Source organism: Jaculus jaculus, chromosome 4, assembly GCF_020740685.1.
Source record: "Jaculus jaculus isolate mJacJac1 chromosome 4, mJacJac1.mat.Y.cur, whole genome shotgun sequence".
In the NCBI taxonomy this organism is placed as follows: domain Eukaryota; kingdom Metazoa; phylum Chordata; class Mammalia; order Rodentia; family Dipodidae; genus Jaculus; species Jaculus jaculus.
The window spans coordinates 61,807,000-61,878,226 of NC_059105.1; the positions used below are offsets into that span (position 1 = coordinate 61,807,000).

At 43.2% G+C, this 71,227-nt stretch overlaps 2 protein-coding genes across 5 annotated transcripts; one reads left to right on the forward strand and one right to left on the reverse strand.

The window, feature by feature from the left end:
* The first annotated feature begins 5,415 nt into the window (after positions 1–5,415).
* On the forward strand, positions 5,416–41,970 carry Nfe2l2 (NFE2 like bZIP transcription factor 2). The gene is made up of 5 exons (XM_004660302.3): positions 5,416–5,564; positions 37,091–37,357; positions 38,043–38,132; positions 39,687–39,872; positions 40,263–41,970. Exons 1-5 carry the CDS (start codon positions 5,520–5,522, stop codon positions 41,487–41,489), a joined length of 1,815 nt encoding a protein of 604 aa, XP_004660359.2. The 5' UTR covers positions 5,416–5,519; the 3' UTR covers positions 41,490–41,970.
* A 6,064-nt stretch (positions 41,971–48,034) lies between these two features.
* Positions 48,035–59,937, reverse strand: Hnrnpa3 (heterogeneous nuclear ribonucleoprotein A3). 4 transcript variants are annotated; one of them, XM_045147095.1, is made up of 11 exons: positions 59,782–59,937; positions 56,609–56,731; positions 56,377–56,523; positions 56,090–56,300; positions 55,712–55,801; positions 55,531–55,626; positions 55,365–55,445; positions 54,081–54,224; positions 52,383–52,505; positions 52,232–52,299; positions 48,035–49,530 (listed from the first exon to the last, which is right to left on the reverse strand). In XM_045147095.1, exons 1-10 carry the CDS (start codon positions 59,851–59,853, stop codon positions 52,247–52,249), a joined length of 1,140 nt encoding a protein of 379 aa, XP_045003030.1. In that variant the 5' UTR covers positions 59,854–59,937; the 3' UTR covers positions 48,035–49,530; positions 52,232–52,246. The 4 variants fall into 4 exon arrangements, with proteins under 4 accessions (XP_045003030.1, XP_045003031.1, XP_045003029.1 ...); XM_045147096.1 differs by lacking the exon at positions 48,035–49,530 and adding an exon at positions 50,257–52,139 and having other exon boundaries at positions 55,567–55,626; XM_045147094.1 differs by lacking the exon at positions 48,035–49,530 and adding an exon at positions 50,257–52,139.
* Between the last annotated feature and the right edge of the window lie 11,290 nt (positions 59,938–71,227).

Here is a 71,227-nt window from a genome sequence, read left to right on the forward strand (position 1 = left end):
ATTCTCTCTCTCTCCCTCTATCTGTCTTTCTCTCTGTGTCTGTCACTCTCAAATAAATAAATAAATAAATAAATAAAATAAAAAGATGTATGCCACCACACTTAGCCCAGATACCCTTCTTTATCACTCATCTGGGACCTACCTTGAGACAGGGTCTCACCCTCAACCCAGAGCTGCCATTTTCAGTCAGCAAGCCCCAGAGATTCCCAGGTATACAGATGTGTGACTGCGCCCAGATTTTTTACTTGGGTTCTAGAGGTTTAAGGCCCTCTCAGATCCTCATGCTTAAGCAGCAAGAGCCCTTAACCAAGCCATCTTCCCAGCCCAAAAGTGATATATTCTTTTGTTTTGTTTTTCAAGGTAGGGTCTCACTCTGGTCCAGGCTGACCTGGAATTAACTATGTAAACTCAGGGTGGCCTCAAACTCACGACAATCCTCCTACCTCTGCCTCCCGAGCGCTGGGATTAAAGTCATGCGCCACCACCTCCGGCTCTTATTCTTATCTAGGAAAATACAGGCAGGCAAAACCAAGAAGCACAAAATCACCAGTCTCCAGCTAACTGCATTAATAGTGGGTGACACTTTGGAACATAATTCACTCAGTCTTTTTTCCACAGGCATATATTTTTGTACAGATATTAATAGGCATTGTAGGCATTGTTCAAAAGAACGCTTTACAATTTCTACTTTTTCTCCCATTTCTTCACTGCCTTGTTGTTCCAGCCGAGTACTGCTTCTGTGATGAACAGGAAACTATACAAGTTAAAACTGGATTTATAGATATACAGCTCTTTGTACCGTTGGTTTGTATAGTGAGGTGTACAAACCAGAGAGCCAAGCTTTTGTGTGTGTTATGAAATTAACACACCAATTATTTCCAACACTTGGAGTACTGAAGTTCAGTTTACCCACTGAGCAGGTTGTTCCTCAAGTTCAAATTCCTTCAGTAGATATCCAATACAACATTTTATGTAACTGGTATTAATGAGGTCAAGTCGGGTCTGGAGTCTCAGTTTGCTCTTACACCATCATCCACTTAACTGATGAACTGTGGTGTGCACAGTGGATGTATGATGTGTGTGTGTGAGGTCACATCCTGCAGCACACGTGTGCAGGTCAGAGGACAGCATCAGGGGATGGTCTTTGCCTTCCATTTTGTGTGAAACAGCTTCTTTTGTTATTCACTGCTATGTTCTCGAGCCAGCTGACCCTGGTGCTTTGGGAATTGCTGATGCGCCAATCCAGAATTCAGCGTTATATGGTTTGGGGATCCAGCACAGATATTTACGCATGCCCAGCAAGCGCTTTATCCACCACACCGTCTCCCCAGCCCTTTTAAGTATACTTTAATCAGGCCATTTCATCAGCATCTAATGGTCTAAAACTGATGCATGGGATGATGAGGACATTTATTTTGTATGTAGCAATAAGTATATATTATGAGAACATACCTTCCTATACCTTCCTCATTCCCAGAGAAGTCAATTCTCCTCTGTAAATCTGAGACTCTAAAATAATCACAAGCAGACAGGAGAGATGGCTCAGAGGTTAAGGCACTTGCCTGTGAAGCCTAAGGATGCAGGTTTGATTCCCCAGTACCCATGTAAGCCAAATGCACAAGATGGTGCATGTGTCTTGAGTTCATCTGCAGTGGCTAGATGCCCTGACGTGCCCATTCTTTTGCTCCCGCCTTCTCTCCCTCCCTCCCTTTTTCCCTCTCACTCTCTTTCCTTCTTTCTCTCTCAAATAAGTAAGTAAAATTTTTTTTTTTTTTTTAAAGATAAGCTGGATGCTGTGGAGGCTCCTTTAATCCCAACATACTGTCCTCTGGTAGGCGGCAGTAGAGGCGAGCCCGGTAGTAGTGTGGAATCCTATTCCCCCACCTCAAATGAGGTAGAAGGTGAGAACTGACCCAAAAGTTGTCCTCTGACATCCATATGCACGCCATGGCATGCACATACCCATACACATGAACATGTACACACATCACATACATAAAATATTTAAAATAAATAATCACTAGGTGCCATCACTATATGTCCTTTTAGTGACAGTTAGCAAACTAAAAGGCATCCACAATAGTCTGCTTCTGATATTTAATATATGATATATATGTATATATTTTTTTTGGTTATCTACCACTATGAAACAAGCTATCCTAAAACTTAGTGACTGAAAATAACTTATAATTGGGGCTGGAGAGATGGTTCAGTGGTTAAAGATGCTTACTTGCAAAGCCTGACAGCCTGTGTTCCATTGCCCAATACCCATGTAAAGCCAGATACACAGTGATGCATGCATCTGGAGTTTGCTTGCAGTGGCAAGAGGTCCTGGCCTGGCGCACCCACTCCCTCTTTCTGTTTGCTTGCAAATAAAAATGATAACTTACAATCTGGCTAGGTTTAAGCAGGCAGTCTTGTTTGCAGTCTCTCATACGTGGTAGCAGTGTGTGGGTAGCGCTGGAATTCTCTGGGGGCTTGAGACAGAGGCCTGGAGGGTCCAAGATCGTTCCCTCATTGCATGTGCAGTGCCTTGGTTCAAACAGCCTCTCTGCAAGTTTCATGCTGAATGGCTCTTCTTTTCCTCAAGATAGTCAGACTTTGAATGGAAAGGCTTACTTCCAAGAGTCTAACTGAAAGCTGTCAGGCCTTTTTTGGGCTTAGGCTGAGGCCTGACTTAGTGGCACTTTCAGCCTCCTCTGTCAATTAAAGGAAGTCTCTGAGCCAGGTTTGATTCCACATGTGTCTCAGTACCAGGACAGGTGTCCATCAGCTGCCACCTTGGGATCATGGGCTTCTTACATACTGGACAAAGTAGCATTTCGACTGTAGTTCCAAAGGGGTATGAAGATTTCATGGCTCCGACAGGAAATATCAGTGAGGAGAAGTGATAGGAACAGAAGGAAGCCTTGAAGTGAAAGCATTTTCAGAGAGTCAGCACTTTCTCCAGCTTTACAATTCGGCAGATTAGAGCAGGTGGAGCAAGGGCTCCACGCGCAATCTGTATCCAGAGTCTGCGCCCTCAGAACCCGTCCCCCAGTCTTTGGTGGGACCCTACAGCAAAGAACCCCAATTCTGACACAGCTGAAGCATGCAAGGGTGATATGATGTCATTTCAAAGACAGCGAAGAAACCAGACATCAATAAAAATGTAAGAGGAGGAGCAGAATGTGAGACCAACTGGGGGAGAAATAAAATGGTAAGGCTGAGGGTGCCATTCAGTGAGACCCTCACCTGGAGCTCAGCATGAAAAAGAAAAAGGAAAAAAAAAAAAGATATATATATATATATATATATATATATATATATATATATATAGAGAGAGAGAGAGAGAGAGAGAGAGAGAGAGAGAGAGAGAGAGAGAGAGCTCTAAGAGCCTGGGCTCTTTCAGGACAGAAGAGAAAAACCAGCTCCACCTTTCTCCTTTTCCCCTAGAACTTCTTGCACCCAGCATTGGTGCCCCTATGGCACAAACGCAATTAGATTTTTGTGTCTGCAAAGACCTTGATTTGGGTGGTCTGAAGTTGAGGTTTCATTTTCTTGTGCTGAATTAGCACCATTCAAGGCCAAAGAGTTTTTCTTTCTTTCTTGAACACGTTCAGGTGCCTGAAATAATATACACCCAGCAAACTGCAGTTTGTAAAGGTAATGGTTCAGTCTAAACTCAACGCAAATGCTGCTTAACAAGGAAATGTGAATACTTTACAAACTCCTTCAGGGCAATACTGTGTCATAAAGGACTTTTGTGTCTTCCACCTCCTGGGCTCATTGTCTACCTTCTCTGATATAGTAGTTTTAATAAGTAACCCGAATTGTTAACACTGTATTCATGCTTCCTCCTTTGACACAGAAATGGCATTTCATTGTTATGCACCTTCCTCTTTCGTGACAGGTTCTTTGTAAATTAATTTCTCCCAAGCTTGTTTTCAGTCTGCAGATCATTTTGCAGGCTTCTCATCTAACAGATGAAAGGTTTAATTCAAGTTGAAGAAGCATGCTTCAATTACAAGTAATTAATTTAGGCTCCATTCATCTCAAGGAATATTTGAACATATAAATTTACACAGAAATCCTGGGAGTGTCAAATTATGCAACCAAGAGAAAGTAAGCTCTTTGTCGTTTTGTGAGGAGGTTGAGCCATTAGAGTTTCTCCCTCCTTCCCTCTTCCTCCTTTTCTCCCACCCACCCGGCTTTGAATAATTTCAAGAAGTTAGTGCAAAAACCACGTTTAACGTTAGACAATTAATGCATAAGAGAAAACACAAAACCCAAGAATATTTATTTATCCTTTTAAAGCTTGCAAACTCATAATATATGTTTGGAAATTCTTGACGTTTACCGCGAGCAATGATTTTTAAATTGTTTTTTTAATGTAAGAAAAGTAATGCATATTCACTAATATGTCATAGATTCAATACATATATATTTAAAACATACTGAAAACAAAGCAATTTTTAAAATCATTTTTTACACGTACTGAGATAGCATCCTTCTTTTTTTTTTTTCCTAAGCCCATATTATGTGGATTTTTTGGCGGGGGGGGGGGAGAAGGAGTATTGTTGAAGTGTGCTACAGAATGAACTTTGAAGCAAGAAAGTTAATCAGAAGGAGTGGCACGCCTGTAATACCTGCACTTGGGAGTGGAGGCTGAAGGTAAGAAGTTCAAGGTCAGCCTGAACTATTTAAAAAAATTAATAAAGTAGAAGGGGCCCCGATACTGTGGGTACATACATGAAAAGGAAACTTGTAAAGAACTTGCATACTGTAGCACTGCACACTGTCGAACGAGGCCATTTGCGGGGCGCCTCACGCCCCGGGTGGGCAGCGGAGACCCGCGCGCGGTCTCCTTCGCGGGGACCCGAGTCGGGCGAGCTGCTGGCGCCGGGGGAAGCCGAGGGCGCACAGGGTGAGCGCGCGCACGAGCTCGCCGCGTGGCCGCGTCTCCCCAGGGCACGGCTCTCAGCCCGAGCTGCGAGGGGAACCTGGAGGCCAGAAGAGCAGTAGGCGGTGAGGATGGTCTGGGTCCCGGCCCAGAGCTCCCGCCCCCGGGCTGGCGCCACTGTTGGCCGGCTGCATGCGATAAAACGGGCAAGGTTCTGCAAGCCCAATCAGGGAGGCGAAGATCCGATAGCCGCACCGGCCCGAGGCTCCGGGAGTGTATGTTCCAAATGTTTAAACTGCTCCGAGCGCCAGCGCCCGGGCGACCTTCGGCAAACAACGCTTCCTTCTAATCTGCAAGCGGGGAGCGCCTTCCCGGCACCCCGCCCTGGGCGCTCCGGAGCTCACCAGTACCCCCGGACACCCCGCAAGCCGCTTGCGTCAGGCGGGCGGGGATTTGGGAAGCGCCTGGGCTCTTGCCCCGCCCTGAGGGGGGCGGGGGGCGGAGCGGGGACCCAGACCGGCCACTCAGGCGGAGTTAGCCGAGCCGCGAGTGCCGGGAGCCCCGAGGACCTATAGCCGCCGGGACGCACAGGGTCGCCGTCGGGGAGCCCCAGAGCACGGCCAGCACTTCATTCAGCATGATGGACTTGGAGCTGCCGCCACCGGGACTACAGTCCCAGCAGGTGCCGTCCCGGCCCTCGGGCATCGCGGTGGGGCCGGGAAAGGGGGCAGGGGCTCGAGGGACACTGCTGCCCGGGAGGGGGACAGCTCACGCCGGTGCTGCAGTGGTCTGGTTTCGGAGCTGCTGCGCTTGGCCGGGGACGTTTGTTAGATAGGTAGACAGACAGACAGACAGACAGGCTGGTAGGCAGGGCAATGAGGACCTGGCCCGGTGGCCCGAGACATTCGCGTGTCTGCGGTCCCCAAGGGTGGGTTGGGGTTTAGAGGGATTCGGGCAGCACTCGAGCGTGTGCCCACAATAAGTCTCCAGCGGCTGCTGCCAGGCTCGGGAATCCCGGGTCTGAACCCCTGAGTTCGTCGTGGCCCCCAAAGTGGCCGGGCAGGAGGATGCGGACGCCGGCGGTCTGAGCCGGCGCGGCCCGGCCCGGCCCTTTCCGGGACTGCTCGGCTTCCCAGACACGGAGCGGGCAAAAATGTGCCTAGTCACGGGGCCGCTCTCGGGGGAGCTGAGGTCGTGTCCGCGCCGGACCCGGAGCTCCTCCCGGCCTCCGAGACCATCCCTCCGGCTCCGCGACCTCCGCGGGCTGCGGCGCGCTCCCTGGCTCGGCCGTCGGGCGGAGCCCCGGTGGGAAGCGGCAGCCCGTGCGCCCTCGCCGGGGCCCCGGGGCCGCGGCGCTCCGGGAAGCCCGGCCTCCCCGGGGGCGGGGGAGAAAGTTACGGAGAGTCCCGCGCGCTCCGATGGCTCGACGGGCGCCCGGCGGGCAAAGTTCCGCACGTTGACCCGGGGCCAGGAGAGGGGTTTGGTTCGAGGAGCCCGGCAGGAATTGCGGATCTGGGCTGTGGGCTCAAGTCCGCGTTGACCACTCCCGGGGCGGGGGCCGGGCGCGCGGAGCTGTTGCGAGCTCCGTGGCTCCGCTGGCCACCCACGGCGTGCGCGGGCGGCCGTGACCCTCGCTGACAGCGGCCGGTTGGCTGTCACGGCGGCCCTCAGTGGGCCCTTTCCTGCTTTATAGCGTGCAAACCTCGCCGCGCTGGGGCCAAGGGACAAGTTGGAGCTGTTGATCTGTTGCGCAATTGTTATTTTCCCCTGGGCGGCTTTGTGTTTGGATTTAGCATTACAGAATTGCAGTTCCAAAATGTGTAAGGCCCAATATTCTGTTCTGTACTGTCAAGGGTAAGAATTGCGAATGTGGATTCGAAGTTCCGTTGCTTTTATGCTGTCACTGTTATTATTATTATTTGCCTTCAGCTGCTTTTTCTCCTTGAATTCTTTATGTTTTCCCATTGCTGTTTGAGAACTTGCCTCCTCAATTTCTTAGCATGTTCTCCCCACTTTTGGATGGGACACTGGTATTAATAAGTTAACATAACAATAAGTTTTGTAAATTGTTATGTAAGTGAAAACAAGTTTCTCTTTATACTTACAGAACTTTTAAAGGAGTGAAATAGTGTGCCAAAAAGTTTTGTGTTGTAATAGGCTTAAATTTTTTTTTAAACTTTAGTTCAAGGAAAGGTGTAACTTGATAGAACAATAAATTTATTTAAATGTAAAGTTTTAAAAAGGTGTTAATTGTATGTTTTCCCTTTAAAGATAACTTTCTTAAACTTGGCCCCAGAAGTGATAGAGGTTATATCTACCCATTTTAAAAATATTTTTTATTTATTTATTTACTTTCAAGCAGAGAGAGAATGGGTTCCACTAGGGCCTCCAGCTGCTGCAAACAAACCCCATATGCTGTATGTGGATACTGGAGAATAGAACCCTGGGCTTTGGGCTTTGCAGGACAGTTCCCTAACTGCTGAGCCATCTCTCCAGCCCTCCCCTGTTTTTGAGGTAAGGTCTAGGTCTAGTCCAGCCAGATCTGGAATTTACTCTGTAGTCCCAGGCTGGCCTCCACTTGGCGCCACCAAGCCTGACTAGGTTTTCATTAGGATGAACAAGTAAATTGTACTTTGATTTCCTAGTGTTCATTAATAATCTAAAGGAATTCTTGTTTGACCAAAGGATACAGGATACAAGAAGCGAACTTGAAGCCAGGTGTGGTGGGCTGGCCTTTAATCCCAGTACTCCACTGGGGAGGCAGAGGTAGGAGGGCCACCCTGAGACTCCATAGTGAATTCCAGGTCAGCCTGAGCTAGAGTGAAACCCTACCTTGAAAAACAAAAGCAAAAACACACACACAAAAAAAAAGTGAACTTGAGTTCTTAAATTTTTCTCTTTTGTGTGGAGTATAGCATTTCATATACACAATCCCATAAAATATATTTATTGCTTTTATGTATAAATGAATTTCAGTTATTTGATAAAAGTAAATGCTCTTCTAATTTTGTCATCAGACAGCTAGGGAAAAGTGAATCAAAGTTTAGGATCAATTCTAAAATTACTAATTGGAGCTGGGTGTGGTGGCACATGCCTTTAGTCCCAGCACTTGGGAGGCAGAGGTAAGAGGATCGCTGTGAGTTCGAGGCCACCCTGAGACTAAAGAGTAAATTCCAGGTCAGCCTTGGCTAGAATGAGATCCTTCCTTTAAAAAAAAACAAACAAAAAAACCTTATTGGTAGTCCAGATGGATTTGAATGGAGTCAAAAGATTTGAACAAAAGATCAGAGAAACTCACCAAGTGTGGAGTGGAACTAGGCTTTCATTCTCTGCTTAAGGGTTGTGTTGCTGAACACCCCTTAAGGAGGCTCTAGGATTTTGTGTTTCCATTAAGTGGAAAGACTCCATTACTTACTTTATTTTATTGACAACTTCTATGATTGTAAACAATATCCCATGACAATTCCCTCCCTCCCCCCACTTCCATTACTCTTATCACAGGTGTCTTGGAAAGATAAAGTACTTTTGAAGATCAAGAATGAAGTTGATGTTGGATGAGACCTATGCAGTTATTTTTAAATGTCAAATACAAGACAGGCCTCTCCTCTCCAAAATCAATGTTAAGCAAAGAACAACCTAGCCCCTTAGATGTGTACAAAACCTCTTGAGACATTGTTGAAGCAGCGTGTAGGAGGAAAAAACACTATATCAGTTTTTTGCTTTAAAAATAACTAGATCTAGCCTGGCGTGGTGGCGCATGCCTTTAATCCCAGCCCTCGGGAAGCAGAGGTAGGAGGATCACCTTGAGTTCGAGGCCACCCTGAGACTCCATAGTGAATCAGCCTGGGCTAGAGTGAGACCCTACCTCAAAAAACCAAAAACAAAAAACCAAAACAAAAAAAAGTAACTAGGGCCATTTTGAAATGTCTTTTTTGTTAACTTGGGACCTTATAAACAATGCTGAGTGAAACAAACAAACCTTCTTTAGGATTACCAGGAAGAGTTGAAAGCCAGCTTACATGGTTTTTCTTGGTACTTGCGTTTATCCAGAATGAGGTACAAGGCTGCATAAGAGGTGCATTTGTAGACTCTAGGCACCTTTTTTACTGGGCATTGCCTCTGTCTGGATTGAACACATTTAAAAGAGAATTTTGCATAAATATTTCCTTTATAAATTTTTTTTCTTTGAATGAGGGTTAACCTTGGGATGCAGGATGAATTTGGCAGTGATATAATTGAGAAGTTATTGAGTTCTTCTCTGCATGCCAAGGAGTAGATAATTGCTTCACATTTGTGATTTCTCAGTAACCCCATAGGAAATACTAGTATCTCGGGTGTTCAGGTTAGGAAAGAGTCACTGTGAGAGGCCAAGAGTCCTCAAAGGGCAACTCAGCTGTTGAGTGGCACAGATAGAATTCAAACCTAGCTAAGCCCTGACCCTCAGGGCTCTGAATCCCCATTCCACATTGGACAGAGACTGGAAGCAGGTGGCAGAGTTCATCCTTTAACAAGTAGGTAGATGGAGAAAAACAGAGGGCACAATGGAAAAGGCTAGTATCTGCACCTTTCCCACTTAACCTGGGCATTTAGTAGCCATGTGAGAGGGAGTGGATCCTTTTAATTACAGGGAGAGTGACCAAGTGTGGCCACGGAATTGCAGCCTGTGGTCCTTCCCAGGGAGACACAGGTCTTGGGTGGGTGTCACTTACAGAGGCAGGGTGTTTCCTCGTATAATCATCATTTTTAAAGCTTGTGGGATTTGGATATGAACGTTTGAGAGACAGTGACTGTTTTCTTCTTAAATCTTTTGGTTGCTGGAACCTTTGCTCTTGTTTGAATAGTGGTCCAGAATAAGTTTGGGGGCTGGAGAGATGACTCAGCACTTAAGGTATTTGCCTGTGAAGCCTAAGGACTCAGGTTCTATTATCCAGCACCCATGTAAACCAGATGCAGAAGGTGACACATGAGTTTGAAGTTTGTTTGCAGTGGCTGGAGGCCCTGGCATGCCCATTCTCTATCTGTGTCCCCCCCCCCCATCTCTCTCTAAAAATAAATAAAAATTTTAAAAGACAAAAATAAGTTTGGTAGTGAAGATATGTTGTAAATTGTGTTCCTGATGGGGTAAAACTAGTTTGAAGAAAAGTGAATAGTTTGGTCAGGGGCCACTGAGTTGAAAACAGCTAGCGGAAACCTCTTAGCTCAAATTGAACTCTAATCCCCTGTTTTGGCAATTAGTTTATTTCTTTTCCTACTCCAGATATGTCATCTAAATGGAGCCATACAATATTTACTATCTGATGACTGACTTCTTAGCTTTATGTTTTTACAATTCAGCCTTGTTATTCCATATTATCTATGTCTTCATTTCTTCCTGTTGCTGAATACTCTTCCATTGCATGGGTAAGTCACATTTACTCATCATCAGTTGATAAACATTTGAGTTCTGTCCTTTTCTTTTTCTTTCTTTTTCCTTTCCACTCCATTAATTAGGCTTGTCATCAGAATTTTAAACACTGATACTTAGGCTATATACTTCATTCAGTTAGAATATCTTGGTGGGGTTAGCTATTATTGCTATGTTAAGACATCTTACTGGTTTCCAATTGCAGTGAGGATTAGAAGGCCTTGGGGGCCTAATGCATGCAGTACTTGGTGCCCATTGAAAGTTCATACAGTCTTCTGGAAAAGCTGGTTGGGACACCATTGCAGTCAGCTTCTCATTGCTGAGACAAACATCCAGCCAGAAGCAGCTTATGAATTGAAAGGGTTTAATTTCAGGTTTACGAATCCAGGGGACTACCGTAAATGGTAGAAGAAGGTGGGTGGTCCCTTTCATAGATCCAAGCAGGGAGACACCACCAGCAGCCATTACCATACCAACAGCAGCAAGCACCGACCACCAGGGCTCAAAACAAACCTTAAGGCCAGACTCTAGGATCCCCTCCTCAGTGACACACCCCCTATGACAGGAGATCAAATAGGAAGTTTAATCACAACTAACTGAGCCTATGGGGCCATATATTCAGTCTACCACAGACACATTACTTAACTCATGTCGTGTTTTAATATGTGATCACTGACCTTCAGAACATCATGATTAATGCCTAACTCTGGGATTGATGTTTTAAGATTCCTGGTGAATGTTTGAAATTCAATTAGTATGACTTGAGCTCTTTAATTCCCTCGTGAAGATCCGAGGGGTAACCTAGCTGTCAAAAGGAGTCCCCAAATCTTAGTCTTTAGGATTATTCCATCTTTTCGTAGCCTGTGGATAACCTGCAGTCTAGATCATTGGCAAGGGCACAAAGAAAGGGCAGTGAGAGCCAGGTGTGTGTTGGCTTTCTTCTGTAATCCAAGCTCTTGGGAAGGTCGTCAGGAACTGGAGGCCAGCCTGGGTGACATGGTGAGACCCTGTCTCTATACAAACAGGCAGTGAGGAGGACAGAATGCTTATGCTGGGGTGGGGTTGAGTGTGGAGGCGGGGACAGAATGAGGCCTTATTCTGCAAGCCCTGCATTCCTAGGCTTTGTTCTTTTTCTCCGTTACAAAGAAAACGTTTGAATTCCAAGGCAACCCCCAGTCTTTAACAAGTTCATTTTTTGGGTTCTGTGTTTGGCTGATAAAGCCACCTTTAAATCCTTGCCACGGTGACTACCCCTGAGTGGTTTTCCAAGAAGCTCACATATTTGGAACTGGAGGCTTACTTGTGTGTGTATATTGGGGTGGGGGGAGATAGGGGAGGCCATGACACAAATCCCACTTGAGACCAAGGTGTGTCCTTTGAGGCCAGCCCTTCACTTGTGCACACCTCTAAACACCACAGCCACTCCCCACTTGCCCAGAGCTACCAGGCAGAACTTTCTTGGCACCATTCCATTCTTGCCCTTCTCCCCTTCCATGAGGAATGTTTAGTTGGCAGGAATTTGTCTCACCTATTTCTTTAAAGATTTTTGAAAACCTTTATCTGGGCTGGAGAGATGGCTTAGTGGTTAAGGTACTTGCCTACAAAGCCAAAGGACCCCAATTCGATTCCCCAGGACCCACGTGAGGCAGATGCACAAGGTGGCACATGCGTCTGGAGTTCATTTGCAGTGTCTGTAGGCCCTGGCATGCTCATTCTCCCTTTCTGTCTTTCTCTCTCTCAAATAAATAAATGAAAATAAAATATTAATAAAAAACCCTTTATCTTTTGTTTTGTTTTTTAAGAAGCCAAGCTTTTCCCAGCCTAAGGGATTAGAACAGAGAGGGAAATCCTAATGGTCACTGCTCGTCCTGTGGGCAGGCAGAGCTGGAAGTGATTGTGTGGTGGAATTACGTTGCTGTACCGGTTGGTTTTGCAGCACCAGAGTCAGGGATTCTTTTCCGTTTTCTTGAGACACGGTCTCATACTGCAGCCCAAGCCAACCTTGAGCTCACTATGTAGCACAGACTGACTTTAAACTCACAGCTAACCTTCTGCATAACTGCTAACATTACAGGCGTGAGCTGGTCATGCCCTGCAAACCAAGGACTGTTTTTATTTGGGAATTTGGGGTATCTCTGAGAATGGCAGAGCTTTTCTTGACTCTTGGGTGGGCAATAACTCTGGATCTAGGGCCCCAGAAGCTTAATGGCCATGCAAAGCTTGTACTGAGTCAATGGCCTTTCTGGGTCCTTGTTTTATGAGTTTCAACGAATTAAGTTCACACACTATACACATACGGTAAGACTAAAAAAGATTTCATCATAGTTTAGGAGAGGGAGAACTTGGAGCTAAAAGGAAAGTAGTGCAGAGTTCCTGCCCAGTAGGGTTCCCAGAAACGGGAAAGCCCACCTAGAGACCCAGATTGGGGTGTTTTGTGGGAGCCCCGTGGATGGTGGGACTGAACTGATTAGTTCTGACCTCTAACAAAGTGGACACCTAGATTCTCCCCCTACAGGCTCAAGGACATTACTTGCTTTTACTTTGGTGGAAGGAGGGAGGAGCAATTCACCCTAAACTGCCTCAGTTTTGGTTGTTTTTCAGGCAGTCTTGTATAACACAGGCTGGCCTTGAACTAAGAGGACCTTGAGCTTCTGAGCCTCCTGCTTTTATCTCCAGAGCACTGGGATTACAAATGTGAGCCGTTATGCCCAGTTTAGCAGTGCTGGAGATTAAACCCAAGGTTTTGTGTCTGTTTGGCAAGCACTCCACCAACTGAACTACATCCAACCTAAACCAGGGATGCTTGATGCTGTGACTAGAGGGTATTGACTAATCAGGAATTTTTTCTACCTAGTCTAAAAAATAAATGCCATTCAAATCTTGGTAATGAGGACTGGAGAGATGGCTCAGTAGGTAAAGCCCTTTCTGTACAAGTGTGGAGGACCTGAGTTTGGATCTCCAGAACCCATATAAAGCTGAACACATTAGCATGCATCTGTAATCCCAGCCCTCCTATGGGGACAGGGGAGGTGGCGACAAAAGGATCATCAAGACAAGAGAACCCGTGGGCCAGCTAGCCTGGTGTTCTCAGTGGTGAACAAGAGACCCTGCCTCACACAAAGTAGAAGGGAGAGACCAGCACCTGAGGGTGTCCTCTGACATCCATGACACACACTATGGCACGTACACCCTCTAGCACACACGTACATATACACGTGTGTGCGTGCACATACACACAAAGATAATCATAAACCTTACTAATGAAAGCCACAGGGAATAAAACTTTTTGGGCTGGAAGGATGGTTTAGCAGTTAAAGCGTTTGCCTATAAAGCCAAAGGACCCAGGTTCTATTCCCCAGGACCCACGTTAGCCAGATGCAGAAGGAGGCACACGCATCTGGAGTTCGCTTGCAGTGGCTGGAGGCCCTGGCGTGCCCATTCCCGCTCCCCCCCCCCCCCGGTCAAATAAATAAATAAAAATAAATTTTTTAAAAAAAAACAGAGAAAAACTTTCTTTTACCAACAATAGGAAAAATTGATCATCTTTGAAGAGTTGTCAGTCTGTGAAGAAATTATTTCTGCGGGTCTACTTTGCACTGCTGAGGAATGCCTGCCAACCCATGTTCTCTCAGTGGTTCCCAGGCTGAGACCAGGCCTCCTCTGGGGACAGAGCTGCACACTTCACTGGAAATGCCTTTACCTGTCTTCATGTTTGAGGGAGTTCTTGGGGCATTTGGTTCCAAACTGCAACCAGGGGCCTTAGTATGTAGAAGGGGGAGATATCCCAAGAAGAGAAGGTCAGCTTGCACCTCTCCTCATTGACCTTGACAAGTAAAGACTTAACTCTCAGAGGTCTGAGTAATGACTCCCCTAGGTAGAACAGACGTTCATTGTCTTTCTAGGTCCCTGTCCTAAAGGACTCAGGAAGCTTGGGCTCCAGAGGCCTGTGGTCTTGTGTGCTTCAAGGTTCCAGAGTCCGCTTGTAATGCACAGTTGAGCTATAAAATCAGTGATTGTGCAGGCAGGCAGCAGAAGACAATTGTGAAGACTGAGGAGACAATTACTGTCCCACTTCTGTTCATGTTATGAACTCACTTCCTATGTTGTAAAGAGAACCAACCTTTGCTATTGTAAAACACCTGATCACATTGCTCAGTATCCCAGAGCCTGTGCTTCTAGATCCTCCAGTGGATAATTTAATGTGCAGATGCTCAAGTCTCCTAAGTAAAACTATCCAGTATTTGCACACACATTCTGCCCTCTGAATTACTTAGAATATCTAATTCAGTGTCAGAGATATAGAAATAGTTGGATTGTTTAGGGAACAATAATAAAGCAGATGTGGTACAGCTTTTCATTTCAGGGTTGCTTGGAACCCACGGAGGTTGGGCGGGGGCGGAGAATGGCCTAACATTGACTGAAATCCTGCTAGGAGTGTACTGGGCCCTGACATATTCCCTTCTTTGATCCTGACAAGTCTTTGTAGATATCCCATTGACGCAAACATCGAGAGTTCCTTCACAGCATGCCAAAGGTCCTAGCGTCCATTCTCTCCCCGGCCCTCTCAAAATTAAGAAAATAAACCACTCAAAGAGGTCAAATCTCTTGCCCAGGACCACACTGCTTCATGTTGCAGAACCGGGATTTTAAATGTTCATAATCTGAACTCTCTCTTGCTTGCTTTCCCCCTTCTTTCATGTGCTTGTCTAAAGGCCATGAACATTTTAATCTTGCTAACTGCCAAAGAACGAAGAACTCCTTCACAATGATTTCTAGATAGTTCCTTCCTCCAAGCCCCTTCAGTTAGTACCTGGGCCCACCCTCTCAGAATGGAGGGCTGTCCCACCTTAGTGCATGCTTAGCAGCGTTGTGACTGCCCCGGAAGGCCCCCCTCACCCTCTGACTCTCACAGTTCTAAGCGCTCCTAGCAGGCCTAGAGAGATGGCTCAGCCATTAAAGGTTCTTGCCAAGAGCCGGGCATGGTAGCGCACGCCTTTATCCCAGCACTCAGGAGGCAGAGGCAGGAGGATCGCGGTGAGTTCAAGGCCACCCTGAGACTACAAAGTGAATTCCAGATCATCTGGACTAGAGTGAGACCCTACCTCGAAAAACCAAAAAATAAAAATAAAAAAATTTTAATTTTTTAAAAAAGGTTCTTGCTAAGTGTTCCTAGCTGCTGGAGTTGGCACCAGTAAGACAGACATGGGGCGCTGATTTCCAGAGACAGTGTGGAGCCAAAAAGCCTTTGCATGTTGTCAGGAGACTTTGACAGCCTTCATTTTTGTAGGGAAACCTGACAAAACCCCCAGATGGCAACCTGGTTACGCTGTTGATTTTCAGGGAAAGGAGGCAAGGTGTAGAGTGCTCTGGAGCTCAGAAGGATGGGTGCGTTTTCTTTACTTGCGGAGGGTAGCCTGTCCCGATCATTCACTCGGGGAATAGGTTATTGGATAACGCAAGCTGACACCCAGGAGGACTGTGGCTGCAGGAAATTGGCCATAAAAAGATAACCTGAACGTTATTCTCAGTTTAGTTTTCAAGGAGACAGAGTTAAAAGTCATGCCATCTTTCTGTGTCACGTGCTCTTTTCCCTGGAAGAAGTCCGAGTATTGAGATAAGAGTAAGGAATAATGGAGAAGGTTGAGGTACGTACGTTGAGGCCGTAGCTTAGTGCTTTAGAAAAACGTGGGTGTTGTCAACAAAGGGAGTTTGCCCATTTTTCCTTTTTCTAACTAGTATCCTCCAAAGAAAATATACTTAATCAGCAATCAGGTTGATGGATTAATTTTTAAAATATTTTAATTTATTTATTTGAGACTGAGTAACTGTGGGTGTGCCGGGGCCTTTGCCACTGCAAACAAAGTTTGGACACATGTGCCACTTTGTGTACCTGGCTTTCTGTGGATACTGGACAATCAAACTGGGTGGTTGTCAGGCTTTGCAGGCAAGCGCCTGAAGCAGCAATGTTTCCAGCCCTCACTTTTTAGTACTACCTACCTAGATTGCAAAATACTTTGTGTTTTTTGAACAGAGACTTGCCAGATCTGGGCTTAAACTTACTATGTGACCCAGGTTGGCCTGAAACGTATGGGTCCTCTTGACTTAGCTTCCTGAATGCCAGCATTCTAGGCCCATACCACACCCAGCACCCAGATTGCATTTTTTTTTTTTTTTGGTTTTTCAAGGTAGGGTCTCACTCTAGCCCAGGCTGCCCTGGAATTCACTATGGAGTCTCAGGGTGGCCTTGAACTCACAAATTCCTACCTCTGCCTCCCATGTGCTGAGATCAAAGGCATGCGCCACCAGGTCCAGCTGCAAAATTCTTTTAATGGACAGTTCAACATACTGTATCATTTGTTCTCAAAAAATCAGTTTTAAGGCTGGGATGTCAGCTCCAGGATAGAGTGAGTGATTGCTTAGCATGCACAAAGCTTGAGGGCCTACTACCTGCTCCACACCAAAAAGGGAAAAAAAAAAAAAAAAAAAAGAAGCAAGAAAGAAAGAAAAGAAAAGGAAAATAAATTTAAAAAATATATTTAAGGAGCATGTGTGTGTGTGTGTGTGTGTGTGTGTGTTCTTAAGAAATAATACTGTATTTCCAATAGAATACTCAAAGAGTAGTTCTTAAGGATTGTTATGGAAATGAAGTTAAATAATTTTCTGTGACTAGTAGTTGGGTCATATACAATAATATGATATAAAGCATGGTACCAGGCTGGAGTGACGGCTTAGCAGTTAAGGTGCTTTTCTGTGAAGCCAAAGGACCCAGGTTCGATTCCCCAGGACCCATGTAAGCCTGATGCACAAGGGGGCACATGCATCTGGAGCTCGTTTGCAATGGCTAGAGGCCCTGGTGTGAGCATTCTCTCTCACTCTCTACCTCTTTCTCTCTCAAATAAATAAATAAAATATATTTTTTTAAAAAGCACGGTGCCTTTATTACTTATGTAATTCAAACTCTAACCTCAGGCACTGTGGGTATGCAGTGAAAATACTGGATTCTAAGCCTAAAGAATGTATACTTAGTCATTGCACACATATTTGTTTATTTTTATTATTTTTATTTTTTGGTTTTTCAAGGTAGGGTCTTGCTCAAGTCCAGGCTGACCTGGAATTCACTATGTAGTCTCAGGGTGGCCTCGAACTCATGGCGAACCTCCTACCTCTGCCTTCCGAGTGCTGGGATTAAAGACATACACCACCATGCCCGGCCTTGCACAAATATTTATGAGATATCCACGTGCCCTAAAGAATTGCAGGGTGTGAAGTTTTTTTAATCTTCCAAGATAGAGCAACAATTGTTCTTCAAGGACATTTGCTTTTCAAATCACCCTTGCTATTCAGTCCCTTTGGCTCTTTGTACTCTTGAATTAGAGGGTATTTAATTTTATATCAGTGTAAATTCATTAGCAGCTCTGTCTCCTCTGCTTAGGGTAAAGTCCTCTAGTGGAGGGACAGTAACAGATGTGTGGTATGTGAGGGGGTCCCGATGGACCCTCTACCAGCTTGTCTGATGTGTGCCATGACAGTGCCGTGAGAAAGTGTCACTTCTGCCTGGGGTGCCTTCAGAGTGAAAGTCCTGAGGCAGTGGCATTTTCAGTAGTTTTTTTTTTTTTTTTAATTTTTATTTATTTATTTGAGAGCGACAGACACAGAGAGAAAGACAGGTAGAGGGAGAGAGAGAGGATGGGCGTGCCAGGGCTTCCAGCCTCTGCAAACGAACTCCAGACGCGTGCACCCCCTTATGCATCTGGCTAACGTGGGACCTGGGGAACCGAGCCTCGAACCAGGGTCCTTAGGCTTCACAGGCAAGCGATTAACCGCTAAACCATCTCTCCAGCCCAGTTTTTTCTTTTTTTAACTTTATATTTATGTGGGTGGATGGGTACACCAAGGTCTCTTGCCACTGCAAATGAATGCCTATCTAGCCTTATGTGGGGTGGCTGGGTGATTGAATCCCAACCAACAGGGTTTGCATTGCAAGTAAGTGCCTTTAACCACTAAGCCATCTCACCAGCCTCAGGTTTTTTATTGTTTTGTTTTTGTTTTTTTTTGCCTGTAGATTTCATTTCTCTCAGGCTTGGAGGTCTTTACTGAGACCCCTGGAATGGGGCAGGCATGACCTGGGCTCTGGCCAAGTATTGTCAGCTGGAAGGAGTTCGTAGGGCCTCTTCAGTCAGCTATACAGCTATTAATCAGTAGTTACCCAGGAAAATTAAAAACAGAGACAGCGCCCCGCCTTTCCTGTGGACTTTGCCTGCCAACCTCAACCAAACTGATCTGGACATATAGTGATGTTGGTTGTGGTGGCGGCAGCATCTTGGCCTCCCCCCGTGTTGTAAACGGTGCTAAGGACTTTAACAAATTATTTTTGTCCTGTGAAATCCTTTTATGCCCTGTGACATAACTTTCTCCCTGTTGTCAAGGTGGAGAACTGAGGCCTAGAGAGGTTATGTAGATAGATTTTATGGAGGGGAGGTGCCTGGATTTCATTGTCTGTAGATTGTGGATCATATTGATGGTAAGAATTAAGTTTTTTAAAAAAAAGTAGGCATGGGCTCTGGCACATGTAACCGATGGGAGGAACGACTATTATTACGGTATTCTGCTTCTGAAGATATTTGAATGTGGGGCAATCTGCAGTTTCCTTGACTCACTTGAAGAAAACCCCTCAATTTCTCGCTGCATAGCATCCGTACCCCGTTGTGCTTTTTGCTACCTTGTTTCTCTGCAGTCGTCCCTCCTGTACCCTGGCCTTAATGTGGGGCCTGGATCTTGAGAGTGAATCCTCCTGAGACAGAAAGCCAACCCCTGGTCAGGCCTTCTGTGTGCCTCAGCCCCCCACACTGCCCAGGGCCCTTGGGGGACCCTCAGCCTGTTGTGAGATTCCCTGTCAGGTGTGTGCATTGTCAAACCTACCTCAGTACTCCTTCCCAGACTTAGAGCAGGAGTTCTTCCTCGGGGTTGCGGGCCTAGGAGCTCAGTGTCCTTCAGGGCATGGAACTGGCCGAGAGGCGCTTGGGAGGGGTGGCAGTGGAGGGCTAAATCCAAACGCACACTGAGCCAACCTTTCTCCTTGTCCTCTCCCCACCCCACCCCTTCTTTAAAGCCATTCAAGTATTGTTTTAGAATAACTACCCTGAAATAACTTTGGCCTTTAGAACAGCAGGGCAGTGAATGGAAAGAAACCCTTCTGACGCCCTTGCAGGAGATGGCACAGCTGAGCGCTTTTCACATTCATCACCATTTGTTACCATGCAAATGCCTGCTACATAAACAAATCATGGCCTCACCTCCTATTTTTCTTGTAGCAGATAGATCCAGAAGCCTTAAAAGTAGCTGCTTCTTATGGCCATTGACATTTGTGACAGGAGTTAAATTTGTTTTCTTTTGCTTTTCGAGGTAGGGTCGCACGCTAGCCCCAGAATTCACTACGTAGTCTCAGGGTGGCCTGGAACTCATGGCGATCCTTCTACCTCTGCCTCCTGAGTGTTGGGATTAAAGGCGTGCGCCACCACCCCTGGCCTAGGAGTTAGATTTATTAATAGTGTTGTTACCACGTTCTGACACTGTTCTTTATAAATTAAGGGACATTTATGTATTTGCTTCATGTAAAAGACCATTTGTGATGACTGGTGTTGTCGTGGCTTTCTACACCAGTGACCCCACTGTGAGGGTAGGTGGTTGGGGACAGTCATCTATACAGCTAATTAACAGCATAGGCCCCCTCAGTCTTCATAAACCACAACGCTGTTCACTGCCCTGGCCACCTCTAGAATGAAGCCTGGATCTTCTGGAGTCAGTGTCCATGTTGCTTGAATGGGTGAGAACTCGGGCTCTATAAGGCAAGTGTGCCTGTTGTAGATCTCATGGTCACTATGTATTTGATGGATTTTCATGGGCAAAAGCACTAAGCCTCACTGTGCTTCCGTTTATTTTCACTCCAGGGGGTGATGATGGCACTGTCTACCTGGTGGATGGGTATGTGCCTCCGGGAGAGTGGGTATGAGGTTTTGAAGCAGTGTGGAGCACACAGAAAGCATGTGAGCACTAGTGGCTGTTGATAGTGCTGTGTAATGCCTGCTTTTATCTGGACTTAGAATACCTGAACTGTAGGGCTGTGGAGATGGCTGAGCAGTTAAATGTGCTTGCTTGCAAATTCTGCCACCCTAGGGTTCAACTCCCCAATACCCACATAAAGCCATGCATAAAGTGGTACATGCATCTGGAGTTTATTTGCAGTGGCAAGAGTCCCTGGTGTGCCTATTTTCTCTCTCTCTCTCTGTCTCCCTGTTTGCAAATAAATAATTGTGTGTGTGTGAGTGTGTGTGTGTGTGTGTGTGTGTGTGTGTATAAAACCCGTACTGTAACCCTTTATTCTCAAATCTCGGTGTGACCACCGTGTCACATAATTGTTTGGTGGATTAATCAAAAAGGTTAATATTAAGGGAGGAAAAAAGTCTACATAAGAGAATGGGAGCTGGGCATGATGGCTTATGACTTTAATCTCAGCACTTGGAAGGAAGAGGTAGTAGGATTGCCGCAAGTTCGAGGCCACCCTGAGACTGCATAGTGAATTCCAGGTCAGCCTGGGCTAGAGTGAAACCCTACCTTGAAACAACAACAACAACAAAACAGAGAGAGAGAATGGAATATAGCCAGGTGTGGTGGCACACACCTTTAATCCCAGCACTTGGCTGGTAGAGATAGGAGAATTGCCATGAGTTCAAGGCCACCCTGAGACTACATAGTGAATTCCAGGTTCTAGGTCAGCCTGAGCTACAGCAAGACTCTACGTCGAAAAAACAAAACAAACAAACAAACAACAACAAAAAAAAAAAAAACAGAAGAAGGAGAACAGATAACAAAAGAGAATGGAAAATATATATACTCTAATATGAATTCTTTTTTAATTTTATTTATTTATTTGAGAAAGAGAGCAGAGAGAGGGAGAATGGGCACGCCAGGGCCTACAGCCACTGTAAACAAACTCCAGATGCATGCACCACCTTGTGCATCTGGCTTATGTGGGTACTAGGGAATTGAACCTGGGTCCTTAGGCTTCACAGGCAAGTGCCTTAACCACTAAGGCATCTCTCCAGCCTGTGAATTCCATTTGAAGAAACCCAAATTGAAGTAGAAAACAATAGTGATTACCACTATGCATTTTCCAGTTGTACCATCTGAAAGCAGTTGAAATATGATTTCCAAACTCAGGATTAATTTATGTCCTTAAGCAGATAATAAGCACCTCAGGCTTTTTTTGTTCCATCCATTCTTCAGATAACCTTTGTAGTAATTAAAGTAATCACTGTAATTCCTGGATGTGGTGGTCTCAAGGTCATATGCTCCCCATAGGCTCTGTGTGTTTGAATATTTAATCCCCAGCTCTTGGTGCTGTTCAGGAAGATTACGGAACCTTTAGGAGGTGACACCTTGCTGGAGGAAGTGGGTCACTGGGATAAGGTCTCCTCTCTCCCCCTTTCTCTCTCCTTCCTCACTATAATGAACTCTGCCCCCTAGATGTAAACCAAATTAAGAATTTTCCTTCCTGGGCTGGAGACATGGCTTAGCGATTAAGTGCTTGACTGTGAAGCCTAAGGACCCTGGTTCAAGGCTCAATTCTTCAGGACCCACATTAGCCAGATGCACAAGGGGGTGCATGCATCTGGAGTTTGTGTACAGTGGCTGGAGGTGCTGCCGTACCCATTCTCTCTCTCTCTCTCTGCCTCTTTCTCTCTGTGTGTGTCATTCTCAAATAAATAAATGAACAACAACAACAAAAATTTTCCTTCCATAAACTGCTTTTCATTGTGTACTTTGTTCCTGTAACAAGAAAGTAGCCAATACATTGGATCATAACATTATTGAATAATATTTAAAAAAAAAACAAACTATCCAGCCAGGCATGGTAGCACATGCCTTTAATCTTTGCATTTGGGAGGCAGAGGTAGGAGGATCACCATGAGTTCAAGGCCACCCTGAGACTACATAACAAATTCCAGGTCAGCCTGGGCTAGGTGAGCACCTACCTCGAAAATCAAAAAAACAAGCAAACAAAAAACTATTAAACTATCAGTTTTCTCAATAAGAGGCCTCTTTGTAATTCATACAGAGCTCTTCCAGACCCTTGAGGTACATTTTCTTAAAAATAGTCACTGGCGATATAAACAATGCCTAGTGTGTTTGAAAGGGCTACTGTTCCCTGTGTGTTCAGCATGGCCTCTGGAAGTCACTTACCACCCAGAAGCATTTGTTGCTAGAACTTACTCCTGAGTGTGTAGGACCCACACTGGAAGCTGCTGTGGAACTGCACAATCCACCGTGGTAGTCACCAGCCACTGGTCACTTTGTAGCACTTGATGTGTGGTTTGTTTAACTGATAAATTCAACTTTTAATGAACCTTTAAAAATAACATTTAAGGGCTGGAGAGATGGCTTAGTGGTTAAGAACTTGCCTGTGAAGCCTAAGTACCCCGGTTCAATTCCCCAGGACCCACTTTAGCCAGATGCACAAGGGGGGGAGGTGCACGCATCTGGAGTTCGTTTGTAGTGGCTGGAGGCCCTGGCACACCTGTGCTTTCACTCTGTCTCTCTCTGTCATTCTCAAATAAATAAATAAAAATAAACAAAAAATTAAAACAAAATAACATTTAAAGCCAGGCGTGGTGGCACATGCCTTCAATTCCAACACTCAGTAGGACGAGCACTGTGAGTTTGAAGCCATCTGGGGACTACAGAGTGAGTTCTAGGTCAGCCTGGGCTAGAGTGAGCCCCTACCTCGAAAAACCAAACTAAATAAGTAAAAGGTGAAGTTACACGTGGGTTTCCACATTCCCTTTAGCGCTGCCTCTCCGTTGGGTAAGGTTGTAAGCCGCTGGTGGCGCACACCTTCAATCCCAGCACTCTGCAAGCTGAGGCAGTGGCCCCCGTGAGTTCCAGGCCAGCCTGGGCTAGAGTCAGACCCTACTTCAAAGAAACTGAAAAAGCAAACAGAATAAATTGTGTTATGTTTGTCATCATAGATGCAGAAGAAGGGACTTTAGGGGTCACCTATCTGAACCCTAACCTTTTGCAGATGAGGATAAAGTTCCCTATAAACTGGCGGGACCTAGTCCCAGCTAGGGACTTGAACCTGGTGTTCTTTGCAGCTTTGGTTCCCGGTTTGACTTGGCATAGGAGGTGTAGTAGAAAGAAATGGTTGCAGGTGGTGTGTCTGCTGCTGCGTCTCCACACAGGAGTATGACGATAAAGTGACATAAAGATGTAAATCTAAGTGTGTTGTTACCTTCAAGCACTGCCGATGCTGGGCTGGTGTTCAGTAGCCTTTCTCCAAGGAGGAAGAGGTGTCGCATGGTTTCTAGTCTTGTTGGGGGGCTGGGAGGGAGCCCTTGGATGCGCAATCAGGCCTGCAAGGGGCTCTGGGTGAGTACAGGGCCTGGGCTGCATGTCTTCTCGGGTCTGCACTCCTTTTGAGCTGTGAGCTTGCTCGTGGTCTTGAAAGCCAAGCAGTAGAGACAGACAGTCTACATGCAGAAGCTGAGAACTGCAAGGCTGTTGATTTTGTCACATTAGGGGAGGACAGTCTTGGAAGGCAAGTGGTATTCAGGATTTGTTGGTGAAGTCCAGAGAAGAGAACAAGGCCAGTGCAGGCCATGCCAGACCAGATGGCAGCTGGTTTTCTGATAACAGGATTGTCACAGACCATTAATTTAGCCTCAAGGTTAAATTCCACATAGCAGGTTGGAATGTCTTTTGAGATAGGGTCTTGCTGTGTAGACTAGGCTGGCTTCAGACTTGTGGCAGTCCTCCTGTCTCTGCTTCCTGAGTGCTGAATAATAGGTGTGTCACCACACCAGGCAACAGTTTTATCAGGGTCTTTTTTCAGAGTAATACCTAATATTTTGTGAGCTTTGAAATAGTTGAAATTGTAATGAAGAAATCCAACTGAAATCTAATTTGTGTTAGTTTGGCCAGATGAGTGAACACACCTGGGTTCTGCCCAGTCACATAAGGCTTGTTACCAGTTCTTAACTGGTATCACCATCTTGGGCTTCAGAATCATAATTTATAACCCTGGGATATGGAGTTAGAATATGGGATATCCTAAATGTCATTCGTGGCCAACCTTGAAAAGAATGACTTTTTCTGTACTTTTTTTTTTTTAAATTTTTATGAACATTTTCCATGATTACAAAATATATCCCATGGTAATTCCCTCCCTCCCCACCCCCACACTTTCCCATTTGAAATTCCATTCTCCATCATATTGCCTCCCTATTACAATCATTGTAATTACATATATACAATATCAACCTATTAAGTATCCTCCTCCCTTCCTTTCTCTTCCCTTTATGTCTCCTTTTAAACTTACTGGCCTCTGCTACTAAGTATTTTCATTCTCACACAGAAGCCTGTAGCTAGGATCCACGTATTTTTTCTGTACTTTAAAAAGAAATTAATTAATTTATTTATTTGAAAGAGAGAGAGAGAGAGAGAAAATGGGTGCACCAGGGCCTCCAGCCACTGCAAACAAACTCCAGAAACATGCGCCACCTTGTGCATCTGGCTTACATCGGTCCTGGAGAATCGAACCAGGATCCTTTGGCTTTGTAGTAAAATGCCTTAACGACTAAGCCATCTCTCCAGCCCTCCTATTCTGGACTTTAAAGTGCCAGTAGGGTGGGGAAGATGGTTTAGTGGTTAAAGGTGCTTGTGCTGTTCCAGGTTTGATTCTCCAGGACCCATGTAAAGCCAGATGCACAGTGGCACATGCATCTGGAGTTTGTTTGCAGTGGCAAAGGCCATGGTGTGCCCACTTTATTTCTCTCTCTCTCAATCTCTCTCTCTCTTTCTCAACTAAAAATAAAGAACCAGTAGATAGATGGGTCAGCCTGGCTGGACTTGATTTTTTTTTTTAATTTTTAACACTTTGTTTTTTCTTAGAAAGGCTGCTGGCTTCCCTTGGCACGCTAGTGTTCCACATGCTGACACTTTGCCCACCAGGTCTTACCTTTGTGCCTCTGTCTCTTGCCACCGTAATGTGCTGCCAGCTTAGAAGGGACAAACCAACATAAGCTTGGCTAGACATGGACAGTGCCACTGTGCTTACTGATGCTCTGCTCTCGTGGGAGGGTGTTTTTCCTCTTCTGTAGTCTATTTTATTGTCACAAGATAGTAGGAGGAGCCCAGTGTGGTGGCGCACGCCTTTAATCCCGGCACTTGGGAAGTAGAGGTAGGAGGATCGCAGTGAGCTCGAGGCCACCCTAAGACTACATAGTGAGTTCCAGGTCAGCCTGGGCTAGAGTGAGACCCTACCTCAAAACCCCGCCACCAAAAAAAAAAAAAAAAAAGATAGTAGGAGGGACTTGAATTTCAAGTGACCCCAGATTTAATATAGGAGAATGTACAAACTGCGCAGATATGTGTGTGTGGGTTTGCAGGTAGGGATTTCTATAGCATGTCGTGCCTGCTGAGCCTGTGTCCCACCAGAGTTACGCTCCTTGCCCCAGGGTCCGTTTATTGGATGGCACTACATTCCAGTATGATGTAAGACATGAAGGGTTCAAGAGTGGGGAAACGAGGGCTGGAGAGATGGCTTAGCGGTTAAGCGTTTACCTGTGAAGCCTAAGGACCCTGGTTCGAGGCTCAGTTCCCCAGGTCCCACGTTAGCCAGATGCACAAGGGGGTGCACACATCTGGAGTTCATTTGCAATGGCTGGAGGCCCTGGTGCACCCATTCTCTGCCTCTTTCTCTCAAGTAAAAAATAAATAAATAAATAAAAGAATGGGGAAATAAAGAAATGCAGGGTGGCCTCTGGACACATTACTGGTGGGAGTGTAAAAGGCATGACCTCTAGGTAGGGCTGTTTGGTAGTACCTATCATAATCATACAGAGTTGATCCAACCTTCCCACTTGTTGCTGCCTGTGGCAGGGGTAGATGCCTAAGTCTTAGTTTCCTTCTAGACCTGCACCTGCCGGCTGTGAACTCCAAAGAACCTGAGCTTGTGGGGGAAGAGCCTCCCAGGCTCTGACTCAGAAGCTCATGGCTGGAGTCTGTTGGTTACTGAACATGTGGCGTGGGGCAGCTCCACCCCGAGAGCCGCAGTGTGTTCCTGTCGAAATGCAGGTGACATCGTCTGCTCTTCCCACCTCATGCTATGAGGCTCAGATGAGAAACACTCCTGTCAATTACGAAGTTAAATCAAAAAGGGAAAATGAAGCAAGGGCGTATCATTTTTTCTGACAAATAACTTGGTAAAACTTGTAAAACTAAAGCAGCAGCACCAGGGAGGTGGCTCAGTGGTGGTTACAAGTGCTTGTTCGCCTGCCAGTCTGGGTTCAGTGCCCCAGTGCCCATGTAAAGCCTAAAGCTGGATGCAAAAAGTGGTGGCATATAGGCATGGAGTTCATTTGCAACAGCGAGAGACTCTGGTGTAGCCATACATACACAGACAGACACACACACACACACACACACACACGTAAACCCTTTCAGAGAAGTAAACTGGGAGCCCGGTGTGGTGGCACATGCCTTTAATCCCAGCACTCGGGAGGCAGAGGTAGGAGGATCACTGAGAGTTCGAGGCCACCCTGACACTACATAGTGAATTCCAGGTCAGCCTGGGCCAGAGTGAGACCCTACCTCGAAAAACAAAAAACAAAAAAAGAAGTTAACTGGGGGTAGTTTGGGAATTATTTGCCCTTTGACCTTGAGCAAATTAGTTCACCATCTGGAGTCTAGACCCTTTTCCCCTTTTGCATAATAACAGGGGCTGTTTAGGTGATTCCCGAGACCCCTCCCGATGGTACCATTCCATGACTGTGTGACAAACAGCACTTCCCATCTCAGCCGGAATGGGTCAGAGTGGCCAGATAGTCCAAATGAAAGACTCAGTGGCTAAAAGAGCGGATTGCAAAGCCTGGTGGCCGGGTTCAATTCCCCGGTACCCACGTAAAGCCAACGAACAAAGTGGTCCATGCATTTGGAGTGTTTTCAGCCACAGGATGTCCTGGCGCACCCATACGCACTCACTCTCTGTATCTGCGTCTCCCAAATTAATAGAGAGAAAGAAATCCCTTAGTGTATCAGCTTTCCTCGAGCTGAAGAATTGGCGCCTGTGGGGAAGGGTGGGATGAGGACAAACGTTGCTACCATTGAGAAGGGAGACCAAAACCATACAAGGAGATTTTTGTATGTTCTCATTGCCTCTGTAACTTCCTTTTTTTTTTTTTTTTTTTTTGGTTTTTCAAGGTAGGGTCTCACTTTCACTCTAGCCCAAGCTAACCTGTAATTCACTATGTAGTCTTAGGGTGGCCTCGAACTCACGGCATTCCTGCTACCTCTGCCCCCCAAGTGCTGGGATTGAAGGTGTGCTCCACCACACCTGGCTTTTAAAATATATTTTATTCATTTATTTATTTGAGAGAGAGAGAGATGGGTGTGCCAGGGCCTCCAGCCACTGCAAACAAATTCCAGACACAAGCGCCCCATTGTGTATCTGGCTTACATGGGTCCTAGGGAATTGAATCAGGATCCTTTGGCTTTGTAGGCAAATGCCCTAACTGCTAAGCCATCCGTAACTTTTGTACTATTTTTTACTTTTTAATTTTTTTGTTTATTTTTATTTATATGAGAGCCACAGACAGAGAGAGAAAGAGGCAGATAGAGAGAATGGGCGCACCAAGGCCTCCAGCCACTGCAAATGAACTCCAGACGCGTGCACCCCCTTGTGCCGTGGGTCCTGGGGAATTGAGGTTTCACAGGCAAACGCTTAACCGCTAAGCCATCTCTCCAGCCTGTGCTCTTATTTTTTTATTTGAACATGTGGTCCACCTTGCCACATCTCCGTGAGTGCTGGGATTATAGGCATGTGCCACACACCCAACACCTCTTCTGCTTGCAGATGTTCACTTGGTTCAGCTCCTGGGAAACCAAGCTAGCCCCTTGTTTATGAGCAGGACTGTGGACACCTAAGTTGTGACTGCTGTACTTTGTGGCATCTGTCACCTCTTGTGTTGCTGAGGCTCCTTCATGCTTCTCAGCATGCTGTCCCAACTTAGTTAGAGACTTCCTCTTACTACCTTTGTATCTCTGACACCTAGCACGTTCCTGGCACCTTAGACGTGACCTAGAAGTATATATCGGATGGGCAAGTGGATTAATAAGCTGCTTAGGGTGGAATGGACACTAATCTTGTTGATCTTGACCTTTTTTTAAATTTCCTTTTTTTTAAATTTCAACTTTTTATTAACAACTTCCATGATTATTTAAAAAAAATCCCATGGTAATCCCCTCCCTCCCCCCACTTTCTCCTTTGAAACTCCATTCTCCATCATATCTCCTCCCCATCTCAATCAGTTGCTCTTTTATTTTGATGTCATGATATTTTCCTCCTATTATGATGGTCTTGTGTAGGTAGTGTCAGGCATTGTGAGGCCATGGATATCCAGGCCATTTTGTGTCTGGTGGGAGCACGTTGTAAGGAGTCCTACCCTTCCTTTGGCTCTTACATTCTTTCCGCCACCTCTTCCGCATTAGACCCTGAGCCTTGGAAGGTCAACCATCACCTTTATATACTGTTTGTCAAAGCAAAGTTGTAGCCATTAGTACTTATTAATATTTAGTACTTGTGCTTGTGTGAGTAGCAACATACTAAAATTGAGCCCATGCAAGGATGATACACAAATTTTTGAAGCAGTCCCTATTTTTTTTATGTAGTTATTATATTTATTATTATATATTATAATAAACATTATATGTATATATCTATTATATAAATATATGTTTAAGATACTATGTTAACCTGATAGTTAAGACCATGACAATAAGACCTTGGAGGACACTGGTGATGCCAAGCAGTGAGGACACATGAAAACGGTCAAGGATAGCACAGTCACACATACAAGCTTCCCTCCCCACCCCACCCTCCATGCCTGCTCTGCCTCAGGTCCAGGAAAGCAAGAACCTGCCTGACTCTGGCTAGCAAGGATCATGAGCAGTCCCTATTTTTTACAAAGACAAAAAAATAAACATTTCATACTCAAAAAATTGCCCATTAGGGCTGGAGAGATGGCGTAGCGGTTAAGCGCTGGACTGTGAAGCCTAAGGACCCCAGTTCGAGGCTTGGTCCCCCAGGTCCCACGTTAGCCAGATGCACAAGGGGGCGCACGCGTCTGGAGTTCGTTTGCAGAGGCTGGAAGCCCTGGCGCGCCCATTCTCCCTCTCCCTCTATCTGTCTTTCTCTCTGTGTCTGTCACTCTCAAATAAATAAATAAAAATTAAAAAAAAAAAGAAAAAAAAATTGCCCATTATATTTGTATCTGAAATTTATCACCAGACTGATGTCATCTACTATGTATCTCTCAAGGTCACACAGTCTCTAGCTGAGAGCAACATTTAGGACTTTGTGTTTATGTGCACATGCATGCATGCGTGGTTTGTGTGGCATGGTTGTGTGGTGTATATGTGCAGATGTGTGTGCTCTGTGCCCATGCATGTGGAGGCCGGAGAATACCGAGTAGCTTCCGTTGCTTCTCTGCGTGTTTCCTTGAGACCAGCCCTCACTCATTGAATCTGGAGCTGCTGTTTTTTTTGTTTTGTTTTTCAATCAGACTATTGACTCCGCAAACAGCAATTCTGCAGTCTCTGCTCTCCACAGGACTGAGGTTACAGGTGTGCATGGCCACACCAGCTAATTACCTGGGTGCCATGGAATTGAACTCAGGACATACCATACCCTCTCAGGCCCTCATGCTTTTGCGGCAAGTACTCTTCCTCAATGAGCCATCTCCCCAGCCCCGTCACATTCAGCTCTTTCTCAGTCCCTCAGCCTGGGTTATTATCCTGATCTGTTTTGAGCTAGTTGTAAAGAAGTTAGATCTGAAAATAACCCTGAAGATCAAAATGAATAGTTTGGTTTTTGAAAAGCAAGACCCTAAAAGAGAGGGTAAGGGATAACCTCAAGGAGTTTAGAAGCTGGGCTGGGGAAATGACTCAGTGTGGAAGAAAGCTTGCTGTGCAAGCATGAAGACCCGAGTTTAAGCCCTATTGCCCAAGTAAAAAGCTGGGGGGTGCTCATGCACGCCTGTCACCCCAGCACTGAGGGAGAAAACAGAGTTCCAAATTCAGTGAGAGACCCTGTGTCAAGGAAACAGGAAGGAGAGTGATGGAGGAAGATGCCTGATGTCCTTCCCTGGCCCCCACACGTGCACACAATCGTCTGCGTGAGGAGTTTCTGTAAAGAGCACTGTGGATTGGGCGCTCTCTCCTGAGGCTGACCTTGTAGAGAGGTCCAGGGCAGCGGACAGCAAGGCTTAGTCTACACATAGTTAATTTCATGTAGCTGGGGTGAAGTCAATGGTTCAGTGTTCCTGGGGACATGGGGGTGTATGCATGTCTGTTTTCCTATGGGGTCATTCTGATAGGAACGGAAGACTACTCATGAAGGCAAGAAGTGCTTTCCCTGTGTGGAGGACAGTTAGAGCTGAATACATGCATGGCTCATTCAAAGTGAGGAGGAGATTAGACAACTGTATGCTAAAGGGTGCTTGTTACCCAAATGACTTCTCTTGGCAAGATCCTGGCCTCCGTTGTGAAGCCAATCAGCAGCATACTGCTCCACCACAGACCACTGTGAGAACCCCGGTGGAAACCTCGCAGGGAAAAAAGTCAAGGCTCTGTGAGCGGTACAGCAGGTGGGCTCGCCTGTTGATTTTGAAATCGACTGTCCTTTGTGATTTCATTCTGTCCAAAATACACGCGTGCCTCTTAAGAAAGTCCGATTCGTACTGCTTCACTTTCCAGTTTTGCTTTATCACTGCATCATGCCTTGCAGTGGGCAGACAGGCATAATGGTGAGAGTTCCAGGAAGCTAGCCACATCATATTTCTTAGATTGAGTCACTGCTGAGAAACTGGTCTGTGAACAGGAAGCAACCCATGAAAATGTCTGTACAAGGTAACCTGGCAGACCAAAGAAACTGGACCAGCTCAAAATAGAATGGTGGGTAGTTCTACAACCCAGGGAATGGTACAATAGTGATCTAGGCTTTTAACTTGCCAAATCACTCATCATTTGGTGTGTATTTGGACATTTTTATGTAGTTAAAATCTCTAGTTGTTTTTTTTTTTGCATGTGTGTGCACGTGTGCTTGCTTGACCAAGATCTCTTGCCCTTACAAAAAGTATGCCCATCCAGTTTTATGTGAGTGACGGGAGAAATGAACCCAGGCCAGCAGACTTTCAAGCAAGCACCTTTAACCACTGAGCCATCTCCCTAGGGGATATCAAGGGAATATTCCTTAGACTTCTCTAGATAGAACACTTGGATTAGTGATGTTAAGCATGGTGGGGGGGATGTCTCTGTTCATATACACAGTGGGTTGCTAGACCAGTTTTGTTTTGTTTTTGTAAACATTTAATTATAACCAGTTGGTTTTTTAATGTTGCTATAGTTACACAAAAATAAACCTAACATTTGTATTGACTTAAGACAGCTAAAAGGACCCCTTTGTCTCTGTTACTTTGTATTTTTAGTTTTATATATTTAATCACCCATTTCACCACTACTGTAGTGACACAAGAGTTAGCATATGAGACAGACTATAAAGAATAACTGATATCGACCTTCTCCGGAATTTTTAATGAGGAAACAGTTGACACTGCACTGACCTATCTTGTCATAGAGCATGGGGCAGAAGCCATAGAAAAGTAAATAGAGGGCTGGAGAGATGGCTTAGCGGTTAAGTGCTTGCCTGTGAAGCCTAAGGACCCCGGTTCGAGGCTCGGTTCCCCAGGTCCCACGTTAGCCAGATGCACAAGGGGGCGCACGCGTCTGGAGTTCGTTTGCAGAGGCTGGAAGCCCTGACACGCCCATTCTCTCTCTCTCCCTCTATCTGTCTTTCTCTCTGTGTCTGTCGCTCTCAAATAAATAAATAAATAATAATAATAAATTTTTAAAAAGTAAATAGACAAATATTTATGAGATATAGTCATAAACATATCTGCCTCATGACATTTTACTTTATTAAGTGGAACTTGTAAATCGAGGAGCTATTTGTGCTATTTAGTGAATTCAACATTCAGGTGTGCCCTCCGTTGTTTTTACTTGGATGTATTTCAGACCATAGAACATGTTTCATGTTTTCTGGGTTTTTGTTTGTTTGTTTGTTTGTTTTTCTTTTTGCAAGCAGAGAGAGAGAGAAAAAAAAAATGGGTACATCAGGTCCTGCAGCCACTGCAAAAGAACTCCAGACATATGCTACCTTGTACATTTGGCTTACATGGGTCCTGGAGAGTTGAACCTGAGTCATTAGACTTTGTAGACAAGTACCTTAACTGCTAAGCCATCTCTCCAGCCCTCTCTATCTGGTTTTGTTAAAAATATTTAGGCATTGTCTATGGGGAACAAAAATAAATAACTAAACCAGGCTTAGCTTCAAGGTACATAACATCATCATGTGGTGTAATATAATGAAGTATATATTTAAAAGGAATAACTTAGTGAATACTATTGACTAATATTTGGATGTCAAGACCTCATGGAAGCTTTAAGATTTATTGTCTCCTTAATGGAAATAGTTTTAAGAAAGAATAAAAGTGGTCTGGGGAGATGACTTAGCAGTTAAGGTGTTTACCTGCAATGCCAAAGGACCCTGGTTCGATTCTCCAGGACCCCCGTAAGCCAGATGCACAAGGTGGCACGTGTCTGGAGTTTGTTTACAGTGGATGAAGGCCCTGGTGTGCTCATTCTCTCCCTCCCTCCATCCTCTCTCTCTCTCTTTGCCTTTTTCTGTCAAATAAATAAGATAAAGAATAAAAGCTGACCAACCATGGAGTCTGGATGGGCAGGCTTCCCTCCTTTGATAAAGATCTAGCTCCTGTTGGGGCTGGCAGATTTTCCAGCTCTAAATCCCCTCATTTCAGAGTCTGTTCTCTCTGCTTTCTTTTCTTCTTGATTTGAAATAAATGTTGTTCATTTAAACCTGAAAGAAAAAGAAAGAGAAGGAAACAGAAAAGAAAAGAAAGAGAGAGAAGAACTTGGTAGGTACCCAGAGGATTATGAGTTTGCAGCCAGCCTAGGCTACATAGTAAAACCCTGTCTGGAAGAAAAAAAAAAAAAAGGAAGGGAAAACTGTGTGGCCTTTACTCTTATTGTAAAATTGAGAGAAGATCAGTTTTCATTTTGTGCTAATTAATATATACAACTTATTATTTTAAGCAGTTTATTGATCTTTTCATTTCCAATTCTATTACAAAGACTTAGTGAACTGAATAGCTTAAGTTTAGGACAAGAATCTTATCTTTAGTTTATGTTTTCTGATTTTTTTTTTTTTGAGGCAAACCTGACAGGCCTTTAAAAAAAAGAGAGAGAGAGAGAATTGGTGTGCCAGAGCCTCCCTCCAGCCACTGCAATTGAACTCCTGATACTTGCGCCCCCTTGTGAGCATGTGCAACATTACATGCTTGTGTCAATGTGCATCTGGCTTAGGTGGGACCTGGAGAATCAAACATGAGTCCTTAGGCTTCATAGACAAGCGCCTTAACCACTAAGCCATCTCTCCAGCCCTATTTTGATATTTTTTGATCATCTGAGCCTGATAAATGCAATTTAGTCAAAGTATAAAAATTGGCAAACAGCCAGGTGTGGTGGCTCACGCCTTTAATCCCAGCACTCGGGAGGCAGAGGTAGGAGGATTGCCATGAGTTCAAGGCCACCCTGAGATGACAGAGTTGATTCCAGGTCAGCCTGGACCAGAGTGAGACCCTACCTCGAAAAACCAAAACAAACAAACAAACAAACAAACAAAAAAGTGGCAAACAAAGACAGTATATAGTCTGTTGTGTTGAAGATCTTTGTTTAAACAAAGATGTTACAGAGTGGCATTAAGTTAATAGTCCAACTTCAGATTTCCATGAACCCTGTGACGTTTTGCCCAGATGGGAAATGATGGTGTATACATTTGAGATATTCAGCCAGATGGTGCTTTTGCTTGAATTGTCCAACATTTTTGTTTCTTATTGTCTTCTGTGTAAACCAAATTTGCAACATGATTTAGAACAAACTCAGGAGTCACTAAAGGACAAAACAAGAAATTCAGACACTAAGTGGCAGACAACATTCACTCCATATGCCACAAGAAGGCTCCCGCCAGCAGTCTTCCCTTGGGAAACATTTTGACCAGTTTTAAGGAAATATGTACTGGAATGTTGTACAAGCCATCCCACCTTCTTCTCCCTCCCCAATCTCTGCTGGTATGACTCTACAGTGCGCGCGGTTGTCTTTCCTAGGGGCTTGGGAGAGAGGCAGGCAGGCAGGAAGCTTCACTTCTTTAGAGCCTTGGACTCCTAAGAGCAGTTTTAGTTCTTCCTTAGGCACCTCCCCTGCTGGCTGGTGTCCTGTTCTTGCTTGTTATGGGCTCCACCCAGACTATTATTTCCTCTCAGATGATGTTCAGGCTTCACAGCAATGGGTCATCTGTGGTGTAAGTCATGCGCCTAGTCACGCGGCTCCTTACAGGAAATACTGCCTGCCTGTTTGCTCGTCACGGAGCACAGCACTGATCCTATAGGCCTCCCAGGCAGAGCCATGAGTTAACAGACTTAGGCTGCTCTTTTTCAGTAATGCTTTAAATGTTTCATACAACAGTGAATCTCTGAAGCCAGAGGTGGTGGCTCAAACCTGTATTCCCAGCACGTGGGAGGCAGGAGGCTTGATTGCTCAAGAGTTTTAGGACAGCTAGAACTAGTGTGAGATCCTGTTTTTTTGTTTTGTTTTTTTTTTTAAAGCCAGGCATGGGGTTGGGGAAATGGCTTGAGTGGTTAAGGCATTTGCCTGCGAAGCCTAAGGACCCACATAAGCCAGATACATGAGGGGGATTATGTGTCTGGAGTTTGTTTGCAGTGGCTGGAGGCCCTGGCATGTCCATTCTCTGTTTCTCTGTCTCTTCCACACTCTTTCTCTCTCAAATAAAGAAATTTTTTTTAAAAATTCCGGGCATGATGGCAACACGCCTTTAATTTTAGCACTTGGGAGGCAGAGGAAGGAGGATCAAAGCCAGCCTGAGACTATATAGTGAATTCCAGTTTAGCCTGGGCTAGAGCCTTGAAAAACAAAACAAAAAAAATGCAGGCTGGAAAGGTGGCTCAGTGGTTAAAGGTGCATATTTGCACCTTGACAGCCTGGGTTTAAGTTCCCAGTACCCACATAAAGCCAGATGCACAAAGTGACATATGCATCTGGAGTTTGTTTAAAGAAGAAGCAAGAGGCTCTGACATGCCACCTGTCTCTCTTCTCTCTCTCTCTCTTTTTTTTTTTTTTATTACAGGCCTTTCCTTCTGAAAACGTGCATAGAAATCTGAGAATAACATAGTATGACATCTTGGCTATGACAAGAAACACATTGTGACTCCATTAGAAATTTTCAGAATGTCTGAATGTAGGCCTGTGGTCAAACCCTCACCATCCCCCCTCCCACAACATGCCTAGTCTCCTGTGATCTCATATGCTAAGCAGATTTGGCCCTAGTTTGTACTTGGATAGACATGTCTGAGTTTAGGAATCTAAGTAGTTGTTTGAAATGCAGCCTGTAAAAAGCAGTTTTCTTTTGCAGACTTTATAGCATAAGCCTCAAAGTTCAGGGAAAAACCTCTTAAAACTCTGAAACTTGGGTGGATGCTCCGAGGATCACATTGAATGCTCCCAGGCCTGACTGAGAACAATCAGGGGACAGCTGGGCATGGTGGCTAGCATCTGTGATCCCAGCAGCAGGGAAGTGGAGGCAGAAAGGTCAGGAGTTCAAGGTGGTCCTTGGCTACATATTAGATACTATCGCTTACTTGAAACACCTTTTAGCAGCCTTCCAGGTAAAGAGGTGAACTGAGCTGTGAGAGCCACTCAAGCTCCTCAGTTCCATCAGTTTCAGATTAGATCCCTGAAAACCAGAATGCGCTAGAGCTGATCTAAATGATGCTGAGTTACTCTTTGTGTCTGCTGATAAGGATCCATCATGGTGCTTTCTGAACATGTTACAGGAAATGAAAAAACAAAGCATACTGGATTGATTTGGAGTGTGCGTTGCTGGATAGTTATCACAAGAGCTGACCGCAACTGAAGGGGGACGGATGTGGGTACTGAGTAGTGGGTAAAGTACGTGGAGGTGTCCAGTGCTCTCAACATCACAACCAGCAGTCACGACAAAATAACCATCACCGTCATTCACCAAATTTACATTCTATAGTTGGGTTTTTTTTTTGTTATTTGGTTTTTTTTTTTTTGTTTTTTTGTTTGTTTGTTGCTTTTCAGGTGCATGTTTTTAATTATATGCTTTGCTGTATGAACGTAGGAGAAAGAGGCAGAGAGAGAGACAGAGAATGGGCTCGCCAGGGCCTCCAGCCACTGCAAACTCCAGACGTGTGCGCCCCCTTGTGCATCTGGCTAAAGTGGGTCCTGGGGAATAGAGCCTCGAACTGGGGTCCTTAGGCTTCACAGGCAAGCACTTAACTGCTAAGTCATCTCCTCAGCCCCAGAGGCACCTTTTAAACACAGTGACTTGAAATATTTGTAACTTATCTGGTCCTACCATTACTCAGTCATTAAGGACCCAACTTATGATTAGAATGGGTTGCTGTACAGTTTGTAGTGAATAGACTTGTTGAATGGAATTAGTTGAGCTCTTCTAAAATGCTGGATCTGTGTTCTCAGATTTTGTCTGTAACCATCCCCTTGTCAGCAATATACCAAACTGAGCATTAAAGTCATCTTAACTACCATCTCTCCTTCCTCTTCTTTTTAAAAAATAGGAAATGGATTTGATTGACATACTTTGGAGGCAAGATATAGATCTTGGAGTAAGTCGAGAAGTATTTGACTTTAGTCAGCGACAGAAGGACTATGAGCTGGAAAAGCAGAAAAAGCTTGAAAAGGAAAGACAAGAACAACTCCAAAAGGAGCAGGAGAAAGCCTTCTTCGCCCAGTTCCAACTAGATGAAGAAACAGGTGAATTTCTCCCAATTCAGCCAGCTCAGCACATCCAGACAGAAACCAGTGGACCTGCCAGTTACTCCCAGGTACAGACTTAGCTCCTGGGAAAGAGTATGTATGGCTGGGTGTAAGAAAGCAATAACTGAAAAAGTACTGTATCTAGACTTGAGTTCCTTGTGTGCCTTTTACTATGTTTTTGTGACCATATTTACTTCTCAGCCTTAGCCTCCCAATGAGTTCAGTCAGCACCTGAGCTATTTACCTGATATCTGCTGTAAGATTAGGACACAAATCATAGGAAAGAACTTTATAATAATTATAGAAACATCCTGTTGTGATCAAACAGCAATAGTACTAGCAGCGCACACCTAGTGGGCATTGCTTCAAGCAGGCATGGCATTAATTATGTATTTTAACTGACCTAGCACAACTGCATTCTCATTTTCAATCATGAACAAAAATTACTCCAAAGGATTAAATCGTTTGCTGAGATCAAAAACTTGGGGGGCAGATAGGGTCATAGTTCAGTGGTAGTGACTGCTTAGCATGAACAAAGTCTTGGGTTCAGTCCCCAACACTGTTAAAAGAAAAGGGTTGAGCTAAGATTTGAACCCAAGTAATCTGGTTTGAGTCTGTGCACCTAACTAATTTCTAAACTGAGATAATAGATTATAAGCACTATTCATGAATCATACCAGTCATGACTCTTTAGGTTGGCAGCAGGACATTTAATGACTTTTCCTTCCTTTCTGCCTCTCCTTCTCAATCCAGGTTACCCACATTCCCAAACCAGATGCTGTGTACTTCGATGACTGCATGCAACTTTTGGCAGAGACATTCCCATTTGTAGATGATAATGAGGTATTAAACATTTGAATAACAGGAAAAAAAAAAACTTATCTGCCTTAGTTCCTTTAACGTGTCTATAATTTAGAGAGTAAAAGAAAATATTAGAAGGAAAATTTTTTTCAAGGAAATATTTTGCCCTGAAAACCATAATAGGTGTGTGTATGTGTATGCATGTATGTATAGATGTTTTGGGTTTTTTTTTTTAATTATTTCTTTATTTATTTGAGAGCGACAGACACAGAGAGAAAGACAGATAGAGGGAGAGAGAGAGAATGGGCACGCCAGGGCCTCCAGCCTCTGCAAACAAACTCCAGACGCGTGCGCCCCCTTGTGCATCTGGCTAACGTGGGACCTGGGGAACCGAGCCTCGAACCGGGGTCCTTAGGCTTCACAGGCAAGCGCTTAACCGCTAAGCCATTTCTCCAGCCCTGTTTTGGGTTTTTTAAGGTAGTGTCTTACTCTAGCCCAGGCTGACCTAGAATTCACTATGGAATCTCAGGCTGGCCTGAAACTCACAGTAATCCTCCTTTCTTCAGCCTCCAGAGTGCTGGGATTAAAGCTCTATGGGTTTTTTGTTTGTTTGTTTGTTTGTTTTGGTTTTTCGAGGTAGGGTCTCACTCTAGTCCAGGCTGACCTGTATTCTATCACTACGTATTCTCAGGGTGGCCTCGAACTCATGGCAATCCTTGTACCTCAGCCTCCCAAGTGCTGGGACTAAAAGCGTGCGCCACCATGCCCAGCTAAGGTTCTGTTTTAAAGATTCCTTACACAATACAAAACCTCCAAAAACATGAATCAGCCTAACCATGGGACTGCCTCCTTTGTTATAGGTACATACAATTTTTTAGTAAGTAAATAGCCAGCTAATAAACCAAGAGTTCAGTTAACAATTAATTATAACAGGGCTGGAAAAATGGCTTAGTGGTTAAGGCACTTACCTGCAAAGCCAAAGAACCCAGGTTTGATTCCCCAGTACCCATGTTAGCCAAATGCACAAAGTTGGGCATATGCATCTGGAGTTCGTTTGCAGTGGCTAGAGACACTGACATGCCCATTCTCTTTCTTTTACCCCTCTCTCTCAAATAAAAATAATAAAAATAAAACATAATAAATCTATTGTTTTAAGTATAATACTAGGTGTTGTAGAAACAAATACTAATGATTACTTTTATTGACTTTAAAGTTAATCTTTATTTTTCAATATTTTTATTTAAGAGTGACAGTATGGGTGTGCCAGGGCCTCTCGCTACTGCAAACCAACTCCAGACACATGTACCAACTTTGTGTATCTGGATTTATGTGGTTACTGGGGAATCGAACCCAGACCAACGGGTTTTGCTAGCAAATGCCTTTAACCACTGAGCTATCACCCCAGCTCTAAAGTTTAATTTTAAATACAGGGATGAGATAACTCAGTAAATTGTAAATTTGAAGTCAGTTGGAGAACATAAATGTTTCATTATATTTCTATATAAGTAATAAATTGAGAAATGTAGAATGGTGGCTGACTGTACTTTTAAGTGCCTTAGAACATACTCATGTCGATAAATACCTTGTCAATTTTAGGTTTCTTCAGTTACATTTCAGTCACTTGTTCCGGATATTCCCAGCCACATGGAAAGCCCAGTTTTCACTGCTCCTAGTCAGTCTCAATCTGCCGAAAGTTCTCTTGAGCTGGCTGTGACTGATTTAAACATGCAGCAGGACATGGAGCAAGTCTGGCAAGAGCTACTTTCCATTCCAGAGTTACAGGTAACCAAGACTGACTGCAGTGTTCAAGATGTTCTTTTATATTTGCTGCCTTTTAATTAGTCATTCTGGCTATTTATTATTATGTTGAGGGTCTTTTCAGTTAGTCATGAGAGCTGCCCAGACTCACTTCACATATACTTTGTTAGTTATATGGCGTACTTGAGGATAGATTCATTCTAAACCTGAAGTCTAATTCAGGAATTCTGAAAACAGTACATTTACTTAAGGTGTACTCATCTACTAAAAAATGAGAATTAACTTTGAATTACTGAAAAGAATACCTTAAAGAATGGGGAGAATAAAGTTTACTACATTTATCAAGACATGGGTTGCCAGGTAGTCCTTAAACATATTTAACCTTGATTCATACAATATAAACTTCTTTTCCAGTGTCTTAATATTGAAAATGACAAGTTGGTTGAGACGTCCACGATTCCGAGCCCAGAAGCCACGCTGACAGAAATCGACAGTTACCATTTCTACTCATCTATCCCTTCACTGGAAAAAGAAATGGGCAACTGCAGCCCACATTTTCTTCATGCATTTGAGGATTCTTTCAACAGCATCCTCTCCACAGATGATCCCAGCCAGTTGACAATGAACTCATTAAATTCAGATGCCACATTAAACACAGATTTTGGTGACGAATTTTATTCTGCTTTCATAGCAGAACCCAGTGTCAGTAACAGTACACCCTCCTCTGCTACTATAAGTCAGTCTCTCTGTGAACTTCTGAGTGGGCCCATTGATTGCTCTGACCTATCACTTTGTAAAGCTTTCAACCAAAAGCACCCTGAAAACATAGCCGAATTCAATGATTCTGATTCAGGTATTTCACTGAACACTAGTCCTAGCATGCCCTCCCCAGACCACTCAGTGGAATCTTCCATCTATGGAGACCCACCACCTGGATTCAGTGATTCTGAAATGGAAGAGCTAGATGGTGCCCCTGGAAGTGTCAAACATAATGGTCCTAAAACACAGCCAGTACATTCTTCTGAGGACACGGTGCAACCTCTGTCACCAGCTCGAAGGCACAGTGCTCCCATGCCTGATGCCCCATGTGAAAATACACCAAAAAAGGAAATGCCTGTAAGTCCTGGTCATCGAAAAGCCCCATTCACAAAAGACAAACATGCGAGCCGCTTGGAAGCTCATCTCACAAGAGATGAGCTTAGGGCAAAAGCTCTCCATATCCCATTCCCTGTAGAAAAAATCATTAATCTCCCTGTTGATGACTTCAATGAAATGATGTCCAAAGAGCAATTCAATGAGGCTCAACTTGCATTGATCCGAGACATACGGAGGAGGGGGAAGAATAAAGTGGCTGCTCAGAATTGCAGAAAAAGAAAACTGGAAAATATAGTAGAACTGGAGCAAGACTTAGGTCACTTGAAAGATGAAAAAGAAAAATTACTCAAAGAAAAGGGAGAAAATGACAGAAGCCTCCACCTACTGAAAAAACAACTCAGCACCTTGTATCTTGAGGTCTTCAGCATGTTACGTGATGAAGATGGAAATCCTTATTCTCCTAGCGAATACTCCCTACAGCAAACAAGAGATGGGAACGTATTCCTTGTTCCCAAAAGTAAGAAGCCAGATGTTAAGAGAAACTAGATTTTGGAAGATATGATCTATCCTGAGCGAGTTTTGTTTTGTTTTGTTTTTTGTACTGTTATACTAAAACCTCCCACTGTGATGTGAAATGCAGAAATATACTTTATAAGTAATTCTATGCAAAACTGTAGCCAAAAATAGTATAGAAAGAAATATGAAACTTTGCAAAGCATTAAAATGTCAATATTGAATCAGTTTCATTTTCACTATGAAGTTAATTTCTTAAGACAACATTTGGGCTAGTTTCTGTATAAGTGTAAATACTATAAAACTTATTTATACTGTTCTTATCTCATTTGTTACATTCATGGATTTGTATGACATGACATCTGGCTAAAAGCAAATTGTTGCAAACTAACCACTATATATTTTTATATCAATACTGTATGAACAAAACATGATGTTTTTATATTAAATTGTTTAGCTCTGGGGGGAAAACAACTTAGGAGCTGGCACTAATAAAGGAATATTATGACTTAGATTACGTCTTCAGATTATTTGAGTTTATTCACAAGAGTATTTTCCATAAGGCAATCATCTAACACATTTGGATATTTTACATTATCAGAACCGTTTTGAGAATTTAAAAGTATTTTATGCTAAATATTTGGTGTTAGGGTTTTCAGATACATCTCAACCAAGAACATATTAAAAAATGACATACTCATTTATTCATGCCAACACAACAGATGTGTGCAAAGTTCATACAAAGAACAGAACCAATATCTTCATGTTCCTGGAATTGGCATTCTAGTGAAGAGAGACTAGGAAGCTTAGGCAAACATTGAGAGCACTAGTAAACACCATTGCCACTTAAGGTAGCAAGCCACATTGCAGGTGCAGCATGTGAAGGTGTGGAAGACACTGTAGCAATTGTCTGTAACCCCAGTATTCCTGTGATAAAATGGGAATCTCTCAGGCTGGTACCTGGTACATGAAGTGGTGAACAATGAGACCCTGACTCTAACGACATGGAAGGCAAAGACACATCTGTCCCCTGACTTCTACACACATGCCATGGACATGTACCCCCTCCCACACACAAATAAGCATGCTTTTATTTTTAAGCCCTTTGTAGTACTGGTTGAGTTTCATCATCTTAAGCACTGCAATTCATGTAAGAGCTAGGTGTAAACAGGGTGTGGTGGCACATGCCTATTACCTAGCACTTGGGAAGGGAGGTAGGAGAATCAGATGTTCAAGGTCATTCTTGGCTGCACAGCCAACCTGGCCTACATGAGACACTTTTTTTTTTTTTTTTTTTTTGAGAGCGACAGACACAGAGAGAAAGACAGAGGGAGAGAGAGAGAATGGGTGTGCCAGGGCTTCCAGCCTTTGCAAACAAACTCCAGACACGTGCGCGCCCTTGTGCATCTGGCTAACGTGGGACCTGGGGAACCGAGCCTTGAACAGGGGTCCTTAGGCTTCACAGGCAAGCGCTTAACCACTAAGCCATCTCTCCAGCCCGAGACACTTTTTTTGAGGTAGGGTCTCACTTTAGCCCAGGATGACCTGGAATTCACTGTGTAGTTTCAAGACTCAACTCATGGTGATTCTCCTACCTCTGCTGAAATTAAAGGTGTGTGCCACCACACCCAGCTGAGACTGTTTTCAAACACCGAACAACAGTTCACAGCTAGGTATAGTGGAATATTTAGGAAGCCATCAAAAGTTCCAGACCAGCCTGGTCTACATAGAAAATCCCAGAGCAGCCTGCAAACCTATCTAGTGTTAGAAGATGTGTGTTCAGATAGGTGTTACAATGTAAAATTATCCACTTGAAGAATGGTACCAATCCACTAGGACCAATATACTGCAGAGATTCACCAGCCTGGGGCAGTAGAATACCTGGGCTTGCTACCCATGTGTAGTGGTTTAAATCAGATGCTCCCATAAACTCATGTGTTTTGAATGCTGGATCCCTAGCTTGTGGCATTTTAGGAGGTGTTCTTGCTTGCTAGTCTGGCTCACTCTCCTGCTGATATTTCAACCTGCTGTGGCAGTGGAGATGCCCAGCCTCTGCTCAGGCCTCCCCCTGACATCATGAAGCTTCCTCTCAAGACTATAAGCCCAAATAAAAGCTTCCGGCCCATTCATCAGCTGCTTTAGGTTTGGTGCTTTGTCCCATTCCCTAGAATGACCTCCCGCAACTCACTTGAGCACTCAGCCTTGTCTCCTCATCTTTAACTTGGAGAAACATTCTTTGGCTCATAGTAAGCTCCCTAAATGATAGGTGCTTTGTCAATCTCTTAAACCTTATTTTTGGTAACTGAAGTCCAACTAAGAGAACGAGACTCAGTCATTGCAGGAATGTGTTTTGAACCTCTCACAGCAAGTTTGGTGACTGGCATCTAGTCTGTAAGTCTGAGATGCCTGGCTTAGGAGACAACACGGCGTGACACCTTGTACCAGGCACCTCCATGAAATTCCTCTCCATCCATTAGACTTTCACAGCCTACCAGTCAGCCCCAACTTTCACTCAAAATTGTCTGGTTCTTACGAGCACTTGCCTATCCTTATTTCTCTTCTCAATGACCTCTCCATTTCAGTTGTTTCTCCCACTCCTAACTCACACTACTACACCTGTTTCTCAATAGATTCCTATACTGGGCCTACAAGTGGGGGAGGGTCAGTGAATTAACAGGAAAGGTGAGTTTGGGCTCCACCCCCTTCCCCCCACAGGGCCTCACTAGCTCAGTCTGAACTGAAACTTACTCTCATTCCAGACCAGCTTTAAACTCACAGCAATCCTCCTACCTCAGCCTCCCAAGTACTGTGATTAAAGGTGTACACCACCAAATCTGGCTAATTTGGGCTTTGAAAATTCCATCTAGTAGACAAGTAAATGATCTTTTCAAGAGATGAGAAGAGGAAAGAGAGAATGGAGATTAAATGACTCATGACTAAGGCTTTGGGTTGAAATAACACAAAGGGCTAATGGAGGTGAGAATCATATGGAAGTTGCTATCTTAAAGATCTGTCTTATGATGCCCATTTCCTCTGGAAGTGTGGTAGTCACACAAGATATCTGGAGCCTCACTTATTTCTAAGCTAAAAACATGATTCCACATTTGAGTGAAATATCCATCCATGGATTAAATGACAATCTTAGGAGAAACCCCATCTGTAGTCTGAAACTGAGCTGTGTTGTTGAAGGGGAGCTGGGTTGTTGAGATGTTCTGCCATACCCCTACTTCTGTGGTTAAGGCTCAGAACTCATTCAAGATTATTATTTTTGAGCCAGGCGTGGTGGTACACACCTTTAATCCCAGCACTTGGAAGGCAGAGGTAGGAGGATCGCCCTGAGTTCAAAGCTACCCTGAGACTTAAGTGAATTTCAGGTCAGCCTGGACTAGAGCAAGACCCTACCTCGAAAAAACATTTTCCCATATCTGGAGTTTGTCTGCAGTGGCTGGAGGCCCTGTCATGCCCATTCTCTCCCCCTCTCTCAAATATTTAAAAAATTAATTGTTTAACTACATAGTCACGGTTAAATGTGTTTGGGAATGCTTTCAAGACAATTACTACTAAAACCACTACTGACCAGCATGTTAAAGCCCATTTTTTTTTTAATTTTTTTTTGTCTATTTTTTATTCATTTATTTGAGAGCGACAGACACAGAGAGAAAGACAGATAGAGGGAGAGAGAGAGAATGGGCGCGCCAGGGCTTCCAGCCTCTGCAAACGAACTCCAGACACATGCGCCCCCTTGTGCATCTGGCTAACGTGGGACCTGGGGAACCGAGCCTCGAACCGGGGTCCTTAGGCTTCACAGGCAAGCGCTTAACCACTAAGCCATCTCTCCAGCCCTAAAGCCCATTTTTGATACCTAGCCTTCAACTATGAAAACTCCATTTTTACATAAATGTTAAAAAGTTAATGTGGGGCTGGAAAAATGGCTCAAGAGGTTAAGGCGCTTGCCTGCAAAGCCTAATGATCTGTGTTTGATTCCCCAGTACCCACTTAGATGCAGAAAGTGGCACATTCATCTGAAGTTTAATTGCAGTGGCTAGAGGCCCTGGCACACAGTCATTCTCTCTGCTTGCAGGTTAAGTAAAAATATTTTAAGAAAAAAATAAATTAACTTAGATTGGGATCCTTTAATCCCAGCACTGGGAGGCACAAAAGGATCACTATCAGTTAAAGGACAGTTTGGAACTACAGTGAGATCCAGGTCAGGTTAACTAAAGTGAGATGCTACCTCAGGAAAAAGAAACATCTAACCTCAAAACCCTTAGTCAAGGGCTGGAGATGTCTTAGTGGTTAAGGCATTTGCCTGCAAAGTCAGAGGACTCTGATTCCCCAGGACCCACATAAGCCAGATGCACAAGACAGTATGTGCCTGAAGTTCAATTACAAGGCCTGAAGGCCCTAAGGCACCAATTATCTCTTGACTTTCTCAAACTCTTAGACAAAATTTAAAAACAAAACTTTAGGGCTATAGAGATGGCTTAGCAGTTAAGGTGGTTGCTTGCCTGCAAAGCTAAGGACCCATGTTCAACTCTCCAGATCTTACATAAGCCAGATGCACAAGGTGACAAAAGCACACAAAGTAGCACATGCACCTGAAGTTCAACTGCAGTGGCTGAAGCCCTAGAGTACCAATTCTCTCATAAGAAGATAGGGCTTTTTAAAAAATTTTTCAAATTTTAATCCTTTAAATCCTTTAATCCCAGCACTCGGGAGGCAGAGGTAGGAGGATTGCCATGAGTTCAAGGCCACCCTGAGATGACAGTTAATTCCAGGTCAGCCTGGACCAGAGTGAGACCCTACCTCAAAAAACCAAAAAAAAAAAAAAAAAAAAAAAACCAAAACAAAAATAATTTTCAGGGCTGGAGAGATGGCCTAGTGGTTAAGGCATTTTGCCAGAAAGACAAAGGACCTGGGTTCAATTCCCCAGTACCTACATAAAGCTGGATGTTCAAGTTAGCTCATATGTTTAGAGTTCACTTTTAGTGTATAAAGGCCCTGGTGAGCCACCATAACCGGCCTTTAAAAACGTTTTTTGATGCAGGGTTTTCACTCTAGCCCAGGGTGATCTGCAACTAACCCAGGATGGCCTTGAACTCAGCCTCCCAAGTGCTGCGATTAAAGGTATCACCACCATACCCAGCTGTTTTTCTAACACCTAATTGAAGATCCTTCCTTTAATATTTTTGGCAGCAGACACACTATTGACAATGCTTATAACTTTTACTATCTTAAATCATTATGATTGCTACTGTAAACTCAAAATAGCCCTATGAAACATCAAATGCAGGCCAACTTAGCCAATCGGACCTCCTAATACACTATTACTGAGCCCAAAAAAAAAAAAAACAAAAAAAAAACCTAGTTGGTGCCATAAGTAGCCCTCCACGTGAAATTATTTGTTACCCAGGTGTAGCTCAGATATAATCCCAACACTCAGAATGCTGAAGCCAGAGGACTGGTGCCAAATTACCAGCATAGGTCTCTAAAGTAAACTCCCTGCCCAATACTTTAATCTCTTGAGCTTTATTAACCAACCTGGGATAGCAATAAAACAGTACGGCTCAAGCCCAGTTGTGCATTTGAATGTGATAGGCAAAAGAAAAGACTAACAGAACCTCCCAGGATTCTTCCAATATTTACTGAGAATACACAGCTGAAATTCTCAACAGGCAACACAAATGAATTTATGAAAACCAGATGTATGCACCACTTTCAAATGTCTTGCTTTGTGTAGAAGCTAAGGAATTGAATTGACAGGTCTTGATTTTGGTGGCTGTTGATGGGATTAATCTTTACCCTGAGAAATGTTATTCTGGTGATTAAATCCACTCTTGTCCAATTATCAAAATTACACAAACCACAAAAACCTCTGAGAATTACTAAACTGCACCCAATTGGAAGCCATCCCATGAAAGTAAACAAAGCACTGATGGAGATGGGGAAGGGGGTATGATGGAGAATGGAGTTTCAAAGGGGAAAGTGGGGGGAGGGAGGGTATTACCAGGGGTTACTTTTTATAATCATGGAAGTTAATATAAAAAAATAATAAACGACTTTTAAAAAATAAACCGAAAAAAAGGAAACAAAGCAGAGCATGTTAAGAACCCTACAATTTTCATCAGACTTCATAACTCACTCACTTAAAATTAATGCATCACAGTCAGGTGTGGTGGGGCTTACCTGCAGTCCTCTCAGACCAAGGTAACCTGGGTTAACCAACAGTCTCCAGAGGCCAAGTCTGAGAAAAGCTTGATAGCTGGTGACTTGAACTACATCTTTCCAACTGGTTTCAGTTGTCTTTCTCTTGTTCAACTAATCTACTGCCTCTTCAAAGTTAGGGAAAACCACTTTGAAGGTTTGACTACCCTGTGCCCATGAAGCCAGATGCATAAAGTGGCACATGAATCTGGAATTCATTTGCAGCAGCCAAGAGTCCTTAGGGTACCTATTTGTGGTGTGTGTATGTGGGAGGAATCCCCACGATGTAAGATAATCTGTCAAGGTTCACTTCAAATTTCCCCATTAAGTAAGCATTTAAGTCGCATGAATGTTGTGAAGAGAACACACACACATTGCTAAAAATATTTTAATGAAAAAGTTATCTTTCTGTAAACATTTCATACTACAAACAAAACATTTTAATTACAGATCACCTCTGATGTTTTAAAAATCAAAAAACATTATAGCTTTAAAATTGTGAATAGAGGCTAACAATCCTTTTATTACCCCTGCACAGTAGCATGCTTATTCACTACTTTGTGACATCAATTATCCAGACTATTAGGAGCATTTCAAATTGTAATACACTGTAACTATACTTTTCGCCCCCCCATCATATGAACTCATACTTGACTACATTATTGGTCTCTCCCTTTTAGACGTGAGTTAAGATTCAGCTTTTAAAGAAATGTAAAGTGGAAGCAGTATCCTCCAAATGTAGCAAAATCACTTTGCCTCAGCCACTTGTTCATTTCCTGGTGCTTCAAGCTCAAGATAGTGTTTTTCAAAAACGACAGTGGAACTACATTTTTAAAGTAAAATCACTTTATTTCATAAACAAAACGGAATGAAAATGCTTTCTTAAAGTGTTTCCTGCCTTAGAAAATGTGTTTCTCCGAACCCACGTCAACGAATTTTGTCATTAAAATACTATTAACCTTATTCAACAATTCTACTTTGTGGATATTCAGTCCTCACTTGCAAAAGCCAACATTTTCCTGAGGATATACTCTGGCAAACTACTTCTGCTTATAATACTAATCCTGTTCTTGTAAGCTGACCTATAATTTAGTAACTAGTAATTTTGACTATCTGTTCTGAAGCTATTTAAAAAAAAGGAAATAAAGTCAAACAACTTTTTAAAACAGCCCCTTTGTGGCTGCAAAAATAGCCCTTATGAATGAGTAACAGGTATGAGTAGTAATCAAATAATTGTTCTTTGGGAAAGTTATCTTTTTAAATAAGAGCATATATAAATTAGGTCCCTACTGTTTCTGGTTAAAAAGAAACCAAGACAACAAAAACAAACAAACAAAAAAACCGTTTTGTTCCAAATATATCCCTGAATTTGTATGCAAGAGAACTCAGGAAGACAACTTTAAATCTATCATCGCATTGTCAAAGTTCAAAATTCAAAATTGAAGGCGGCTTTCCTAGGGTAAGGATGGGCAGCTTAATGTTAGAAGCCATCGTGTATTGCAAAACTATTCTCAATAAACTGACAGTACTTTCTTATTCAAAAATTGCCTTACCATAGATTTACCATTGAATTATTTACATGAAGCTGTTATTTGATTCATGATGACCACTCACACATAGCCAATTAAAAAAAAAAACCTAAAGTTTATATGTGTTGAATGTGGTACCAAGATAAAATTTTCACCTTGAGAATTTTGTCAATGTTCCTACTAAAAATGGGTATTTTAAAAACCGACATAGATTTGTAGGGAAATAAATGGTTGTCATCCGTTTTTACTGTGAGCTACAAATCTTACCCAGCCAGAAACCTTCGTATTTAAGATGGTAGGAAAGACATTCCTCATTTAGGCAAGAAGGGTTCACATTCAACCTGCAAATCAAAAAGATTACTCTTACCTTGCTTTACAAAAAATTACTGTTTAATTAGTGAAAAAATTCAAATTCAAGCCTTACCTAATACTTATTGCCCTTCCTTGCAGGTCTAAATGCTAGACCTATTGACTGTGGCAACTATCTCTCATTGATGTTCCAAAAGGCGAAGGGCTCCTTCCTGCTACTTTCTTCGATATTCAGTTGCAATAAGCAGACTTTAACTAGCTTTTGACAAGTTGCTCACTATCATCATAGTATCTTATGCCTTCACTTCTCTGTAGTTGAAGCTCTTGCTGCTGCCTTCTCATTCTTTATTTATGCTGACTTGTCCACACTCAAAAGGCTGCTGAAGTCCTGTCTTAGTGAGTTTCTTTTGATCCACACTGTGCTTAAAAAGCACAACTTAGGTCCTTTAAAGCTGGTTAAATCGCTCTCCTCATGGCTTACTTTTCCACACTGTTCACAAACGCTAACCTAGTACAACTTATAAACAGGTCACAGACAGATTTTACCTGCTTATAGGTTGTAAACATCAACTTACTGGAAAAATGTTTTCACTATTAAACTAAGTTCCAGAACACAAAAGGTTGGTTAACAGTACAATTAACCTCATGACATTAAAGGATACTGTCAAGGTTGTGTTAACAATTTCACAAACATAAAAACAGGAAATGATAATCTCCCCCATCCCTTCAACCTTTATTATATGAATAAAAGAACTTGAGACAATTTAGCTCAATTTTAATGAAATCTTCCCCAAGCATTTTGACCAGGTACCCAGGTTTAAATTATGAACATTGACAGTGTCCAATGAATAACCACACTTGTTATTTAAGGACTTATTTTCTATAGCCTATTTTCTACACTGCTTTTTCACATATGCCCATTAACAATGGAATGTTGGCTGTTACATTTATTGGTGAGTGTTTCTGGAAAAACTGCAGTATTATGTGAAGACCGAGTTCCATGCTGGCATTGCATGCATCCAAATATTAATGCTGCACAGAGGCACAGAATTAGAGCAACAGAGAGCATAGTCAAACACTAGCACGCCCCATCCCCTTTTTATTGCTTATTTTACTCAGTACTTTAAAAACCAAGTAAAAATTTGTATTCAAACGTTCAACTGCCAAAGAAAGAGTAACAGTAGGGCACATACTCAGGGCTTGAATGAAATTGTTAAAACACTAGACTGGCGCAAGACAGTAGACATTGCTTTTCATATATATAAAACCTTATTTCTAAAACTCTTCTCAACCAGGGTTTTCCAAACAAAGTGTACTCACACCAACATGTTTTGGGTTGAAATATATACAGAGAATACCATGTTCTTTGGGAACTCACGATTATCCAAATTTAATTTCAGATCTTTGGGAAGTGTGAAGCTTGTACTTAGCAACTGTGCTGTTTCTGCTGCATTATTTTTTAAGACAATGATATCTAAACTAGCCTTGGTTTCATTCATCTAAGTATGTATAGGGCACAAACAGGAAAGCATGCCAGCCAGTTAAGGGTTCAATGAGTGATTTTTATTCTTTTCTTCTAAAAACTTGGGAAAAGCTAAACCAAGGAAAGTGACTCAGGATTTGTGAACCTCTGGGTTTTAAGATGAATTAACAACAAAATCAGGTACCTACTAGTTTGCTTACACACAGCAGACTTAGTGGTCCTGCATCAAGGTTAAATGTGGGAATGGAAAACATCCACTACCCCTTTCCAGAATTAAAGAGGGCAGCCCATGCTTTACATCCAAAAACCATGGCGGCACTTTAAATGTGACCAATGTGAATGTAGAATGGAGATGTTATAACAGCTAGGACTCAGTAAGTCTACACACTAAAATCATGATTACATTTTGAAAGAAAATGCACAAAAACCAAATAGAAATTTCGAGATTTTTCATTTGAAGGTAATCTTAATGCTATTAAGTTCACAAATATGCTAATTTATTAAATACCCAATCCTAAATATTCTAAAACACACATTGCAAACATACAGGTATCTACTCTCTCCACATGTCAGCGCCCATTCATAGCATGGTTTGGAAGTAGGGAGAATAAATTCCCCCTTAAACTGCAAGTCAGTAGGTGTTTCTTTACAGTTAACTTTAGCAAAATTCATACAAAATAGTAATTAACAATGATCTTCTTTACTCGTTAACTCACAAGGAAACACCTTCAAAACTGCATTTTGTTAAGTTTCTGTACTAAAATGTAGAAAAACTGAACTACACAAATATTGAAAAGTTAAAAATTCCTTAATTTTTTATTCCTGGTACCACTACCACAATTTACAGGGCAATATACCTGATGTAATGAAAGAAAAAGAAAGACAAAGCTACAACAGATGAAAGACCTCAGGAATGTACATCTAATTGACACTACATTGCATTTTATCAATAGCTGCACTTTTTGCAAACTGTGGCTATGACAGTCCTGAACAAGAAGGGTTTCCTGTTTAAGCTGCAGTAACTTTTCTGACTATAGATCATCGCTCCTTCTGTGGCAGATTTTTACAGTTCCTCTAATGCATTTGGGACGACTGTCTCAAAGTAACCTGCAGCTTTCCTGACAACTCCTCGCTCTCTCTCCTGCTAAGAACTGTAGCCTGTTGAATAATACAGGATAAAAAAATTATTACACTCAGTGAACAGTTCCACATATACTTTATCATCATGATAAAAATGTAAAGATACCTACCCTTTTCTGCTGTTTTTAAAACCTTCTGCTACCATATCCACCACTTCCACCACCAGATCCATAACCACCTGCAAAGTACAAATGAAGAGTTTAAAATACTTGAAACTTAAAATGACTCAAGAATTTTGATTTTTAAAGAAAATTTACTTACCACCATAGGGACTGCCAGAGCTTCTTCCACCAAAACTGCCCCCCTTCATGGGTCCATAATTTGACTGCTGTTGTCCACTATAATTTCCGAAATCATTGTAGTTCCCACCTCCACCATAGTTACCTGAAATCATAAAGGCTTCACCTGTAGCTTATCCAAAATTATTCTCTCTTTAGCTTATGTGACTATAATGTTTTGACAACTACGGAAAACAGGCTCTATAGTATTCCTATCAAGCTGTGAAATGAGATGCTAGAGGTACCAAACCTTTTACCAGGTTTCTAAGCAGGTCGAATACACACTATTAGGAGAAGAAAATGTTAAATGATGTCCAGAGTAGCATTTTCTTTTGCATGTTTGAGTTAGGGTTTCATGCATCCAAGACTGGTAGCATTAAGTTAACCTTGCATTTCTGCTCCTTAGAAAAGCCTGTCTCTAAATAATTGTCTGATCCTTGGAGTATGAGGAGGAACATCCACTTTTTCTTTATTATTGTTGCATCTGCCACACATTCTCAATACCATCCAAACTCAGCCTAAGGGCAGGCACGGTGGTGCACGCCTTTAATCCCAGCATTTGGGAGGCAGAGGTAGGAGGACTGCCTTGAGTTCAAGGCCACCCTGAGACTACATAGTGAATTACAGTTCAGCCTGGGTTGAAGCAAGACCCTACCTTGAAAAAAAACCAGTCAGCCTTCACTTATAGGTGATTATGATGCAATGTAATTTCTAAAGCAGTAACAGACAAGGCATTATCAATTGTTCATTAGTCTTTCATGTTAGATCCAACCAACCAATAGTTGCTAACAAAACCATCTGTATTATCAGAGTAATAACTGAGCCAGCAGGAGTTGGTGCACACATTTAATCCCAGCAATGGTAAGGTAGAGAGGTAGAAGGACTGCCATGAGTTTGCAGCCAACCTGAGACTGACTACACAGTGAATTTCAGATATTCTGGACTACCTCAGAAACAAATAGTAATGACTGATTGGTTCAGTACATTATATATTAGACCTAGAGTACTTCTGTTAACCTAAACCCCAGATGGATCCACATTCATTTCAGTAAGCCTAAGTACTTGGTTCCTATTTCACACTTAATTTTAAAGTGCCTAGAAAAATAATTTCAGCAATATACTATTTTTAAAAATCTCTGTACTATACATATCTATTTTATTATTTAACAGTTATGAAAATTCAGTCTCCTTCATTTGTATAGTTCTTAGTATTAGGTTTTTTTAATTTAAAAGGTTTCATTTATTTAATTGCATGTTGTGTATCAGTTCACCAAAGACTCCGACTACTGCAAACACAGTCCGTGGGGACTATGGAATTGAACCCAGGACCACAGGACTTTGCAAATGAATGCCTTTTCCCATCTCAACCCTACAGAAAGTTTTTTGTAATTTTACTTTCAAAAATACTTATAAGCAGAGAAAGAGCAAATAGGTAGCACAGGGCCTCACTGCTACAAACTCTAAATTCAGGTGCCATTTTCTGCATCTGGCTTTACATGGGTACTGGGGAACTGAACACAGATTGGCAGGCTTTTTAAGCCAGTGCCTTTAACCACAGAGCCATCCCCCCAGCCCAGAAAAGTTCACTTATGACCTAACATCACTTTCTTCAAATATCTGTAATGGACCTATAAATGAAACTAAATTATTTAGCATATGAATAAAAACAAAACAAACTTACCACCACCAAAATTTCCTCCTTCATTGTAACCATCGTATCCTCCTCCTCCACCACCATATCCACCACCTTGGTTTCCATATCCTGGTCCACCACCACCATAGCCTCCTCTACTACTATAACCAGGACCACCACCATAGTTGCCACCTGAAAAGAAGGGCCACACAAAAACATACATTTACAGAGGGTTCAGTTTTTGAATTATGACTTTGTATTATACTTAAGCTGCTACCATATAAACCAGTGAACAAATTCAACACCCTAGAACCTGATTAATAGATAATCAAGGATCTAGACTGTAAGAATCAGTATCAAGCCAGTTGAGGTGGCACATGTCTTTAATCCCAGCATTCAGGAGGCAGAGGTGGGAGGATCACCATGAGTTCAATGCTATCCTGATTACAGTGAATTCCAGGTCAGCCTGAGCTACAGTAAAACCCTACCTCGTAAAACCCAAAAACAAAAAAAAACAAAAATAAAAAGAATCAAGATGAATGCTTATGCTTTTAAACAAAGTTAAGACTGACTGTTCCATTTGTTTTCAATTTCCCTAAGGAAAATATAGCTCCAGATAAACCGTTCCAGCTCTGCTAATACAACAAATTGTATTAACCAAAAAGGACGACTTAATGTTCATCTCCAAGGGACAAGGTTTCCTCTTCTGTGGTATTAGAAGTACACTTCATCAATTTATGCAATCAAAATGTTAACTAAAACTGGACAACGTGATACTTAAGTTTTTAACAAGCCGGGCATGGTGGTGCACGCCTTTAATCTGAGCACTTGGAAGGCAGATATAGGCGAATCGCTGTGAGCTGGAGGCTACCCTGAGACTACAGAGTGAATTCCAGGTCAGCCTGGGCTAGAGCAAGACCCTACCTCAAAAAAAATCAAAACATCTGCCACTAGGGCAGAGTACAACTCCATGAAAGTAAGTTATCTTGCTTAGCATTTGGGTGTGGTAACACATGCCTTTAATCCCAGTACTCTGGAGGCAGTTATGAGGATCACAACACATTCGTGGCCAGCCTAGGACTATATAGTGACTTGCATACCAGTTAAGACTAGAGTGAGGCACGCCTTTAATCCCAGCACTCGGGAGGCAGAGGTAGGAGGATCTCCGAGAGTTCGAGGCCACCCTGAGACTACATAGTGAATTCCAGGTCAGCCTGAGCCAGAGTGAGACCCTACCTCGAAAAACCAAAAAAAAAAAAAAAAAAAAAGACTAGAGTGAGATCCTACCTTGAGAAACAAAAACAAACACAAAATCAAGGATTTAAAACTTACCATCACCTCCAAATCCATTATAACCACCATCACCTCCACCATAACTCCCTCTGCTGCCACCACCTCCACCACCATAGCCACCTAAGGAAAAGCCAGATATGAATTCAAGTTATACATTCCATTATGATACCCCAAAACCTAAAATTGGTTAGTATCCCTCCCTTACCTCTTCCACCAAAGTTTCCACCACGACCAAAATTACCTCCACCACCTCCAAAGTTTCCACCACGACCCATAAAGTTGCCAGATCCACCTCCACGACCTAAAATACACATGCAAGTAAAAAATTTAATAGCCTTCCAATGACTACTCATGACAAAAATGTGTGTCCACGTGATCCTACTCACCTCTCTGTGACCCAGCCGACTGCATCTCTTGCTTAGAAAGGGCCTTTTTCACTTCACAATTATGCCCATTAATAGTGTGATATTTCTGAACTAAATTTTTTTTAAAATCAAACAAATAAACAAAAGTTATTTTTGTGTTTGGAACAGCATGTAAAAGTGAAAACCTTTGCCATGTAATTCATTGAAATACAGTTTCAAAGAGGTTATAAAGAAGAAGTCTGGGAAGTAACATTTCTTGATCTAGAAGATGGATACACAGGTATACGTGATTTGTGAAAACAGAATTATCTTATAAGCTACTAAGCACAACACAAAACTGTAAGAAAATTTAGTTCAAAATAGGGAAACCATTTCCTCAAGTTCAAATACATTACTCACCAACAATTTTATCAACTGTATCATGATCATCAAAAGTTACAAAAGCAAATCCTCTCTTTTTTCCACTCTGCCTGTCTTCCATCACTTCTATGGTTTCAATTTTGCCATACTTTTCAAAGTAGTCTCTCAGATTATACTCTTCTGTATCTTCTTTAATACCACCAACAAAAATTTTCTTCACTGTCAAATGGGCACCAGGTTTTACAGAATCCTGCAATTAAAATAATGTTAAGTCAAAAAAACCACTTTCATAGCTTCACTTATTAAGCAACATGATATTAAAATACCTCTCTAGAAACAGCTCTCTTTGGTTCCACTACACGCCCATCAACCTTGTGTGGCCGAGCACACATTGCTGCATCCACCTCTTCAACACATGAGTAAGTCACAAAGCCAAAGCCTCTGGAACGCTTTGTTTGGGGGTCTCTCATGACCTACAAAGTAAAAATTGCAGCATTAAAATAACCCCTAAAGCCCTCCATCCCATTCAAAAATAGTTTCATTCCTTTGATAACTTACCACACAATCTGTGAGTGTGCCCCATTTCTCAAAATGTTCTCTCAAACTGTCATCTGTAGTTTCAAAGCTCAGACCACCAATAAACAGCTTTCTCAACTGCTCTGGTTCTTTTGGATCATGGCCCTAGGAAGACAACCAATGTATTTTAGTTTTCCATGTAGAATGTATTATTGCATGAGTTCCTTAATCTTCAAGTATCTGTAACATTTAACAATGTGTCTAGTTAAATTTTGCTTAAAGGGGATGGTAACGCACACCTGTAATTCCAGCACTTGTAAGGCCCAGGCAAGAGTATGTAATTTGAAGCTACCCTGGGTTACAACCCAATTCAAAACTGCACAACAAGACCCTATATCAAAAGGAAAAATGAAAATGGTGCCAAGGACCACAATTAAACTGAAATCCAAGACAATTACAGAATCAAAAACACTCCTTGGAGTCGGGAATAATGGTGCAATGCCTTTAATCCCTTTAGGCTCAGCAGTCAAAGGTGGTTCATGTTTGTGAACCTGACAACATGGGTTCAATTCACCAGTTCCCATATAATTCCAGTTGCAAAGTGGTGCATGCACCTTTGCTTGCCGTAGCAGGAGGCCCTGGCCACTCTGCCTCTTTAACTCATTCTCTCAAATAAAAAAAAAAAAAAAAAAGAATTGGGACTGGAGAAATGGCTTAACAGTTAATTGCTTGCCTGTGAAGCCTAAGGACCCACGTTAGCCAGATGCACAAGGGGGCGCACGCGTCTGGAGTTCCTTTGCAATGGCTGGAAGCCCTGGCGTACCCATTCTGTCTCTCTCTCTGCTTGCAAATAAATTTTTTAAAAAGTTGTTTTTAAATACTTAGCCAAGCCGGGTGTGGTGATGCACACCCTTAATCTCAACTATAGGGAAGTGAAGTAAGAGAACAGTGAGTTAAAGGCCAGCCTGGGTTAGAGTGAGACCCTGGAGAGGGGCGCACACACACACACACAGACAAAATCCTTAACTAGGTGGTGTGCATGTAGTGACACATGTCTTTAATCATAGCACTTGAGAGGCAAAATTAGGAAAAATCGCTGTGAGTTCAAGGCCAGCATGTTACTACAGAGTTCCAGGATAGCCTAGACTATAGTGAGACCCTGCTCAAAACAAACAAAAAAAGTGTCTGGGGTATATTTTGCTTAAGTATTATATAATACGAAGAGATTTTTCTTATTTTGGTTTTTCAAAGTAAGATCTTATTGTAGCCCAGGCTGACCTGGAATTCACAATGTAGTCTCAGGGTGGCCTCAAACTCCTTGTGATCATCCTACCTCTGCCTCCCAGAGTACTCAGATTAAAGGCATACACCTCCACACCTGGCTTTGAAGACATTTTCTAAAACTCCTGTTTAAGTGTCCATCCATGCCATTTCATCTGTTCCCAAGCTGTACTGCAACCCCCTAATTTAAAAACAATATGAAGTACGACATAAAAATGAACAACAAATTTTGAGAAATTCAGATTCCAAGCAAATCAGTCCTAAAAACAGATATTCCTAGGCTGGAGAGATGGCTTAGCGGGTAAGGCATTTGCCTGTGAAACCAAAGGACTCGGGTTTGATTCCCCAGGACCCACTTAAGCAGGATGCACAAGGTGGCACATGCATCTGGAGTGTGGCTGAAGGCACTGGGGAATGCCCATTCTCTCTCATATAAATCAAGTAAAATTAAAATTAAAAGGTGGAATATAAACTCAGTAATGACAAATATGAATTACATTTAAAAAAAATAGGTATTTCTCGGTGAAATCAGGCACATACGCGACAAGATAACAACACAAATAACACTATGTAGCTTTTGTTCTTTCCCCAGCAGGTGGGTTTGATATAAGGCCTCACTCCAGGGTTGCCTGGAACTCTTAGACAGTTCTGGCAAATTCCTTTTCAAGTGCAGGTATTACAGTCATGGGTCATTACACCTGGCCACTTAGCTTTTGCAATTTTTACATCGTGCAAAAACTATCTGTATGCGCTTACATTACATGGTTAAAGGATTTCAAATGGAACACATTTCAAACTGACTAAACTGTAATTCAGACTCTCAGTTATAGTATATATTGCCTAACCAGAGCATTAAGGCGTAAAACCGAAATGGGGAGGGAACGACTAATGTATGCATTAGACTTTTAATTCATCTAAAGCCCTTAAAAAGCTAGATTACATTCGTGTCTTTTACAGATAGAATTCTTAAAGCATTTAATATTTAGAATCACAATGAGAAATAAACATTAAACGATTAACAGCCTAATGCATTCACTTGGTCCCATTTATCCAAATCTCTGACGGGTGGTACCCCAAAACCAACAAAACCCCACCAAAAATTCTCGCCAACACACTTAAAACTTCAACTGTGGTTGCAGTTCTTAAAACAGAAATCCAGGATACCAAAAGCAGAGATGATCGCAAAAACGCGGGAGATTAGATCATTAACTTCCTAATCAGCATTCTCAGTTAAGACTTCAGCCACATGGCGCCGGGAGTGGTTTCATTTTAAATACAATAAGCGAGAAAGCGTTTTAAAGCAGCCAACTTTTCAGCAATCTCTCCCCCCAAAAACGGAGTGAAATCAGTTCTCGTCAAGCAGGAGGCCGGCCAAGGCCCAGCACCGCGCCCCGAGCCGCCTCCTCCCTCCAATCCCGCGCTCCCTCTCTCTCTCGTTCGCCCGACCGCGCAGCCAGGCGGCGGCCATTGCGGGCCAATGCGCCATTTCGTAACGCGGCAGCGGATCAATGTCAATGTGGCCGCCGCCCGCCTGCTCGCTCGCCCGGATGTGCCTGCCTGCCCGCCCGTCCCCTCCCCCACTGCCTCCTCCCAACCGCTCCCGCCGAGGTCCGCCATGCCGCCGTCGGCCTCGCAGCCCGGGCCGCGCAGCCGGCGGGCCCCTCGCGCAGCCGGAGGCCCTCGATCCGGCCACGGCGCGCCTCGGAGGGTCGCTCTAGAGGCCGACAGTGAGGGCGAGGCGGGCGGCGGGGTCCCGGGAGAAGAGGCCTCTTCCCCCGGCCAGGCCGCTCCCCTCCCCCCACCGCCCGTCTCCACGCAGGAGCGCGGGACGGCCGACGACGACCTACTCGCCCCGGCCTCCCCGCTCCCATCGAGCCGAGCCCCCCTCCCCATGCCGGCCACGGCCCATCAACCCCCCGCTCTCCCCCTAATACCTCCTCCCCCCGGCGGCGGCGGCGACGGCCGGAGTCAGGCTGGGGGCGACCGGGCGGCGGTTTTACCTCCATTTTGAGACCGGACTCGCCTCTTCCAACTCGAGTTCAATATGGGACCGAGAGGAAGAGGCGGGGCCAGCCACACGTGACACGCTTTCCGCGCGCGCGCACTACCTCCCCCGCCCCCGGCCGGGAGGGTTGGAGGGAGGCGGGGCTATGTAGGGAATGGGCGGGGCCTGGCGAAAGCCAAGTGGGACTGGACGAGCCGGTTGGCGGGAGGCGAGCGGAGGGCGGAGTTTCGGAGGGCCGCGGGAGCGCGCGCGCCTCTCCAACCCACCAGCGCAGGCCCGCCCTCGCCGGCCGTTCGCCCTCCGCGCGTCAGCTCCGGGGATGGGCCAATGATAAGCGTCCACGTCGGGGGAGAGAACCGCGTGACGGTGCGTCACTGAAGAGAAAGGCCTTTCCCTTTCTTCTGGCGCCTTTTCCTCCCCTCCCCCTTTACGGGCCTCTGAGCCTCCATTGCCGAATGCGTCCGCTCCTGTTTCTGAAGTAAAAAAAAAAAAAATCACACTTCCATCTTAGTCAAACCACCTTGTGTGAAAAGCCCTCTTTCAAGCCTCAAGGGCAGCTATGTCTGACAGCCATAGCTAACAGGTTCTGTACTGAAAAATCCCTGAGACACTGACAGGCCCCCAAACGTGGCTGACACATTGAGGGTTTTAGCCCCTACTAACCTGACTGGAGGAGATGAGTTCTTCACTGATCTTTCTAATGTTTTTCCTAATTAAAAGAGGAATTGCTGAACTATATGTTTGGGGAACAATTCAGGGAATGGAGTCATCTTCAAAATTTCCAAAAAGGCACTGTGGCCTGTTTTCCGAATGATTTTTGAATTTCTTAATACAATCACCTATAATTTTGTTATGCAGTATAATTGATACAGCATTACAGTAGGTTTCTTGTATGCCAATGCACCGAGTTGGGGTGTTCTGGGATCCTTGTCCTGTGAATTAAAAGAATGAAATCCACGGACTAGGGCATTAGGTTCAGAAAGCGTTTATAGATAGTTTAAAACTTTAGGAGGGGCCTGGAGAGATGGCTTAGAGGTTAAGGCGCTTGCATGTGAAGCCTAAGGACTCCCAGAACCCAAGGTGTGGCCCATGCATCTGGAGTTCATTTGCAGTGGCTAGAGGCCCTAGTCCACCATACTCTATTTGCCTTTCTCGACCCCTCTCTCTCTCAAATATATTTTTGAAAAATATTTTTAACTGGGCATGATTGGCATAGACCTTTAACCCCAGCACTCACGAAGCAGAGGTAGGAGGATCACCGTGAGTTCGAGGCCACCCTGACTACAGAGTACATTCCAGGTCAGTGTGGGCTAGTAGCAACACCCTACCTCAAAAACAAAACAAAAGGAAACATAGTTCTGGATTTTTTTAATGGGTACTGGCTACTGGGGAAGACCAGGTTTACATAGGTGGCTGAGCTTTATTGACTTCAAATGTAAGTGATTATCGTAGGGTTGGGTGATTGCCCAACACCCATGAGAACCACTAATTAATAATCTGACTGGGTGTGGTGGCGCACGCCTTTAATCCCAGCACTCAGGAGGCAGAGAAAGGAGGATTGCCTTGAGTTCCAGGCCACCCTGAGAATACAGAGTGAATTCCAGGTCATCCTGGACTAGACTGAAACCCTACCTAGAAAAAAAAAGAAGAAGAAGAAGAAATAGAAGAATCAATAAATTCATATTTAAACAAAGCTATGATAAAAATAATCACAAGAAATCACAATTGACAGTCTTCCTTTACTGCAAGGAAATGTCTTGTATTTTAATTTAGTAATACATTTAACCAGCTTCTTTAAAATTTATCTGACCCTCCCTCTAGGAAAGATTAGAAATCTAATCAATTCTATGGTAAATTCTTTGGAAAGAAAGTTTCTTAACCACTGGGGAGCGGTGGACTTGGCATTTGAATGTGGAAAAGGCAAAAAAGCTGGACCTGGTGGCACATGCTTTTATTTATTCATTTTGTTTTAGAAATACTTTTGGGGGGCTGGAGGGATGGCTTAGCGGTTAAGGTGTTTGCCTGCAAAGCCAAAGGACTTAGGTTGGATTCCCCAGATCCCACCTTAGCCAGATGCACAAAGGGCGCATGGGTCTGAAGTTCATTTGCAGTGGCTAGAGGCCCTGGCACACCCCCCTCTCTTTCTCTGTGAAATGAATAAATCAATTAAACAAAATATTTAGAAATACTTTTTTAAACTTTTTTTTTCATCTTTATTTATTTATTTGAGAGTAACAGAGAGAGAAAGAGGCAGAGAGAGAGGGGGAATGGGTCTCCTTGTGCATCTGACTAACGTGGGTCCTGGAGAATTGAGCCTTGAACTGAGGTCCTTAGGCTTCACAGGCAAGCGCTTAACTGCTAAGCCATCTCTCTGGCCCCAAAAGATTTTTTTAAATAATTAAAATGAGGGCTGAAGAAGATGGCTTAGTGGTTAAGGTGTTTCCTTGCAAAGGCAAAGGACCCCAGTTCGATTCTCCAGGACCCATGTAAGCCAGATGCACAAGGGGGCGCATGCATCTGGAGTGCATTTGCAGTGCCTGGACCCCTGGTGTGCCCATTCTCTCTCTTTGTCTCTCACGCTACCTTTTTCTTTCAAATAAATTGTGTGTGTGTGTGTGTGTGTGTGTGTGTGTGTGTAAAATTATTGGGCTAGGCATAGTAGCACATGCCTTTAATCCCAGGATTTGGGAGGCAGTGGTAGGAGGATCTCTGTGAGTTCAAAGCTATTACACAGTAAATTCCAGGTCAGCCTGGTCTAGAGTGAGACCCTACCTAGAAAAATAAAAAAAAACTGTAAATTTATAATTGAAAAAATAAGAAAAAATTGGGCTGGAGGAATGGCTTAGCAGTTAAGGCATTTGCCTGCAAAACCAAAGGACCCAGGTTTGATTTCCCAGGACCACGTTAGCCAGATAGATGCACAAGGGGTCGCACGTGTCTGGAGTTCATTTTCAGTGGCTGGAGGCCCTGGTGCACCCATTCTCTCTCTCTCCCTCTCTCTCTCTTCTTCTTTCTCTGTCAAATAAATAAATAAATAAATAAATGAAAATAAAATTTTTAAAAAATAAGAAAAAATTAAAATGAAAGCAGAAAAAAAGAGTGGGGCTGAGGATATGGTTCAGTGGTTAAAGGTGCTTGTTGACCCAGGTTTGATCCTCCCAGGACCCACGTCAAGACAGATGCATAAAAGAGTGTGTGTGTCTGAAGTTTGTTTATAAGTGGCAAGAAGCCATGCCATTTCCATACTTTTCTCTCTTGTTAACAAATATTAAAAAAAAAAAAACTTGGTAAGTAAATTAAGATTTAGGGAAATTAAGTGAACTGACCAAGGTTATAAACATAAACCCTATAGCTATGACACAGAAGTAGAATGTTAGGTCATTTTAATTTTTTTTTGTTTTTTTTTTTTTTTTTTTTTGTTTGTTTGTTTGTTTTTTAAGGTAGAGTCTCACTGTAGCCCAGGCTGACCTGGAATTCACTATGTGGTCTCAGGTTGGCCTTCAACTCACAGCCATCCTCCTACCTGTCTCCTGGTGTGGTGGCACACCATACCAGGACATTTTAATATTCTTTTTGGTTTTTTGTTTGTTGTTTTTTCCGAGGTAGGGTTTCACTCTAGCCCAGGCTGACCTGGAATTCACTATATAGTCTCAGGGTGGCTTTGAACTCACAGCGATCCTCCTTCCTCTGCCTTCCAAGTGCTGAAATTAAAGGCATGCATCACCATCCCCAGCCATTTATATATTCTTAAGGGTGACAGCCTTTCTTTAAAAGACTGCTGCTGGGTGTGGTGGCGCATACCTTTAATTCCAGGCTAGGACTACAGAATGAGTTCCAGGTCAGCCTGGGCTGTGAAGCCCATTCAAAGACCCAGGAAACCAATTGCATGTTCTTGTGTAGTGCCATGTCTAGATCAACTTGCTCATTTGTCATTTTGTAGCTTACCTTATTTCCTTATCAGCCACTTTGTCTTTGTCTTTGTCTTTTCTTTTCTTTTTTTTTCTGTTTTTTTTTTTTATTAACATTTTCCATGATTATAAAATATATCCCATGGTAATTCCCTCCCTCCCCACCCCACTTTCCCGTTTGAAATTCCATTCTCCATCATATTACCTCCCCATTACAATCATTGTAATTACATATATACAATATCAACCTATTAAGTATCCTCCTCCCTTCCTTTCTCCACCCTTTATGTCTCCTTTTCAACTTACTGGCCTCTGCTACTAAGTATTTTCATTCTCACGCAAAAGCCCAGTCATCTGTAGCTAGGATCCACATATGAGAGAGAACATGTGGCGCTTGGCTTTCTGGGCCTGGGTTACCTGACTTAGTATACTTTCCAGGTCCATCCATTTTTCTGCAAATTTCATAACTTCACTTTTCTTTACCGCTGAGTAGAACTCCATTGTATAAATGTACCACATCTTCATTATCCACTCATCTGTTGAGGGACATCTAGGCTGGTTCCATTTCCCAGCTATTATAAATTGAGCAGCAATAAATATGGTTGAGCATGTACTTCTAAGGAAATGAGATGAGTCCTTTGGATATATGCCTAGGAGCGCTATAGCTGGGTCATATGGTAGATCAATCTCTAGCTGCTTTAGGAACCTCCACACTGTTTTCCACAATGGCTGGACCAGATTGCATTCCCACCAGCAGTGCAGAAGGGTTCCTTTTTTTCCACATCCCCGCCAACATTTAAAATCATTTGTTTTCATGATGGTGGCCAATCTGACAGGAGTGAGATGGAATCTCAATGTAGTTTTAATCTGCATTTCCCTGATGACTAGTGACGTAGAACATTTTTTTAGATGCTTATATGCCGTTCGTATTTCTTCCTTTGAGAACTCTCTATTTAGCTCCTTAGCCCATTTTTTGATTGGCTTGTTTGATTCCTTATTATTTAACTTTTTGAGTTCTTTGTATATCCTAGATATTAATCCTCTATCAGATATGTAGCTGGTGAAGATTTTTTCCCATTCTGTAGGTTGCCTCTTTGCTTTTTTCACTGTGTCCTTTGCGGTGCAAAATCTTTGTAATTTCATTAGGTCCCAGTGGTTAATCTGTGGTTTTATTGCCTGAGCAATTGGGGTTGTATTCAAAAAATCATTGCCAAGACCAATATGTTGAAGGGTTGTCTTTTCTTTTTAAGACACGTCTTGCTAGGTAGCATAGGTTGGCCTAGAACCTTTCTATTTCAGTTTGTAGAATGCTAGCATTGCAAGCCTGTGAGACCTTAGCCACTCTTTTTTCTTTTTTTTTCCAGGCAGGGTCTCACTGTAGCTCAGGCTGACCTGGAATTCACTATGGAGTCTCAGGGTGGCCTCGAACTCATGACAATCCTCCTACCTCTGCCTCCTGAGTGCTGGGATTAAAGGCGTGCGCCACCATGCCCGGCCTAGCCATTCATTTTTAAGTGTTCATAATGTACTTTCTACTTCAGGCTACAGAAAATCTTTCACCAAATTAATTGTCTGTCAAATAAATTTCCCTATTCTTAGTATTAATCCTTTCTTACTTAAGAAATTAACATTATTTCCTGTTCCTCCTTTGTGGTGTTTCCCCTTTGTCTTTATAAAAGACATTGATTCTCCCCTTCAATACTGTTTCTTATTTTTTAATAAAACTTTATTTTTATTATTTATTTATTAGAGAGAAAGAGTGCCAGGACCTCTAGCCACTGCAAACAAACTTCAGATTCATGTATCACCTTGTGCATCTGGCTTGCATGGGTACTGGAGAATAGAACCTCGGTCCTTTGGCTTTGCAGGCAAGCACCTTAACCACTAAGCCATCTCTCCAGCCACCCCGCCCCCCAAAAACCTTTTTTCAAAAAATGTGAAATAAGGCCAGGCGTGGTGGTACATACCTTTAATCCCAGCACTTGGGAGACAGAAGTAGGAAGATTGCCTTGAGTTCAAGGCCAGCCTAAGACTACATATAGTGAATTCCAGATCAGCCTGGGGTACAATAAGACCCTATCTCAAAAAAAAAAAAAAAAAAAAAGAAGAAGAAATAATTTTGTGTTAAGGCTCAAAAACGAAAAAATAAGACTAGGTGGGTACTCACTGGTTGTGTTAGTGCAGGCCAATAATCCAAGCACTTGGTAGGTAGAAGCAGGAAGATCAGGGGTCTCAACTTCACTCAACACATGGTGAATTGGAGGCCAGTCTCAAAAAAAACAAACAAAAACCAAACCAAAACAAAACACAAAAAACAACTGTGACACTCTTAAGGACCAAGACTGAAAAGAGACATGATGGTCATGTAGCTCAAATGGTGGAGTGCTTGTTTAGCATGCCTACAGCCTGGGGTTTGATCCCCAGGACCATGTAAACTGGGCCTGGTGGTGCTCATCTGTAAGTCCAACATTTGAGAGATAGAGCCAAGAGGATCACAAGTACAAAGTTACCTTGGCTATGTAGTGAATTTGAGGCTAGTCTGGAATTGTAACTCTGTCTCACAAAACAAAATAGAAAAAAAAATCCAGTAAGGTTATAGAATTTCTTTACTTTTGTTTGTTTTTGAAGTAATGTCTCACTCTAGTCCAGGCTGACCTAACACTCCCTCTGTAGTCCCAATCTAGCCTTGAACTCACAGCAATCTTCCTACTTCTGCCTCTTGAGTGGTGGGATTAGAGGCATAAACCACCATGCCTGGCCTCAAAAAGAAATTTATATATATATATTCTTAACATGGACTGGTAAATTCCAGGTCAGCCTAGGGTGGAGAGAGACCCTGTCTTGAAAACAAATAAACAATAAATAAAAATTTACTTTAATAGTGCGTTTTCTCTGTTGTGCTATTTGAGAATAAAAGGTTTCTTTCTAGCTATGAGCAATACATGTTTTGAAACCCTCAAGCTAAAGTTACATGAGGAACACTTCAGTTTTGTTCATACTTTCATGAACACATACCTTTGAGAAGTCAAAGGAACCTTTCAGCACAGAGATGGAAAGGATGGGAACTAGGCTATTTGTATATGCCAAGAATATTACATTCTAGCCAAGATATTTTACATGATAGTATTAGTGAAGACTTAGGGTGACAGTAAAGTATTTCTTATTACTTGGGGCAAAGACTGTTTCTAAAATGTTTTCAAGGGCTGGAGGGATGGCTTAGCAGTTAAGGCATTTGCCTGAAAAGCCAAAGGACCCAGTTCGATTCCCCAGGACCCACGTTAACCACATGCACAAGGGGGCACATGGGTCTGGAGTTTGTTTGCAGTGGCTGCAGGCCCTGGCGTGCCCATTTTCTCTCTCTCTCTCTCTCTCTCTCTCTCTCTCTCTCCCTCCCTCCCTCTTTCTCTGTCAAATAAATAAAAATAAAATACTTAAAATGTTTTCAAAAGGTCAAATTCCTAAAAAAATTCGAAGCATATATTTTGGGGCCTTTGTTTTTTTTAAATTTTTATTTATTTATTTACAAGGAGAGAGAGAGAATGAGAATGGGCAGGCCAGGATCTCCAGTGGCCGTAAATGAACTCCAGATGCATTGTGAATCTGGCTTAATGAGGGCACTGGGAATTGAGCCCAGGTCATTAGATTTTGCAGGTAAGTGCCTTAAATCGCTAAACCATCTCTCCAGCCCTTTTTTTGTTTTTTTCTGGGTTTGTTTTTCAAGGCAGAATCTCACTTTATCACTGTTGCCCAGGCTGACCTAGAACTCACTTTCTAGCTCCAGACTAGACTTCAAACTCACAGAGATCCTCCTACCTCAACCTCCTGAGTGCTGGGATTAAAGGCATGCACCACCATGCCCTCCTAAAGCATGTATTTTTAAACATTCTCAATCCTTTGAGAATCTGTATGAAGTGAAGTGATTCTCAGAGAAGAGTAGTGAGCCACCTTCCTGACTTTCTTTTCAATTCTAGTTTTAGATTCTGTGTGGTTTGAAATTCTAGGCAACAAAGATTCACACAAAGTAGGAACAGTGTGGCTTCCCATTTCTACTTCTCTTTAAAAGAGAGAAGGTGGGACTGGAAAGATGGCTTAGCCTTTAAGCCGCTTGTCTACAAAGCCAAAGGACCCAGGTTTGATTTTCCAGGACCCACATATGCCAGATGCATAAGGTGGTGCATGTGTCTGGAGTTCGTTTGGAGTGGCTAGAGGTCCTGGTGCACTCATTCTCTCTCTCTCTCTCTCTCTCTCTCTCTCTCTCTCTCTCTCTGCTCTCTCTCTCTCTTTCAAATAAATAAACCAAAATAAATAAAAGGGAGGAGGTGGCATGGAAATTTGGATATACAAAGCCCACTAGTTAGGGCAAGTGTTTACTTTATATGGTCTAAATTAATCATTCTGTGACCCAAGGGATGCTTATTGTCTCCATCTGTGAGTCAGAGACGCTAAGCAATTTGTTTATAATCATGTAGCTAATAAAAGACTGGAAGTGAACCTAGGTTTTGTCAGAATCGGAGAGAGAGTGAGATAAACATCTGTAAGCCACTAGCCTGGCCTTCCCTACTGCATGCTGTGGCAGCAGTAGCTGGGGGATTCCTGGGCCTCTCTTCAGGTTGAGGACAGTTTTCTGAAGTAGAGGCCATAAGCCCCTTACTGCACTTTGAATAAAATGCCAATATAATGCCAAAATAATACTGAGGATGTTGGCACACACCCATAATCCCAGCGTTAGAAGGAGCCAAGGAGGCAGGAGAATCACAACTTTGAGGCCAGCCCCAGATACTTAGTAAACTTCTGTCTCAAGGGGAAAAAAAAAAAAAAAAAAAAGTGAAGCCCGCCTTTAGTCCCAGCACTGGGGAGGTAGAGGTAGGAGGATCATCATGAGTTCAAGGCCACCCTGAGACTCCATAGTGAATTCCAGGTCAGCCTGGGTTAGAGTGAGACCCTACCTTGAAAAAAAGAAAAGGGTAACTGAATTTCCTCTTTGACTGGCAGGGCTGCGGGGGAAGTCTGCGTGGAGTTGCTATGGTTTGAAGGCGCAGGGCAATGCTGGACTCCTACACTACAGTCCTTTCTCTTCTGTGACCTTGAGCAAGCTTACAGGCTTACTGCTGTTCTTCTTCAAGCCTTTCCCCATTTGGTTCTTCTAAGCATAGGCACTTTTGTTGTTGTTAAGACTCAGAAGTGGCTTTCAACAAAGGTATTTTCTTCTCTCTTTGAAGTAGTGTGAAATTTAGATGTTGTGTTTTGCTCATCTAATTAGATGTGTGAGTTGAGTATAAATAAAGCCATGAGCTGCTTTCTCACAAGACGCAATGAATCTCTTAGAGAAGAGCAAAAAGGCATAAATTGTAATCAAAGTAATATATGATATTATTTGTGCCAGTGGAATGAATTATTTCCAAGGGCTCTCCCTGAGAATGAGGCTGTGAGATTGATCAACTCTGCACTTCCTCTCTTCTTGCCTCTCCATGGGTAAACTGAGCAGGCGTTTTGCAGCAGCCAGTTTACAGTGAAGCTGTGTTCCTAATATCTTTACCCTTTCTGCTCCGGCTTTTCTCTGTTTAAAATGAGCTCTGCAGTGCAAGCCAGTAGATATCAATACTTGTTGTTGTTTTTTTTTTTTCCCAGATAGCAAAACAAAAATGCCATAAACAAAGTCTTTGATATATTTTTAAATTATTTTTTCTTTGTATTTAAGGGAGAGAGAGACAGAGAGGGGAAGAGAATGTGTGCACCAGGGCCTCTAGCCACTGCAAATGAACTCCAGATAAACACACCACCTTGAGCACCTGGCTAACATGTGATTCTAGGAAATCGAGCCTGTGTCCTTAGGCTTTGCAGGCAAGCACTTTAACCGCTAAGTCATCTCTCCAACCCTGATATCTTTTTTAAAAATATATTTTAGGAGCTAGAGAGATGGCTTAGCAGTTAAGGTATTTGCCTGCAAATCCAAAGGACATCAGTTTGATTCCCCAGGACCCACCTAAGACAGAGGAACAAGGTGGCACATGCGTCTGGAGTTTGCAGTGGCTGGAGGCCCTGGTGTGCCCATTCTCTCTCTTTCTGTCTGCCTCTTTCTCTCTCTCAAATAAATAAATAATGTATTTTAAATAATTTATGTATTTACTTGTTTATTTATTTGGAAGCAGGAAAAGACAGACATAAAGAAAGTGTGAAGGATAATTGGCTTGCCAGGGCTCATGTCATTGCAAACAAACTCCAGACACATGTGCCACTTTGTGCAGATGGCTTTATGTGGGTCTTGGGGAATCAAACCCAGGCCATCAGGCTTTGCAAGCAAGTGCTTTTAACCACTGAATCATCTCTCCAGGCCATAAATATATTTTTATTTATTTGAGAGAGTGAGTATGGGCACACCAGGGCCTCTTGCCACTGCAAATGAACTATAGGCATACAAGCACCTTTAGCTGCTGGATCATTTCCCAAGCCCCAAGGTTTTTGATTTCTTATAATAAATACATGCAGAGAGTCTGGAGAAATGGTTTAGCAGTTAAGGCGCTTGCCTACAAAGCCAAAGGTCCCAGGTTTGATTCCCCAGGACCCACATAAGCCAGATACACAAAGTGGTGCATGCATCTGGAGTTGGTTTACAGTGGCTAAAAGCCCTGGTGCACTCCCTTCTCTCTTTCTGTCCCTGTCTTTCAATTCCTCTCTCTCAAATAAATAAAATAAATTAAAAAATGATTTAAAAAAGAAATATGTGTAGTGATTCACCCCAAATGCCAGTGTGTTTTCGTGAGACAACAAGCAGTACTAATACCTCCCCTAGAAACCCATGGAAAGGAACAAAGTCCGTTGCTGTCAGCTACATACAGTAAGATGTGCAATTTTGTGATTTTTCTTCTAGCTAGTTCTCTGGCTTTCTGCAACTCTTAAATTCTTTGGCCCAATAGCCTAGAACACATATCAAAGCCTTCTGTCCTCCATAAGGCACACTATGCCTGTTCATGAAACATTTTGAATGAATGGGCTGGAGTGACTACACAAACACTCCAGAGGCCCCTGCGGTGTGGATCCTAGAGGAAGAGAAAGAGAAGGTAAGGGCAGCTTATGGGCGGTGGCTCCATGCATACCCATGCTCCAGACCCTGCAGATGTCATCTTTCTCCCTGCCTGAGGCTACAGTGTCTCACTCCATTCTTTTTTCTTTAATATTTTATTTATTTATTTAAGAGAAAGAGGCAGATACAGGGAGGAAGAGAATGGGCATGCCAGGACCTCTTGCCACTGCAAGTGAACTCCAGATGCATGCACCACCTTGTGCATCTGACTTTCGTGGGTACTGGGGAATTGAATGTGGTTTAGGTTTCAAAGGCAAGTGCCTTAACCACTAAACCATTTCCCCAGTTCCTATTATTTCTTTTAAAAAACTTTTTATTGACAATGTCCATAATTACAGATAATAAACCATAACAATTCTCTTCTCTCCCCCACTTCCCCTTCACAA

Bases quoted from the DNA above. Each gene is read 5' to 3' on its own strand.
- Nfe2l2 (XM_004660302.3), top strand. From the start codon at position 5,520: ATGATGGACTTGGAGCTGCCGCCACCGGGACTACAGTCCCAGCAG. The intron at 37,358-38,042 runs GTACAGACTTAG...TTCTCAATCCAG, and splicing joins GACCTGCCAGTTACTCCCAG to GTTACCCACATTCCCAAACC. The intron at 39,873-40,262 runs GTAACCAAGACT...CTTCTTTTCCAG, and splicing joins TTTCCATTCCAGAGTTACAG to TGTCTTAATATTGAAAATGA.
- Hnrnpa3 (XM_045147095.1), bottom strand. From the start codon at position 59,853: ATGGAGGTAAAACCGCCGCCCGGTCGCCCCCAGCCTGACTCCGGCCGT. The intron at 56,524-56,608 runs GTAAGTTATCAA...TTTACTTTGTAG, and splicing joins GCACACTCACAGATTGTGTG to GTCATGAGAGACCCCCAAAC. The intron at 56,301-56,376 runs GTATTTTAATAT...TTTTAATTGCAG, and splicing joins AGAGAGCTGTTTCTAGAGAG to GATTCTGTAAAACCTGGTGC.